Source organism: Cyprinus carpio, chromosome A19 (genome assembly GCF_018340385.1).
Source record: "Cyprinus carpio isolate SPL01 chromosome A19, ASM1834038v1, whole genome shotgun sequence".
NCBI lineage: Eukaryota > Metazoa > Chordata > Actinopteri > Cypriniformes > Cyprinidae > Cyprinus > Cyprinus carpio.
In genome coordinates, this window is record NC_056590.1 from 4,561,100 (window position 1) to 4,633,188 (window position 72,089).

Genomic DNA, 72,089 nt, shown 5'->3' on the forward strand with positions numbered 1-72,089 from the left:
TGACATTTTTATTTAACAACTACAATCACAGTAGTATATTGACTGATTTGTTAAACTTCCAGGCTTGTAAACATGTAATTATTATGTCAAAATATAACACTGACAAATAAGCCTGCTGTAAACATTAGTATGAAAGTCAGTAACAAATCACACAAACTGAAGTGTGGATTGCAGAAATGTATAAATAAAGCACATCAGCAGTTAGTAAAAAAACACCAACAAAACAGCCCACCCACCCTGATGCTTTTCTCATCATAGCTGGGGATTTCAACCATGCAGACTTCAGAGTGTTCCCAAAAATACACCTACACATTAAATTTCCAACACGAGGTACACCACCCAGAGGGGAGCTTACAAAGCCCTCCCCCTCCCCCACCTTGGTACCTCAGACCACATCACTGTCATGCTAATGCCTGCATACAGACAGCTCGTTAAAGTCGCCAAAACAGTTCACAAACAGATAGAAGTGTGGCCGGAAGGGTCGTCAGAGGCTCTTCAAGACTGTTTTGACACCACTGACTGGAATATATTTGAGCAGGCTGCCACATACAATAACACCACTGACCTCCAGGAGTACTCAGAGACTGTCACTGCCTACACCACCAAGTCTATTGAAGATGTAACGATCACAAAGACCATCACTGTCCAGGCCAACCAGAAGCTGTGGATGACAGGGGAGGTCTACAGACTCCTGGAGACGCGGAACGCTGCCTTCAGAGCTGGAGACGAGGGGGGCCTGAGGACCGCTAGGGCCAAGCCATCACACAGCATAAGAGACACTAATACACAGTACTCCAGGAGGATAGCCCATCGTTTCAGCAACAGCAGAGACACTCGGAGCCTGTGGCAGAATCAGAATCAGAATGAGCTTTATTGCCAGGTATGTTTACACATACGAGGAATTTGTCTTCATGACAGAAGCTTCCGCAGTGCAACAGAATGATAACAACAGAACAAAAAACACATAATAAAAGAATAAAAAATACAAATAAGTAGGTAAGGAATAACAATATACAAATTGACAATTGTATGTGCAGGTATATTAATACAATAGGCAGTTTTCTATGTACAGGTATATTATGTGCAAATTTGAAGTGTAGACTAAGTATGTGTGTTAAGTGTATGTGTGTATAAATGGTGTAGTGTGTTCCAGAGTTATTGTCAAGTGTTCATTAGATGGACTGCCTGGGGGAAGAAACTGTTCCTGTGTCTGGTCGTTCTGGTGCTCAGAGCTCTGTAGCGTCGGCCAGACGGCAACAGTTCAAACAGAGGGGTCCAGAGTGATTTTGGATGTGAGGGGTCCAGAGTGATTTTGCCAGCCCTTTTTCTCACTCTGGATAAGTACAGTTCTTGAATAGAAGGGAGGGTTGTACCGATGATTCTCTCAGCAGTCCGGACTACCCTCTGTAGTCTTCTGAGGTCAGATTTAGAAGCTGAGCTGAACCAGACAGTTACTGAAGTGCAGAGGACGGATTCAATGATGGCGGAGTAGAACTGTTTCAGCAGCTCCTGTGGCAGGTTAAACTTCCTCAGCTGACGTAGGAAGTACAACCTCTGCTGAGGCCTTTTTCACAATGGAGTCAATGTGAATGTCCCACTTCAGGTCCTGAGAGAATGAATGACTCCACTGCAGTCACAGTGCTGTTCATGATGGTGAGTGGGGGGAGAGCAGGAGGGTTTTATCCTGAAGTCCACGATCATCTCCACTGCTTTGAGCATGTTGAGCTCCAGGTTGTTGAGAGTGCACCAGACAGCCAGCTCTTTAACCTTCTTCCTGTAAGCAGACTCGTCACCGTCCTGAATGAGGCCGATGAGTGTGGTGTCGTCAGCAAACTTCAGGAGCTTGACAGAGGGGTCCTTAGACGTGCAGTCGTTGGTGTACAGTCAGAAGAGCAGTGGGGAGAGAACACAACCCAGAGAAGCTCCATTGCTGATTGTACGGGTGCTGGATGTGTATTTTCCCAGCCTCACTAGCTGCTGCCTATCTGTCAGGAAGCTGTTGATCCACTGACAGAACCACTGAACTCTGAACCTCGCCCCCCCCCCCCCCCCCCCCAGCTCCCTCTAACACACTGGGACCTGCACCAGTCACTTTGTGCAGCATCGGTCTGCTCACTACCTCATTCAGCACTGACACTTTAACCACACTACATAAGCTCTTTTGCACTACAATCATTATATCTGCCACTGTTTACTTTACTGGTTTTCACTCTATCTGCCATGTGCCTTGTGTTGCTTTACTTATCTTTCTTTTTACATTACCTATTTGTATATTTGTATAGTTGTACTTTATATTTTATATCTGTATTTAATATTCTACTGTAAGTGTTATCTGTATGCACCAAGGGTCTGAGAGTCTTGTACATGCTCTGAAACACAGACAGTTCCGTTCTAAATTTTATTCTTGTACATGCTCTGAAACACAGACAGTTCCGTTCCACAAAGTGCAGACAATAAAGGAGGACAAATATCTGCCTGTACCGCCTTGAAAATATTTTAGGTAAATCAAAGTAAAATGTAATATAAACGTGAACTGTACTTTTTAATTAAATCTTTTTTAAAAAAGTCTGAATGTTAATGTAAATATTAAACCTAATTATCTCCAGTCAGAAACAGCAACATAGTCAAGTCAAGTCGTCACCTTTATTTATGTAGAGCTTTAAACAAAAAAGATTGTGTCAAAGCAACTGAACATCATTAATTAGGGAAAACAGTGTGTCAATAATGCAAAATGACAGTTAAAGGCAGTTCATCATTGAATTCAGTGATGTCATTCATCTCAGTTCAGTTTAAATAGTATCTGTGCAATAATTTGCAATCAAGTCAACAATATCGCTGTAAATGAAAGGGTCCCCTACTAAGCAAGCCAGAAGAAACAGCGGCAAGGAACCAAAACTCCATCAGTGACAGAATGGAGAAAAAACCTTGGGAGAAACCAGGCTCAGTTGGGGGGCCAGTTCTCCTCTGACCAGACGAAACCAGCAGTTCAATTCCAGGCTGGCAGCAAAGTCAGATTGTGCAGAAGAATCATCTGTTTCCTGTGGTCTTGTCCCGGTGGTCGTCTGAGACAAGGTCTTTACAGGGGATCTGTCTCTGGGGCTCTAGTCCTGGTCTCCGCTGTCTTTCAGGGCTGTAGAGGTCCTTTCTAGGTGCTGATCCACCATCTGGGCTGGATACATACTGGATCCGGGTGACTGCAGTGACCCTCTGAATTGGATACAGACTGGATCTGGAGGCTACGGTGACCTCGGAATAAGAGAGAAACAGACTAATATTAGCGTAGATGCCATTCTTCTAACAATGTAGTAAGTACATCGGGTGTTATGGGAAGTGTTTCCCGGTTCTGGTTTACCTAATTAATGCAGGCCTAAAAATCCTTTAACGGATTTGGATATTAGAAGCGTATTAGTGTGTTATGTGTAAGCCACGTTAAAGAGATAGGTCTTTAATCTAGATTTAAACTGCAAGAGTGTGTCTGCCTCCCGAACAATGGTAGGTAGGTTATTCCAGAGTTTGGGGCGCTAAATAGGAAAAGGATCTGCCGCCCGCAGCTGATCTTGATATTCTAGGTATTATCAAATTGCCAGAGTTTTGAGAACGCAGCGCACGTGGAGGACTATAATGTAACAAGAGCTCATTCAAATACCGAGGTGCTAAACCATTCAGGGCTTTATAAGTAATAAGCAAGATTTTAAAATCTATACGATGTTTGACAGGGAGCCAATGCAGTGTTGACAGGACCGGGCTAATATGATCATACTTCCTGGTTCTAGTAAGAACCCTAGCTGCTGCATTTTGGACCAGCTGCAGTTTGTTTATCAACCGTGCAGAACAACCACCCAATAAAGCATTACAATAATCTATCCTTGAGGTCATAAATGCATGGATTACCATTTCTGCATTTGACATTGAGAGCATAGGCCATAATTTAGATATATTTTTGAGATGGAAAAATGCAGTTTTACAAATGCTAGAAATGTGGCTTTCTAAGGAAAGGTTGCTATCAAATAGCACACCTAGGTTCCTAACTGATGACGAAGAATTGACAGAACAGCAATCAAATCTTAGACAGCATTCTAGGTTATTACATGCAGAGGTTTTAGGTCCTATAATTAACACCTCTGTTTTTTTTTTAGAATTTAGCAGTAATTTATTATTCGTCATCCAGTTTTTTATATCGACTATCCATTCCGTTAGTTTTTCAAATTGGTGTGTTTTGCTGGGCTACAAAGAAATATAGAGCTGAGTACCTTCAGCTTAACTGTGAAAGCTAACAGTGTGTTTCCTGATGATATCTCCCAAGGGTAACATGTAAAGCATGAAGAGTAACTAGAGCCCTAGAACTGAGCCTTGAGGTACTCCATACTGCACTTGTGATCGATATGATACCTCTTCATTCACTGCTACGTATTGATGGCGGTCATATACGTATGATTTAAACCATGCTAATGCACTTCCATTAATGCCAACAAAGTTTTCTAGTCTATGCAAAAGAATAGTGTGGTCAATAGTGTCGAACGCAGCACTAAGATCCAATAGCACTAATAGAGAGATACAACCACGATCAGATGATAAGAGCAGGTCATTTCTAATTGTAATTAGAGCAGTCTCAGTAAATCCTCACAGATACCATTTTTCTCTAAGAAAGAATTTAATTGTGAGGATACTACCTTTTCTAGTATCTTTTCTAGTACGTTTTCATGTGTGCTAAGTCTTCCTCTTTTGGATTTACCGGCTTTGTGTAATATTAAATATAATTTTACCTTCATCATCTTCATAAGTGTTTTGAGTGCACCTGCGTGTGACAGAGAATCCGACCAAACAGGACGTTAAGCGGCACATTTCCCCTCATTTGTTTTCTTGTTTTTGAAAGTCTTTTGTTTTCAGTTCACTGTCTGCCAAGCTGATGAGGAACTCTCCAGCCCCACTCCGGACCCACATCATCCTGCTGCGTGGAGCAGGAGCACAGAGCTTTTGCCAGAGCCCACCGCAGATGGAGAGCCAAAGCCTGCCGTGACCAACGAGCCATCACCAGAGAGGGCGACAGAGCTGAAGATTGCCCCAGAGCTTCATGGAATATCTGACCAGGTGTGTGAGCCAGCAACAATGCCTGCCACGCAGGATTGTATAGTGGAGAGTAAGGGGCGTGGAGGAAAGCCCTGCCCACTGTGCCACCGCTGAGGGTGAGCTGCTAATGGACTTGGGGGATTTAATAGACTTATTCCGAAATACCTCCTCTTCTGTCTCCTGAACTCTCTGCCTGTCTTGATACGGCCATGGAGGCTGTTTATGAACTGTTCGTCTGCTCTGAACTGTATGTCCTGAACTCTGCCTGCCCCATCACGACCATGTAGGTCGTGCCTGAACTTTTTTTTTTCTCTGCCCTGAGCTGTCTATCTACCCTGAACTGTCTGTCTGTCCCATCATGACCATGGAGGTCATGCCCGAACTGTTTGTCTGCCCTGAACAGTCTGCCTGTCCTGTCTTGACTATGGAGGTCATTCCCTGATCTCTGGCGCTCCCAGTGCGGCTCGAAATCTTCAGGTGTATGTGTGGGCAGCACACACAATCCCTGAATCCCTGGGCTCGAAATCTTCAAAGGGCGGTGTGCCACCAGAAGGGTCTTGGTGATGCCCAGCGGACCGAAATGCAAAAATATCAACCCAGGCAAAAGGTGTTGCTCTCCACCAGAGACCTCAATGTACACCTGCCCTGCAAGAAGATAAGCGTTTCATCGTCTGCCAAGTCAACCCCGTCACCTATGATTTTAAGTTACCCATTGAGGACCCCCCCACATCTCATCCTGGAAGAAGCAGCTGTCTAAGCAAATCATGAGAGATCAGATTACCGATGCCGTAGTGGCCATCTAGAATATCTGGTAGACTGGGAATGATATGGAATGATCATGGGTTCTGCTCTTCTTACCTCTTTCCATGAATCACATCCTGATTGTCCAGCATGTCTGGCCCCTTCACTCTCCACAACAATCACCTGACTAATGAAATACCTGCACATTCTCTATATTATCACACCTCTCCTTTCCTGAAGTAAAGGATCTTTCATAGCCTATGTTGTATGTACATTTGTTCAAATTAATAATAATTTAAATAAAACTGTAATACACATTTGGTTATATTTGTGGTCTTTACATCAAATGGGTCTGGTACAGAATTAAATTAGTGCTGCTGTCGGATAACAAGTAGGGTGTTCTGTTAAGTACTGTGCATGTAGGGTAGGTGAAGGTTTACGTGCCACAGAAACTGTGATCCAACTTAACATTAGAATGTCATAGAATCTTGGGGTTGGGCTCATTTGACTCAGACAGGCAAGGAGCCAATATGTAGTGACCTACCAACTTCCTAACCACACCCTAATAACCAGCTACAGCTACCAACCCTGTATACTTATATTGAAATAGAGTGAAAAGAATGTCTCTGCAGGCAACCAGTCAGTATTTTTCATGGAAACTCATCAAAACCTACAATATGTATATTAGACCCTATTCCATCTAAGCTACTAAAAGAGGTGCTTCCAGAAGCCATAGATCCTCTTCTGAATATTATTAATGTCATTAATTAATCAGTGTCTTTAGGATATGTCCCTAATGCCTAGTTCACATTATAGGATTTTAAGCCTGATTTGCATGTTAACGAGCTCGCCTGACAGGTCGGGTTGTTATCTGTGGAAAATCAGTGCTCGGAAATCTTTGTGTGAACTACTCACCGACGCATCAAAGAGGTTCGCTGACACGTAGCCGACGCCTCACAGACGCCAAACAAATTTCTAGCATGCTAAATATCTGGACCGGTCGGCCAACTCAACATCACATGGTGTCAGGTGCAGTGATGAGCTACAGCCAATGAGAGAGCAAGGCATGGGTTGAGGTCAGAGGAAGAAAAACAGCAGCAGCAACACGGCTTTAAGAAAAGATTTGACACAAGAAATGGAGCGAATATTTTCTTCGCGCAAACAGCTTGCAGCACTTATTCCTTCCTGATGATCCTTTTCAAATAAACAACTAATGTTTCATTTGTTGTTTTGCATCATTCCCATTCAACTTATCGCGTGTGTTTTCTTGACCAAACGTGGTTTGGGGACGGGATAGTCTTGCGTGACAGAGTTGTTGTCAGCTTGTGTAGTGTGTGAGCACCTTATGCGGATCATTTACGTAGTGTCGCGTAGTGTGAACACCACAACAACTTAAAGACAGCCAGGATGCCGTGTAGTCTGAACCGCACGGCAATCTACCAACTTTTTAAGTCATGTAGAGTGAACTATGTTCTGTTCTTTAGACAGAGAGACGAACACGAGCCCCTGCGCCATCACATAACCTTTTATTCAACTGACTTCAGTAGCAAAGCATACACACGTGACTCTGGATGTCATTATATCAGATGACCACTAGATGTCCTCATAAACTCATATATGTATAACATACACAATATGCTACAAGTATATTCCTTTATACTGATGCATAGAACTTCTGCACAAACTTTTAAACACAATATTTGAGTTTCATTTACCAAACTTTCAGCATAACTACAAAATTATTCAACACATTTTCACAAATGCATTTATGCTCATAAACTATTGCATTTCAACTTATTACACATCCAACAATGCACATACATTGTATTAACTCTCAGTCTTTGTATTTTTCAGGTATTTTTACAATTCTTCCAGATCTTGTACGGTAAGCTTGCTCTTTCTCTAGGCTTTCATTACCATTTCTTTCATTTGAAATGTCCTTACTGTCAAGTGCATTGCTCTGTGATGCATCAACTGACTGCTGACTATTAGTATCCATGTCAATGCTTTTCTCAAATGTTGAAGAGTCTGTTTCTCTTGTTTTTCTTAAATGTCTGTGATTTCGTCTGAACAGCTTTCCATCAGGAGTCTTTACTATAAAAGAACGTGGCTGTTCATGCTTTTCCAGAACAACAGCTGGCTTCCATGAATCTCCCTTTTGCATCCTTATTCCTTCTCCAGGTTGCAGATCAGGTAAGTATTTGGCCATCGTGTCGTAGTACTGCCTCTGTTTCTTCTGTCTCTGCTTAAGTTGCTCATGCACTTGCGACATTGTCTTCATGGTAAGCAATGCAGATGATGTTGGTAGCTTTGTCCTGAGACGTCTCCCCATTAGTAATTGTGCAGGTGATAATCCTATCCCTTCCATTGGTGTGTTACGGTACTCCAGTAGTGCTATGTACAGATCACACTGACTACTCTGCGCTTTCTTCAAGAGATTTTTCACTGTTTGCTCTGCTCTCTCGGCTTGTCCATTAGACTGTGCATAACCAGGACTTGAAGTCACATGCTTGAATCCCCATTCCTCTGCAAAACTTGAAAATTCAGCACTTGCATACTGAGGTCCATTGTCAGATACTACTATATCTGCAATTCCATGTCTTGCAAAGATGGATTTCATTTCCCTGATGACTCCACAGCTTGTCGTGTCCCTGAGTAGTTTTACCTCAATGTACTTTGAAAAGTAGTCCACACATAACAGAAATGCTGAACCTCTATGGTAAAAAATGTCTGTACCTATTTTTTCCCACTTGCGTCCTGGCACTTCATGTTGGAACAATGGCTCTTTTTTGAGTGACTCATGTATTTTGTTGATCATTTTCTGTCTTAGCTGATTTGGAAAAATTAGCTTATTTGCTTTAAATAACAGACCATCTTCATAACTGATTTCCTCTCAAAATGTCCAGTATTGCTGTATTGATCTGGCATCATAGATCGTTCTTTCGCCCATCCATTCAGCACTGCCTTTTTAACATTTGCATCTCTGCATCCTCTGCTGTTGCTTTTTTAAAAGCATCCAGTTTCTGTTCTGTAATAGGAAGTTGTGATGTAATCCAGTTCACTGCTAGATCCTCTTCCAGCAGATTTTCCTTCTGTTCTTGTAGATAAGCATGACTTAGAGCATCTGCTATGTATAGTTCCTTACCAGGTTTGTACATCACCTTCAGATTGTATCTCTGTAGTCTTAGAAGCATTCTTTGTAATCTCATAGGAGCCTGATGCAGCAGCTTCTTAAATATTCTCTCTTATGGCTTGTGATCACTTTCAATCGTGATTTCCTTTCCGTACACATACTGGTGAAATTTATCACATCCATAAACTATGGCTAACAACTCCTTTTCAATTTGTGCGTATCTACGCTGACAGTCGTTCAGAGCTCTCGAGCCATAAGCCACTGGCCTTCCCTTCTTGCAGAATCACAGCTCCTATTCCTTCTGAACTGGAATCTACGAAATGTTACCGGTTTGCTCACATCAAAGAATTTCAAAGTAGGACTTTGAGTAACCAAATATTTCAGTTTTTCAAAACTTTGCTGTTGAGCATCCTCCCAGTGCCACTCTGTCTCTTTCTCCAGCAATTTCCTCAAAGTGCACTTATGTCACACATATTGGGAATGAACTTTGCCAGATATTGCACTACTCCAAGAAATGTTTGCAGTTCTTGCTTGCTTTGTGATGGTGGAATTTCAGTCACTGCCCTTACCTTTTCTTCATCTGGCTTAACTCCTTGAGCACTCAGTATGTGTCCTATGTATTTGATCTCTGTCATTCTTATTTTGCACTTGTTCCTGTTGAGTTTTAAACTGTTTTTTCTTGCACATTCCAGCAGTTTTATAGGCCTTTCATCATGCTCTTGAATGGAGTCTCCCCACACCAGCAAGTCATCGATGATATTTGCCACACCTTCCAGTCCTTCTATCATTTGTGCAATGGATCTCTGAAAGACTTCTGACACTGAGGATATACCGAAAGGTAACCTAAGAAAATGGTATCGCCCAATTGGCGTGTTCATTGTGCAAAGCTTTGAACTTTCATGATCCAGCTTTATCTGCCAAAACCCTTGATTTGCATCTAGCACAGAAAAGTACTTTGCATTCGGAATTCTTGAGACCACACCTTCTACTGTCAGCATTGGATAATGTTCTCTTTTTATTGCCAGATTGAGATCTTAAGGATCCATACAAATGCGCATTTTCTTCAATGTAACTACAGTTACCATGCTGTTGACCCATTCAGTTGGCTCAGTTTGCTTTGCGATGACCCCCATCTGCTCCATTCTTTGTAGTTCTTCAACCACTTTCTCTCGCAGAGCTACAGGTATCCTTCTTGGCATGTGCACAACTGGTCTGATATTTGGATCAATTTGTATGTGGTGTTCTCCTGGTAAACAGCCTAATCCTTCAAATAGATTGTCAAAATCCTTGAGAATGTCACTGCTCTTTTCAATTTCATACAGTCTTTTAATCATGCCCATTTTTTGACATGCAGATCGTCCTAGAATGGCAGGTGCTTCATTATTTCAAACAGGATTTTGTATTTCTGTCCTTTGTACACACAATTCAGTGCTTTCTTGCCCAGTGGCTCCATCTTGTGTCCAGAATATGTAACAAGTTTGCAGCTTGACCTCTGCAGTCTCCCTGCTATGTTAAGCAACTTATAAAATCCAGCTCCTGTATCCAGTGTCACTTTTACATCATTCTTGTTTATCTGGATTGTCTCAACCCATTGTTCATCCTCCTTACTTGAGTCAATAGACATTACAGTACATTCTTAATCTCCTGCACTCTTATACTACAAATCTTCACAAAATTTTTCCACTGTTACCGTACCAATAAACATGTTACCATCTTGTTTAATCACATGCATTCTTTTACTCTGACTCTGCAGGTCTTTGGTATTACACATCTTTGCAAAATGATTTTTCTTCTGACAAGACTTACATGTTTTCCCGTAGGCTGGGCATTTTCTGTACTCGCGCTTTGTTGCCGCATCTGCTGCATTCCTTTCTCATCACTGACGTCTGCTCTGATTTGGTGTCTCTTTTCTCTGGCTTTATGGATTCAACTTTGTATACATTTACTTCATCATTGAGTGCTTTCATCTGACTCGCTGGCCCTGCAAATGTCTATGGCCTTTTCCAATGTGAGATCCGTATCTCTTAGAAGTCTGCCTTTTAGTTGATCCTCTCTTATGCCACATACAATCCTATCACAAATTAATGAATTGTGCAGATCACCAAACTCACAGACTTTTGCTTTGCTTTTCAGATCAGTGACGTACATGTCGATTGTTTCTGCAGGCCCTTGCGATCACGTGAAAAACACCTGTCTGATGTACGGTAGGTTTTTTCAAGGCTCACAGTAATTTTTAAACTTGTCTTTTAGTACTTGTATTTTATGTCTCTCCTCTTCTGAGAACTCAAATGTATTACATACTTTTATGGCCTCTTCCCCCACCACGTGAAGAAATGTAGCACACTGCACCGTCTCAGACTTCTCTGCTACTCCGCTAGCTAGCGAGAAAAGTTCAAACCTCTGTATCCAGTTCTTCCAATTTTTCGAGAGATTTCCTTGCAGAATAAACAGCGGTGGTGGCTGTAACTGTGCCATCCTCTTTTTCTGCGTTTATATCAGTTTTATTCTGACACCATGTTCTGTTCTTTAGACAGACAGACGAACACGAGCCCCTGCGCCATCACATAACTTTTTATTCAACTGACTTCAGTAACAAAGCATACATACGTGACTCTGGATGTCATTAAATCAGATGACCACTAGATGTCCTCATAACCTCATATATGTATAACATACACAATATGTTGCTAACTAGGCTTAAAACCTTCAAATTGGCTATTGGGCTTCCCATTAAAAAAAAAAACCCACCTTGATCCTAGAGAATTAATTAATTATAGACTGATCTTAAATCTCCCTTTTCTATCAAAAATACGAGAAAAGGCAGTATCCTGTCAGGTATGTTCCTTCTTAGATAGAAATGGTATTTGTGAAGATTTCCAGTCAAGATTTAGACCGTATCATAGCACTGAGACGGCTCTCATCAGAGTTACAAAGGACCTGCTCTTATCATCTGATCGTGGTTGTATTTCTCTATTAGTGCTACTGGATCTCAGCGCTGCATTTGACACTATCAACCACAACATTCTTTTGAGTAGACTACAATATTATGTTGGCATTAGTGGAATTGCATTGTCATGGTTCAGATCTTACTTATCTGACCCCCTTCAATTCGTAGCAGTGAAAGACGAGATATCAAATCGATCACAAGTGTGGTATGGAGTACCACAAGGCTCAGTATTAGGACCATTGATTTTCACACTTTACATATTACCCTTGGGAGATATCATCGAGAAACATGCTGTTAGCTTTCATTGTTATGCTGATGACACTCAACTCCATGTTTCTTTGCGGCCTGTCAAAACATACCAATTTGCAAAACTAACGGGATGCATAGTTGATATATATAAAAAAAACTGGATAACTAGAAATGTCCTGCGGCTAACATTTACATGCAAAACAAAGGGTTGCATGTAATAACCTAAAACACTGTCTAGCACTTGATGGCTGCTCTGTTTATTCTTCATCATCAGTTAGGAACCTAGGTCAGCTATTTGATAGCAATCTTTCCTTTGAAAACCATGTCTCCAGCATTTGTAAATCCTTTCCCTATCTAGCACCCAAAGTCTAAAACAATCTACCTAGCGTTGTTCAGGAGGCAGACACACTCTGTCAGTTTAAATCTATATTAAAGATGGTGGATCAGCACCTAGAGATGACTTCTACAGATCTGCTGTGAAGACCTCATCACCTTGATGACCATCGGCACAAGACCACAGAAACCAGACAAGTTATCTGCACAATCTGACCTGTGTTGCAGCCTGGAATTAAACCACAACATGCTGGTTTCATCTGACCAGAGGAGAACTGCCCAACCGACTGTGCCTGGTTTCTCCCAAGGTTTTTTCTTTCTTGACTTAACACCTTGTATCACTCAGCCCAGGGGGCTGGGTTACTAAAATTGAAATGGTGTCTGACTTTTCTGTGTGAGAGTTAAAATGTGTTAAATGAATGACATAAAACAGAAATATGGTTAATAAGATTGGTGTATTTACAGCTTCACAATGAAAGACTTTAAAACAACACAATAAAACCAGGTAGACTCAGTCTGTTAAAAGAATTCAGGAAGTTTGTCCATACCCTAAAAACAGTCCAAGAATCACCGTGTGTTGTTGAATCCCAATGTGAGTGTCCAGCAGTGTATATACAATCCAATCTGAGTGAAATCCAAGTGGCTGCAAGTGTCTGGAAAGGTAAGTCCAATAACAGTAACTCCACAGTCCGGGTGTGAATGGAAGCTGTTAATGGCCTCTCTCATTGTCTGCCATGCTGCTCTTTTTATAGTGCTCCTGCTTCACTGATCACCTGACAAGCCAACCATACAGTTCTTGAAGACATATACACACACTAAAACAGATAAGAGGCATAAAATTGAAGAAAGAACACGTAAACCAATTAAAACTCTATAATCAGGGGTGCACATAAGTGGTCCGCAGGTCTGTATGCGTGACCAAAATAAAAAATGTGCTCTATAAATAAGTTTTGACAGCATATTTGTGTACTGACATGGTTGACAGCTGTTAATACACAATTGCCATTTTAGATCAACAATCTGTACTATATAAGATTTCTTTTCAAACGGAAAGCATAAACATAGGCTATCCCATGCCGTTTTCGAAGCACAATGCAAAACTGTGACATTCATTCACTGATGGTCTTTAATCCGCTGGAGCACTAAATCCGGAAGCGCATATTACTTAAAAAATTAAATGACTTACTTTGAAAATGACAAAAACACTTTTATTTATTTATTCCAAAGCGACTTACAACTGGGGAATACATAAAGCGATTCTTCTTAAAGAGGCAAACAAAGAAAGTAGGGTAACACTTTAGAATACTGTTTCTGACTTACTGCATAACTAATAAGGAATTATTGAAGAACTAACAGGTGATTATTCATTAAGACTTAACTGACTACTGTTAACTCCTAAGGAAGACGTGTTAACTAATCAGTATGTAATATAATTTTTTGATTGTGTTAAGTAACAGTTAGCTAAACAGTGACTAATATATTCTGTCATACCTCCTGAAGAACTACTATTAATTATCTACTAGTTAAGGTTCAAGAAAAAGAACTATGAAATAACTACTACTGAACATTTATACACAAATAGTCACTATAATAATCAGGCTGTGGCCCACAAATCAAGTACTTGAGTAAAAGTACAGATACCCCAATAAAATAATACTCCAGTAAAATTATAAGTAGGCCAATTCATTTTCAAAATTACTTGAGTAAAAGGACAAGTACAAAGTACTACTACAGCAGCAACTTTGTTACAGTCCACTTATTAGCCTATAATGGAAATGAAATATGCATTTTGTTTGCTTCTTACTTTTGATTATAAAATGTTTGTTAAATTAGTTTAAATATGGGCAGTATACATGTTAAAATGGAATAAAATATGCTGTATTAAGAAATGTTCTAATCTGAAATAAAGATCGTAAACAAGTTGTGTTGGTTATTTTACATAGTTTATAATTACTTTTATAGTTTTTTTTTTAGAATGTAAGTTTGATTTGAGTCAAAAATGATGTAGTAATTATTATTTACTAATAGGTTCACTTTAGAATACTGTTTCAGGTTCTATGTAATTCTAGCAGAATTATCTAATAATTATTTATTAATTACTAATGGGTTCCCAATATTTTCACTTTAGAACAGGCCTAATGTTTCAGGTTTCGAAATAAGTCCTGCAGAATTATTTGATAATTCTTTATTACTTACTAATTGGTTACCCGCGTGTTTTCACTTTTCCTCAGGCTTTGCCTTACAAACAGAAATTGAATTAATGGTAATGTGTATATGCTGATGAGGCACATTACAGTACTATATAAAATATTTAAAATTAAGTCGTGGTGGGGTTCCTATTGGAAGCTGATTTCTTACAAAACAATTAACTAGACAGGCAAAACCTCTATAAAATTTATTTCATTTATTAATATTGCATTTTCATACTAGACTACTACTACTACTTGCTGCTGCTGCTTGCTAATAACATTTATATAAAAGGGTCACAATTCAATGTAATTTTTGTATAACTGTTCATTAGTAGTTACTTTATAGTTATTTATCTTGAACCTTAACTAGTAGATGTTAATAGTAGTTCTTCAAGAGGTATGACAGAATACATTACTGATTAACTAACTGTTACTTAACACAATCGTGGATTGTATTACATACTGATTAATTAACATATCTTCCTTAGTAGTTAACAGTAGTGAGTTTCTTACAAAAAATTACCTGTTACAGTGTTTGTATTTAATACTAAACAGTATTCTAAAGTGTTACCGAAAGTAGTAGTAAATATTAGCATTTTATTTTTAAGTTTACTATAAAATAATTGTGTTTGTATTTAATACTACTTGTACTGCTGCTGCTACCTAAGATTTTTATGATAGGGTCACAATTCATTAATTTTAGTTTAACTGTTTTATAAGTAGTTAACTAAATCAATGAGTGCAATAATATTATAACTATTATGACCTTAACTAATAGTTTATTTAATAGTAGGGTCACGCTTCAGGAGGTCATATAATTAGAATACATTAAAAAGTTTATTTATTAACTAACTGTTACTTAACACAATCATGGAATTATATTACATACTGATTACACACAGACTATCTATTTCTTAGTAGTTAACAGTAGTGAGTTAAGTGTTACTGAAAAAATCCCCTGTTCAGTTCTTCAATAATTCCTTATTAGTTATGTAGTAAGTAAGAAACCGTATTCTAAAGTGTTACCGAAAAACACCTAGTAGTTTAAATATCTAGCATTTAGTTTTTAGTTTACTATAAAATAATTGTGTTTGTATTGTCCATACTAGGCCTACCTTTTATTTTTTATGATATTTTGCAGATTATTATTTCTGTTTATTATTTTAATAAATAAAAAAAACTAAAGAATAAAGTGCAATAATATTATAACTATTATGATTTTTTTAACAAAGTTTATTTAAAAATGTAATTTTCACAAAGAGTGGACTGCAGCTACAGGAGTCAGGCTCAAGATAATTAGAATATCATCAAAGCTGTTGATTTTGTGTCATTTCACTCAATTATTTTCAAAAAGTGAACTTGTATACTATGTTCAAAGTCATTACACACAGATGAAAGTAAATTTCAAATGTTTATTTCTTTTAATTTTGATGAAGATAACTGACAACTAACGGAAAAAAGTTTCCACAAGTGATGGTTTGGTGTGCCAGTCATCTCAGAAAATTTGGTCCACTGTGTTTTCTGAGGTCCAAGGTTCAATATTGAAGACACCTGGTGCCACACTTCTAATCAGCTAATTAACTCAAACACACACTGCAAAGCCTTTAAATCGTCTCTCAGTCTTAGTTCTGTAGGCTACCCCACAAAAATCATGGGGTATTGTGAAGAGGAAGATGACTTGCCAGTTGTCCAAGAAGCAGAAACCATTGACACAAAAGGCCATTGCAAAAGACCTGGCTGTTCACAGAGATCGACTGTGCCAAGCCGCATTAAGTAGAGAAAAGGCGAAGGGAAGGAAAAGATGTCATAGAAAAAAGTGTACAAGCAATAGGGATAACCGCACCCTGGAGAGGATTGTGAAACAAAACCCTATTCAAAAAACTGGGGGGGATTTCACAAAGATGTCAGTTAAATCATCAAAATTAAAAGAAATAAAACATTTGAAATATATCAGTCTGTGTGTAATGAATGAATATAATATACAAGTTTCACTTTTTGAATGGAATTAGAGAAATAAATCAACTTTTTGATGATATTCTAATTATATGACCAGCACCTGTATATGCAGTGTGAGGACCAAACCAAATCTCCAGGTTCTCTTATGAGAACCAGGCTGAAAAAATGATGTGCACCTCTGTCTATAATACATAAAATCACTGTAACAAATAGAGCAGTTAAAACATGTCCCTTGTGTGACAGTGTCACAACCTGATAATGCTGGATCACTAGATCGCCAATCATTTATGAACAAAAACAAAGTGTCTGAAACTCGCTCTTAATAAACATGCTCCTCACCAGCGTTAATGTATGCTATGTACTTTTTGTAATCCATGTCACTTATTTTTTGTACTTTTGTACATACTACAGCTGTATGTTATCAAATTTGTCAGTCTTATCTTAAATGTTACATGATATCATATTAACTTGTACCTTACGAACCATGTCTAGGAAATCTGCAAAAATATCTGGATTAAATGAACTATACTAGATTATATGATAATACAATACATGTATGAGGCATTAATTGACCAATCAAAACAACCAAAATAATATCAGGAATGTATGAGGCATTAATTCACCAATCAAAAGATCCAAAATATTAAATAATTAAAAAAAAAAAAAAGTTGACTAATGTCTATTACAAGAAACTGACCTACTAGAATCTGAACACAAGAAACGACAAACTTCACAATTCTCTCATATTTTCTCTTCATCTTATAGGTCAAAAAAAAAAGAGGAGTAGCTATCCTCATATGAAAGAAGCTAACATTTACCATCAATAAAATAATAACTGGAAGGCAGATATATTATCATTAATTCTGCAATTAACAGTAAAGATATCACTATTGCCAATATATATGGACCAGACATGGAGGATAAAAACTTCTTTCACACTTCTTGATATTATCAGAGTTCTCACAATCAGATGTGATCATAGGGGAAAACTTCAACACAGTTATTAATTCAATATTAGACAAATCTAATGCTCCGAATCAGATGAAAACCTGGTGCTCAGCAGAATTTATAAAACAGTATATGATAGACAAAATAGCTGGAAACAAAAAACAAAACAAACACAACAACAAGAACCCATTATCATTTCAGATAATGTCCCAATTACCCTCACTCTTAATCACAATGGAAACATGAAAACCACACACAGATGGCTAACCCATCAATACTCCAAGACCAAGAACTGAACGATTATTTTAAGAGAGAGTGGGCATCCTTCATTGACATAAAAAACACCCCTGACCTATCGGCGACAACATTATGGGAACAGAAAAGTCAGTAATGAGAGGGAAGATTATATCATAGTCCACATAATAAGGGGAAAAAATGGAAAAATACTACACCACATGTATTCACAAAACCAATGTCAACACATTTTAAATGAGATAAATCAAACAAAGAGTCATTTTGAAGAAACTATAAATAAAAAATTATAATTTCAAAAAGAACCTTTATGATTCATGCATTTTAAACCTAATGACAAATCAGGAAAGTATCTATAGCCAATCTGCTGAAACGTAACAAGGAAAAAAATACTTACACCTATAATTAAGAATGAGAGCAAAACTATTCATACCCCACAAGGTATAAACATAACATTTCAGAAATTTTACAAAAATCTGTACAATATTGATAAAGTTCGTAATGATAAATAGAACAGTCAATTTTTCCATAACATAACATAACGTTAACAAATGAACAGCACTATTTACACTACCAAACAATAAAGCACCAGGTTTAGATGGGTTCACCACAGAATTTTGCAAACATTTTTGGTCAACCATTTCACCACAGTGTTTAGATATGACAGCAGAAATTAAAAATAGTTCATCAGCCACTGAACACAGCACTTACTGGAACCAAATAAAGATCCTTCAGTATGCACGAGTTACAGACCGGTATCCCTTATCAACACTGACATCCAAATCATTAGCAAAGCTATACGTTTAGAAACAGTCATTTCAAATCTTATTTATCCAGATCCAACTGCCTTTATTAAAGGACACCACTTGTCATATAACATACATTCAATATCATGAATATCAGCAAACCACAAAACAACAAAATTATAGTATTATTAGATGCAGAAAAAGCATTTGACAAAGTCAACTGGAACTTTCTTTTTGCCACGCTAGGAAAATGTAGTTCTGGGGAATCATTCATCCACTGGATTAAAAGATTCTACAGTAACCCAGGGCTTCAGTTATCACTGATGACATTATTATTTTAGCATCATTTCAGTTGATACGAGGGACCAGGCAAGCATGGCCACGCTCTCCACTCCTATTTGCATTATTCATAGAGCTGCAATAAGAAAAAATGATAACAACATTGGCTTCTCAATACATAAAGCATCCATAAAATTTCACTAAATGCAGACGAAATTTTACTGTACCAACAAAAATTTAGAAAAGTCACTTTGTTATCAATCTCATTAATTATTATTCTAAAATATCAGATTATACAATAAATTGGTCCAAGTCTACAATTCTACCAATAAATAAACAGTGTAAAGTGTATAGAACATCTGCATATCCCATTTAGAATAGGCAATATCACATATTTAGAAATAAATATCTTATTTAATCTTAATTTTATCTCACTACACAAATCCACAGAGAATGACTTAAAACACTGGATGAACCTGCCAAAGAATCTCTATAATAAAAGTGACCGTGATATTACCAAAAAATAAATCTATTTACAATGATTCCTATTCAGCCAACTAAGAAACGGTTCAACACATTAAATAGCAAGATAAATAATTTCTATTGGAAGAATAAAATACCTTAACAACTACAGTATCTCTGACAATGGATAAACCTCAAAATAGTCAATAACCCATGATTAAATTCAGTATCTCAAAGGATGGATAAAAAACATACATACAAAAAAAAATACCATGCTCAAAAGCAAGAAAAATAAAAAAAAAAACCATAACCCAACAACCACACATTCACTCTTTCCATAATAAAATTAATAAAATAAATCATAATCCAATAACGGCACATTCACTCTTTCCTGTTTGGCATAATCCAGATTTGACCATTAACAGATCTCCACTTATTCATGAAAAATTGAAACATTTACATCATCTCTTTGTGGATAACCATCTCATAGATTTTTCAGAATTGATACAAAAATATAATTTAGAAAGAGTTTCAGTATCAGTTTTACCTACAAATACCAAATACAATAAATATCGGCAAAATTACCAAAAAAAAAAATAAAAAAAAACATTAAAACAATGGGAAAAAAACCTTAAAAATATATTAAGTAATCAAACAACCTTAATTTTTTGGGAAAAAGTCTGTTTAAATAGATTTAGTAATACACAATTTACCTACTCAAACAAACAATCAGTCCACAATATATTGCGTCAATTATTGACAAGTAATTCTGTAAACGAAACAAAAGTTTTGATGACATTCAGTAATTCAAAAAACAAAACAAAAAATTCTATAAAATAAACAAAAGTTTTGATGACATTCCCAATGTATTTTACTATTTTTTTTTTTTTAGAATTCATTGATGGGATATGATACAGTTAAAAATATAAAATATTCATTTAAATATAAAAATAATTAAAATAAAATATTTCATATGGGATAGATGTAGTTATATTACTAACGTGAATGAAACACTATCATGCTTTTGTTATTTTTTTCATTTGATGTATTTATATTTTTATTTGGTTGTGGTAGTGCAACACTTGTGTTATTTCACTGATGCTGTCATTCATTTCAATTCCACATATATCAAAAAAAAAACATTCAAAAAAAATGTCTTTGCCAAGACTAAAAATCTAAGGCACTCTAGAGAACACCCTAGTTTGCCTGTGTCAAGAAATAGCCCTGCAAGAAAAATGTCTTTGCCAAGACTAATAATTTACAGATGAACTGTATTTTTGATCAGTTAAATGCTACATTATTGACACAAGCATCAATTCGTTTCAAAGATGTCTTAGTGATTCCAAACTTTTGAAGAGTTTAATTTCAGCGGCGAGTGTGTAATTTCAACTTTATTCCACAATGTCTGAGTGTCCTACATCATTAATCTCTCTTTCCATTGTCCTGAACTCATTTTGTGCCTTACTTTCTTCAAAGATGATCAGCCTTTCTTCTTCCTTGCTTTTGTCCTTCAAGATTCACACATTCTCATTCTGGGACACTGACAAATGAGGACATTAGCATCAACGGCACATCTTTATCGCCCGTGCCGAACAGTGGGAACAGTTTCTCTGAGAACGCTACAGTAAATGAATACACCTCTGATCCTGTCTTGGCATTATAGAAGACCAGCTGACCCTCCTCACAGTCCAGATAGATGCCGATACGCCGCAAGTGACCCATGACCTTAACCTTAGCGAGAGGTGGCGCGGTCAGAGCGTGTAAATGGTTCCCGCTCCACCACAGCGCGTAGTAACCAATGGCAGGGGTCATGTCAAACAGACCTTTCCTCGGGGCCGACTCTCGCATCACTCCCAGCTTCCAGTCCTTATTTTCACCAACATTTACCTGAAAGTGTGACATTTAGATCTTTAGTGCTAAAAATATAACTTACTCAGATTTTTGTGTGCATTAATGTCTAAAGCATTCAACCTCCCAGTAGTGTCTTCCAGATTGGTAGCCGTCTTTGGCGAGCACACAGGACCAAACATCAAAGCGCTGCGAGCTGTTCCTGTAGAACTGCAGCTTCTCGCCGCGTTTCATCTGTTTGCGGTCGTCTGAGAGGATGAGGAATGGGTACGCTGTAGTTGGATTCAGCGTTACGTCCTCTGAAATTAAATAGATATTTCAGCAGCTCATGAATTTCAAAGAATTATACAGAAGTTTCAGTTGAATTGAAAAAAGAATCAAGGCGTGACTTTGCTTGACATGCACATAATATACAGTATATTACAAAAAATGAGGCTATGAAGGCAAAATAAAGAAATGATACAGGAGTCAAGAATACTTACCAAGATAGCTTTTAACCTTTTTGTGGCCTAAAAAAAAGAAAGAAAATATTCTATATTAAAGGGCCGATCTAAATCACAGATTGGATGCCAGAAGGTAATAAAACATCATCTGTTGAGCTGCTTTACAGTTCAAACTGAACTTGTTTCATAATTGACACTGTTCCTTGTTTATTACTGCAAAGCTGCTTTGAAACAATCTGTATTGTGCTATTTTAGTTTCAGTCATCACAACCCAGAATAGCTTACCATGGTGATGGTTATGACAGTGATAATGTGTTTGGTCTTGGTGGAATAGATCTGAAAGAACAGAGTCTTGCGACTGTGAATACACTGCTCCGGCGGCAGGACACTTTAACTAGAGGACTATCCCTCCGGATGAGAGGGGCAATTACACTGGTATGATTTACTTTTAACTAAACAGTAAAATGATCCCTGCTATTATGTCATTAGTGTGCAAAAATGTATTTATCTACTGTATCTAAGTAAGTTAAAATGTAGCAGCATAGCAAAAAGAGGCAGTCCAAACTATACACTAGGGCAGGGATCCTCAAATCTGGACCTCAAGATCCACATTCCTGCAGAGTTTGGCTCTAACCTTAATCAAACACACCTGAGCATGCTAATCAATGCCAATCAATGTCTTTGGGATCATTAGAAAATCACAGGCAGGTGACTTTGAGCAGGGTTGGTGCTAAACTCTGCAGTGCATTGGACCTCCAGGGCCAGATTTGAGGAAGGGAGCACTAGGGGTTGCACGACTACTCATTTTTGCTAGTCAGTTACTGGTTCGAAATGAAAACATTTTCTGAATTAGTTAAGTTCAGCATGTGTTGAATGAGTTGTGCATCCAAGAACGTGCTGTCATTCTGTGGATCAAAAGCTGAAAGAGCTTCAATTAACTTGCTGTATCTTTGTCCAAAGCACTCAGACATTTCTGCAAGCACCACATGCAAAGCACTGTAGCATAACCGTCAAAGCTCCACTTGTCCAGTGCTCTCATCCAACACTTATTCTTGAAAGCCTTTGTTAATGGTGAGATTTTGTTTGGAAGTTCTTAGCCATCTCAACACATCCATAATAATCACAAATCACAGCACACTCTTGCAAGGCATTCTGAAGCATGTGTAAATAATTTGACAGATAAGTCACTCCTTGCATAATTTGCTCCTTTCACAAAGTATGGATTGCGTCGTTCAAGTCAAGAAGTCATCTGCGCTTTTAAACAAAAAAGATTGCGTCACAGCACAGCATTACATCTAATGCAAAGGCAGTTCATCATTTCTCATCATGCAGCTCAGTGTATCTGTGCACTCATCAACGATGCAAATTTTGTTCCCCAGCATGGCTAGCATGTCCATGGAAGTATATTATCCTGTTTATGTCACGCGCATGGCTAGCATGTCCATGGAAGTCTATTATCCTGTTTATGTTAGGCTCCATTGCCTGAGTCAGGTGCCTTGTATCACCATCACTACCCTTAATTGCTAGCGCTTGCCATTTCTCATCAGCACAGTGCTGTGATATACTGTATGGTTCACATATTCTCAACTACTCAGTTATGTTCACATCATCAAAAGAAAATCATAACTGTGTTGCAGCCTGGAATCAAACACACCCCTCTGGCACAACAAAACAGGCCCCACGACTGAGTCTGGTTTCTCCAAAGGTTTTTTCTCCATTTCTGTCACTGATGGAGTTTTGTTTCCTTGCCACTGTTGCCTTTGGCTTGCTTAGTTGGGGAACCGACTTTACCTGAAAAGTTTACTCTTTACTATTGTCCCCTTTTTTAGAGCTGCTTTACAGCAGAATTGAATTGTATGCATTATTGAAACATTATTCCTTTTTAACACTGTAAAGCTGTTTTGACAATTTGTATTGCAAAAAGAGCTATATAAATAAAGGATATTTTACTAGACATAACCCTGTGCATGTACTCTACCATCTAGTAAAGCTGTGACAGTTAAATGCATGAACTGTCTAACATTCCACACTTCATTTTTCAGTTAATCAACTGCATCTTCAAGATATTTGAAGTCCACTTAAAATAAAAAAGTACATAACTGGGACACACCTCTGGTTCCCTCATAGGAACTTTGCTGTGCTACCAATTATTGCTGCAGGAAAGAGTTGACTGTAGACATAATTAATACTAAAGAACCTAAGAATCTGTTTGATAATATCTCTATAAGCGTGTAGATGAAAGGGAAAGGGAAATGCACATGAAAAAGCACTCAACCTGACACTCCTACAACCTCAAAATCCAACATCTAACAAAAATGTCTGCTGCTTGAGCTTTTTTAAAAGAAAGACACTGAAAAAAATGTATAGATAAATAAAAAAATATACATACCTGTTTTTAATTTCCGTAGATCTGTAAAACATAAAATGAAAGATTTTGGAGAAAGCTCATTAATGTTCCTACTAGAAGTGGTACAGATGTCAGTGTGGGTTCAGGTGTTTTTCTTTACCTTTCAGTGACCACTCCTTCCTCCTCATTGATCGAACACTCATCATACTCTCACTCTCTGCTAATGATGACACTGCCATAGAAATCACACGCATACAAAGTCACTCTTATAAGGTTCTCTTCATAAGTGACTTTCTGTTACACATGCATTCTGTGGAAACACTTTAAAATACTCTTCCATCATTAATGAATAACTATGCAGTAGTAACTACAATGGACTACAAGAAATGTCTTGGTTACGTATGTAACCCTCGTTACCTGAAGGAGGGAACTGAGAAGTCACGTCGTGACTGACGAATTGGGATCCCACTTCGAGAGATCAATCTACTTCGAGTGTAAACTAATCCAGCCAAAAGACATTGGCATGCGATGATTGCATTCCAGCTGATCACAGCGTGAGCATAAAAAGGCAGCCGGTGCAACGCATACAAGGTTTACGCTGAGGGGCCGAGACGGGGACCCGGCCGCTCAGCGGTGGTACAGCAGCTGTGGTGACATGATGTCTCTGTTCCCTCCTTCAGGGAACGAGGGCTATATACATAACTAAAACGTTTCCTTTCAGTCGGTCACTATGAGTCACATCGTGACTGACGAATTGGGATCTCTACCAAAGCGCCATGGATGCTGCCCCTTCCAGTGTCCCTTTTTGGTGTAGGCTGGGGCTCACAACAAGAAGACCAGTCACACGAAGGCTACAGAATCTAGCAAATGTGTTGGGGGTTGCCCAGCCCACAGCTCTACAAATATCTGTTAGCGAGGCACCACGAGCCAGCGCCCAGGAGAATGCAACACTTCTAGTAGAGTGAGCTCGCAACCTAAGCGGGCAGGGCACACCCTGTGCCTGATAAGCCAGGGTGATGGCATCCACAATCCAGTGGGCCATCCTCTGCTTAGAGACGGCCTTCCCCTTCTGCCGGCCTCCGTAAAAGACAAAGAGTTGGTCTGAGGTACTAAGGATTTGTGTATGTTCTACGTAGCATATCAAGGCTCAGACAGGACAAAGCAAAGCTAGGGCTGGTTCTGCCTCTTCTGAGGGCAGCGCTTGGAGGCTCACACCCTGATCCCGTAAGAGGGAGTAGTGGGAACCTTGGGCACATGGCAGGGCCAGGGCCTCAGGATTACCTGGGTGTCAGCCAGCCCAAACTCTAGGCATGAATCGTCGACCAAAAATACATGCAGGTCCCCTACCCTCTTGATGGAGGCCAGTGCAAGCAGAGTTTTCATTGACAGAAGCTTCAGCTCAACTGACTGCAAAGGCTTAAATAGGCCCTGCTGTAGTGTTTTGAACACCAGAGACAGGTCCCAAGAGGGTATGGAGGGGTGCTGGGGAGGATTTAACCTTCTCTACTGTGAGGTCAGTAGCGGTTCGGACCACCTACAAAAATTCCTCACAGTGCCTTGGCCTGATAAAACCGAAGTAAAGCCATAGCAGTGCTCTGGCAGTATAAACCGGCAGCAAAGTCTCAGCGGTCTTAGGACATCTTAGAACATCAACTGTCAAGGGTGGTGAGGGAGGAGGAACCAGCAGGCCGGTTTCTGGCAGTAAAAGGTGCCATCCATGACCTGGTGAGCTCCTCATGCACCTTCGGGAAGAAAGGCACTGGGGCGGGGCGCTGAGAACTCAGAGAAACTTATCATCCAACCTCGAGGGCTTGGGATGCGGTGGAGGTTCCCACTCGAGTCCTACACTCTTGGTGGCCCAGGAATCCCAGGGGGAGAGCCTGGCCCACAGCTCAGAGATGGTCATCTACCCCAGAGGGTGGCAGCGCAAGCGCAGCTGAATCTTCCTCTCCAGAGAGCTCTCCCTCCGATGAAGAGGGCCCAGCACAGTCGTCAGAAGGAGCACCGAAAGATACCGCTGGTACGCTCTTTGAAGAGGGCCCAGCACAGTCCTTTGGCAGCTCGACTGGTTCTGAAGCGCTAGAGGAGTGGTGGGCCCCCGAGGATTGGTTCCCTGAGGGGTTTGCCACCACTTTAAACCCTCAGACCCCCCGTGCTACTGCGTGAAGTAGTCCTTGCCTGGCCTGCTATGGGAACATGACTCATCCACGAATGACAACCCAGAGCCTGGCCCACAGCTCAGAGATGGTCATCTTCCTGCTATGGGAACATGACTCATCCACGAATGACACTTCAGCGTGTTTAATGCCCAGACACGTGAAGCAGCGATCATGACCATCACCTCCCACCAGGTAACGACCGCATCCAGAAACACAAGGGTGAAACAGAATCTTTAAAAAGATAATCCATCATCTTTACAAAGACACACCCGTGTACTCTTTTAGAGAAATAGGCTATTTCAGGGAAATGCTCTTTTACAGGTGGTAGTGCAGCCTGAAGTGTGCAACCCACTCGACACAGGAACAACCACGGCTGAAGCGCCAATTGCCAACACAAAAAGCTCCCTAGAGCGTGCTGAACTCGTCGTCACGATGAAGATACTGGATGGAGCAAAACGATATTGTCACTTGGCTCAGAAGCGATAAGCTGGTGTGCATTGCACCAGCTGCCTTTTTATGCTCACACTGTGATCAGTGGCAACTGGATGCAGTCATTGCATGCCAATGTCCATTGGCTTGTTAAGTTTTCACTCAAAGTAGATTGGTCTCTCGAAGCGAGATCCCAATTCATCGGTCATGACGTGATTCGTAGTGACCGACTGAATGGGAACTCTGATTAAAGCATAGGTAAGTTAAAGCAATGCAGTAGTTCACTATTAGCTAATCAATAACTACTATTCTTTCATGCCTCCCAAAGAAATAATGTGAAAATGCATAATTCAAAAATGCAGGTCATGGTATGAATCACTCAAACATACTATCAAATCCTTCAGAAGCAATTAGTAATTATTTGTAACAGTATTCTAAATGACTTGAAGGCACAATACATAATTTTCATCACTAGAGGCCGCATATTCAAAACAAACAAAGAAACAAAGGCGTAGTTTGATGACGCCGTGACTGAGTGTGGAATCATGGGAGTTGTCGTCTGCATCCCCACAGCCGGTGCAATCAGATGGGACTCATGTTCATGGATGAGCTAATGATTTATTAACATAGTAGAATGAAGAAGGGTGAGGCTGAAAGCCGTCGAAGTGAAATGAGGACACTGAACGAGCGCGACACACAGCTCAAAAACAGCAGAGCTTTTATCATACTAGATACATTTGAAAGTTCTGTTATAATGCTACTGTGTGCAGTCGTCACCTGTCTATTAAAATGCAACATCTTAAAGCGTCTTTGTTGTTTCCATGTTTTCTGCACAATGGAAATCTTATGACTGGCACACACGGTGAACTATGCACAGGTCGTGTCACTAGTGAAAATTGCTTATTTCTCTGGATTTAAACAAAACATTTGGGATAATGTAAGTACACAAGTAAGCAAAATATATAACACTGTTCTAGTGGTTTTTGGATATTTTAATAAAAAAATCTTGTGCCTTTAAGTCATTGTTAGCTTTTAAGGGTTTGTAAGGTTCTGGATCGTAATTCCTTCTAATGGATTTAGTAACACTTGAGTCCAATTATTAACAGTTTACCTAAATCACAAAGCTGCCATTACATATTGATTATGTAAGAGGTTAAATGTTAATTATAGTAGCAGTTATAATCTTAATTTATCCTGCATTAGTTTTTGATTAGTGTCACATTAATTATGAAACTGTGTATAGTTTCTTAGCAGTTCTCTGGGTGGCATGAAAAATACCTAATAGTGAACTACTGCATTCAACTGAGTGCTATTACTTACTAATCTGTTAATCAGAGTTTCTTGTTAGTTAACTGTAGTTAATATTGTGTTACTCATTTGTTCTTGTGTAGTTATTTATTAATGCCAGAACAGTATTCCACAGAGTTTGTCATTCTGTTCCTTAGCACTAAATGCAATGTTATGCAACTAATGCTGTGTTACTAAATTTATCACACAGCAGTTTCTCACCAGAGTGTCGGTAATGCACTTCCCCAAAGCGTATGTCATCCAGTTTTTCCCGGATCTCTCCTAAAGCTGCTTTGACGTCCCCAAGTGAGAAGCGTAGGGTCAGCTCATCCACCTCATGCATATCCATATCTGAGTCCTGCAAGGGACTGTTGGCTTCCTCAAAACTCTGTCATCATAAAAAGATGATCATATTCAAAAGAATCTGGTGGAATTGAACATGATGAAGATAAAACACTGTGTGTATGCCTTATGCTGAGGTATACTGAAAAAACAGAGTGTAGTAATGAGACTTGAGCGAGTATCTGCTTTATGAGGGATTCTGCCCCTCATCCACAATCTGTGGTTTCTGCAGATCTTTCTATGCACAAATTCACTTGCCTCTCATTCGTCCACCTTTCTGCCTTAATTATTCCGAGAATAGTTGCACCACATACACTTCAAAATGGTCAAGTAAAATAAAAAGTGCTTTAGTGTAGTGTGATAATTTTATAACTTGTGAAGCCAACTGTGGTTTCGGACATGTCCTGTGTCCTGTGAATCATTTCTAGTGCCCTCATGTTCTTCTTGTCTCTTGTTGATATTTGTAACCCTTTGTGGTGAGTTTTTTCCCCCAAGTCTAGTCTAGTCCACTATTGTCAAGTCATTGTACTGTTTCTTTGTTTTGATGTGTTCTTAATAATCTGCACTTGGGCTGAACTGCAACTTGCCTCCAGTGGATATTCATTAAAGCGTACTGATGAGTTCCAGTCTTCTTTAGTCATCAACTAAATCATTACACAATTAGAAGCTGTTTTTTTTTTTTTTTTTTTACTTGCTTTCCAACACTTTGTGGCCTAGTATATACAAAGTGTAGTACTTAATGTAGTAGTAGTGTATGGCACAGTGTCCTTACTAAGGAGTCTGTCATCAAAAATGATGGTGGACATCAGTGCTTGAAGTGGGCCAGTATGCACTGGTACACAGTACCGGCACTTCTGACATGTTGCTGGTACTGAGTAAAGGCATCAGTGTCTGGGTGATTAGAAATGACACTATAAAGCACACTACCCAGGACGTCATTTGAAGCCAGCAAACTTCTGTAAAGTTCAAGGATCCAGTATAGGAATGCATTAGTAATATGTAATAAGTTCAAAACTGCGCTAATGCAGAAAAACATGGACGATTTCATCAGAGATGGCGGAGAGAATAGTGACTCGTGTGCAGATGGCTTAAAAGCACAAGTGTTATAATGAATGCCGGCTGAATCTCAGTTACAAATCTCATTTCGTTTTACATAAAAATATCCTACAGTTCAACTTAGAAGTAATGCCATTACTGTAAAGTAATACAGTTTTGTTTATATTGTATTTGGGATGCACTGTCATGGTTTCATCTTTCCATCAGGGAAGGAGTAAACAACCTGTCCTCACTGCGAAGTCTTTAAAAACTGAAGCATGTTGAAGTGCCTTGCACGTCACTATTAAGACCTTGCCATTGTTATATAGATGAACTAGGAACGCCATTGCAAAATACCCAAAAATGATAATGTCTCCATCTGCTGTAATGCTGAGTCATCCACATATTCAAAAATCGCACCTAAAGAAGCATTATGTATGTCAGCTTTGACTGTAAAATGCCATTGACTCATAACTAATTGCATCATAATAAAAGATTTATCTTTTGAATGAGCAGTTAAAACCTAAGTTTCTCACATAAAGATATTGTATGGCATCAGGAAATGCATCATGCATCATGCATCATTTGTGTGTGTGTGTGTGTGTGTGTGTGTGTGTATATATATATATATATATGTCCATTTTTGCAGTAAATTACTGTGACTGAATTTTTATCGGCTTGTTCTGTGAGGTTAGAGTTAAAGTGGGTGGGTTTAGGATAGGGGTTATTATAAATGTCACATTAGGTTAGGGGTTAGTATAAATATAACATTTTATGTATGAATACAAATTAAATATGTTATCTGTTTTATTCTACAAATAAACACAGTTGTGGAGACATTTTATCCAGAAACATTATAATCATAAGAGATGCATAAAACAAGCATAGTTTGTGGATGTAGTGACACCCAGTGTCTTAATAGTGACATGCAAGGCACTTGACCATAATTCAGTGTTTGATGCCTTGGGAGTGAGAATAGGTTGCAATAAAAAAATGAAGCAATGGATGTAGTTAAAACAAAACAAAACAAAAAACACAGACTCTGGGGTGTCTGTTGTAAGACTGCATCTGTGTACCTGAAGGAAGCCGATGTGGTCGTCTGAAATAGCCTGTGCCTCTAGTCGACCTCTGCGCTCTCGCAGCTGCGCTAACTTTGTCTCAAGCTGGGTGACAATGCTTTGTCCTCGTCCAATCACAGCCTCTCTCTTCTCCTCGATCCCACCCACCAGCTCGCTGCGGATGCGATCTACCGAGTGTGTGACGTCAGACAGGAGCTGCTCCACCTCGGACAGCTCAGCCTGAGCGTAGCTCTGTGAAAGACATTGTGCATGACAAGCCTGGACTGCAAACATTGTGAGCACCATTCAAATGGACAGTTCAAAACATTTTCGGCATAGATGTTTATTAAAAGAATGATTTTAGCAAAGTTTTTAACTATGTGAAGACAAGTGATTAAACATCACTGTAAAAAAAAAACCATTGTGAAAGTTTTTCACAGTAAATTTTAAAGCTATCTATAGCTTTTCACACTTAGAAGACAATTATACCAATTTTATTCATCTGTGTGCTGCAAACTTCAATGACAATAAAGCTTGACTATAGTTTTAAAATACCTGCAAGGCGTGTAGTTTGCTATTCAGCTCAGTCAGCTGGGCATTTCTTTTGTCAATACATGTCTGGAGGTCCAGTTCTGTTTTTCCCAGGAGTCTCTATGAGGTGAGAAAAAAAAATTAAGTCTCTTAGATCTAAAATCTCTCTTCCTCTCAGTCTTTTGTGAATGACTTAATATCATCCATATATCATAAAGTCCACACCATGTCTCTATGATGTTCTGCTGCTGAAATACAGCTGTGGCCCTGAAAGGCCTCAATGGGTGCTGTGATATGGCTGGGTAATTTTTCTATATGGTTGCTAGGCCTCTCTTTATTGTCACGGCAGTCAAAAGAGTAAGAACAGCACCCTTCTGCTAATTCTCTCCTCCAATCCACATATATCCCACCAACAATTCATTCACCCTAAATGCATGATTGATCGCCTTCTGCTAATTCTCGCCTGCACGCTAGGTGGAGCTGACCAACAATGCATTTTTCCTCAGTTGTGTATCTGTATATGGAGTTAACAGGCTCAGTCGAGGTGCATCGGTGCTGCACAGATCGATTGGCGTATGACATCAAATACTGCGAGAGCGATTCAAAAGCTTTAAGAGTTGCTCTCGTGGTACTTCGATGTCAAACCCGGTTCAGTCTGCGCAGTGGCGATGCATATAAAGCAAGCCTAACATCGTCGCTGTTCAGTATACAGCATTAAATTAAGATAAAGTTCGGTTCTACACCAGAAACACAAACTATCTATAATGCTTACAAGAATACATCATAATATATAATTAGAGATACAATTAGCATCAAGCTACACTTGAAAATCTATGATTATTAATGTATTTGTTTAAAACCCACTTTAAACCGAGTCGAGTGCTTGTAATAACTTCTGATTTTGAACTTCCGCTTTTGATTCTGATTCTATAATAGGCAGACATGCACTCTTTGTATGTTTTGAATGCTAAACCTGTTTATCATTTCTTATAAGCATCCTTTTTTGTTATTAATCTGAATAATCACACCTGGTGTGAATAGCCCCATAGTGATCTGTTTTTGATTTTGATTCTAAAGCATCATCGCGCTGAACTTTCGCGCCAAATTTTTGAGTTGGTTACTCTCCCCAATCCCTTGTCAGTGTCTATGAAAATTGTTTCACCTTTTTTTCCTCCAAATACTGTTCACTTGATTACTTATACAGAATCATAGCTGAATGGTGTGTGATAAGTAAGGTGCCAAAGTTTTGTCCAGATGAAGAATATGAGATAATAACAGTGATGCTTTGCTACGGCAACATTCTTTTGAGTAGACTACAAAATTATGTTGGCATTAGTGGAATTACATTAGCATGGTTCAAATCTTGACCATCATCAATTCGTAGCAGTGAATGAAGAGGTATCATATCATTCACAAGTGCAGTATGGAGTACCGCAAGGCTCAGTGCTAGGGCCGTTACTCTTCACGCTTTACATGTTACCCTTGGGAGATATCATCAGGAAACACGGTGTTAGCTTTCACTGTTATGCTGATGATACTCAGCTTTATAAATCTATTCTATACAAGAAACATCTCAAAGTTAGATTATTGTAATGCTCTATTGGGTGGTTGTTCTGCACGCTTAGTAAACAAACTCCAGTTAGTCCAAAATGCAGCAGCAAGAGTTCTTACTAGAACCAGGAAGTATGATCATATTAGCCCGGTCCTGTCAACACTGCACTGGCTCCCTATCAAACATCGTATAGATTTTAAAATCTTGCTTATTACTTATAAAGCCCTGAATGGTTTAGCACCTCAGTATTTGAACGAGCTCTTGTTACATTATAGTCCTCCACGTCCGCTGCCGTTCTCAAAAACTCTGGCAATTTGATAATACCTAGAATATCAAAGTCAACTGCGGGCGGCAGATCCTTCTCCTATTTAGCGCCCAAACTCTGGAATAACCTACCTAACATTGTTCGGGAGGCAGACACACTCTTGCAGTTTAAATCTAGATTAAAGACCCATCTCTTTAACCTGGCTTACACATAACATACTAATACACTTCTAATATCCAAATCCGTTAAAGGATTTTTAGGCTGCATTAATTAGGTAAACCGGAACCCGGAACACTTCCCATAACACCTGATGTACTTGCTACATCATTAGAAGAATGGCATCTACGCTCTTATTAGTCTGTTTCTCTCTTATTCCGAGGTATGTTGTTCAATGAACTGATTTTAGCTGGAAAAGTTGACTGTTTGTTATTGTCCTCTTGCATTATTGACAAACTATTTTCCTGTTTCACACTGTAAAGCTGCTATATTAATAAAGTTAGAGAAAAAAGAAAGAAAGCAAGCTCTACTAAGAAGAAGAAGAACAACAACAAATACAATGATAAAAATAACACTAAGAAAAACAATAGGTGTTTTTAGCACCTTTAGTGCTCTGCTCCTAACTATAGATTAGAAATATTAAAGTGGTAGTTCACTCAAAAATGAAATTCTGTCATCATTTCTTCAACCTCATGTCATTCCAAACCTGTATGAGATTCTTTCTTTTGTTTAACAAATAAAAGTTATTTTTGAAGACATTTTTAACCAAATGTATCCAAACAGTTGATGGTAGCCATTGACTTATATAGTATTTATATATATATTCATATATTTTTATATTTAAATAGGAAATTGAATATTATTCTGTTCATCAGATGAAAGAAACTCATACAGGTTTGGATCAACTTGTGATCTATCCCTTCTTGTCTCTTGGCATTGCAGTTTTGAGCTGCACTGAAAACATATTTCCACATTAGCATTTCCACATTAAAAAGAGAAACTGTTACCTGTTTGCTGGCACGTTCTGTCTGCACTGAGACTGTGGTGTGTGTGCGGTGTTCCTCCAGCACACAGATGGCACAAATACACTTTTGATCTGTCCGACAGTAGACCTCCAGCAGCCGGTGGTGCTCCTGGCAGGTTCGGCCTCGCAGGGCCTCGTGAGGATCCAGCAGCTGATGGGAAGCATAGAACGACGTCTGCTGATGTGGCAGGACGTGAATCTCACAGTATGACGCAGTGCACGTTACACAGGAACTGACAGCTTTCTTTTTCTTGCCACTGCAGACGTCACATAAAATCTGCTCTGCATCAGCTAGCGAAGCTCCATTAATAACCGCTTTTTGCCTTGGCTTCGGTTGAGGTGGCCCATCATAGTGCATCTCTTTATATTTCTGAGCGATATGTGCAAACACACGGTTTATGCTGAGCTCAGGACGCTCCTCAAACACCCGTTTGCACAGTGGGCAGGTGCAGACTGAGCTAGAGGCCCAGTAGCCCCCGATGCAGCCCTGGCAGAAGTTGTGTCCGCATGGCGTGGAGACGGGCTCGCTGAAGAGATCCAGACAGATGGAGCAGGTCAGCTCCTGCTCAGAGAAAAGATCACCGTCCAGCTGGGCCATCTTGTGCTTCTTTGACAGCCTAGAAAACATAACATATCCAAGTATTGAAAAATGACTCTGGGGTAGTTGTTGTCAGCCGGGAGACACAGTTTTCAATGAATTATTATTGATTTAAATGATATAACTCTAATTGACATTAAAATGCTAGAGGTAAAAAACAATCAAAAATTAATTAATTTAAATTCGTAAACATCGTCCATCTTTTCACTGCTTATTTAGAGTGTGTAATTCATCACACCTTAATCAGAGAAAGAGCACTGACTGTACCGTATGGGCTTGAAAACGGGTTTTCATTATGATGAGTGGTATTTGACTCAGTTTATAATAATCTTATATAAATGGTCATGTTTAAAATTTCCTGCAGAACTACATACATGCAGAAATGATATTATTTTGTGTTCGGTTAGCTGTGTCCATCAGCAGTGTGCAGTAGGCATGCGCATTTGAACTATTTCCTTATATTGCTTTGTGGGCAAATTGATGTTAAACATTACAGACATCTGTAGTAACAATCACTTTATAAACAAAGATGTACGCAGAACAACGGGTCAGTTTAGCTCATGGCATGGGCTGTCAGGCATTGCTGTCCTGTGGTGGTCTGGAGAACTAATATGGCTGATTGAGTGACTAGTAGCTTCCCCGCTAATAGTTTAGATGTCCATGAGCACTGCAGGCATAGATATCACACTGTCAATCATGACCAAACACTAGCACTAAACCAGCATAAACCAGCCTGAACCTGCATGGAACGTGTAAGCTGGACTTTTCACTGGGAGGTGCCTGGTTATGAACGCACAATCATGTGGCATTAGATGTGCCGACATATCTCAAAACAAAGGTCGTGTGCACAAACATTGTGTAAAATGCTGTAAATCTGGTTTAACCATGTCTGGTTGAGTTCCTTTACTGAGTATGTTAAATACTATTCCAACATGCAGCGCATAAACTGCATCTAATGTCATTTATAATAACCGTTATCCTCAATGGTCCAGTTTGTTAGAGCATGAAATTATTTATTTAGTATACAATGTCACATAGCAGGTGTTTTATTTATTTATTTATAGTCACTCTGTTTAGAAGTACAGTCAGAGAACAGTGCTGGTAGGTGATGGATCTGATGGAGTGTAGACTCTAAACCAGCAGCGTGACTGCATGAAGAACACTAACAGACAGTCCAACTGTACCTGATAAACCAATAAAACACTCATGAAAGATGCTTAATGAATTGATACTTTAACAATGAAATGGATTTGTGGTGAGAACTGTGATAATGATTTTTGATATCATGGTTATAAACTCTAGTAAGTAACACGGTAACACTTTATAATAACTCTCATTAATAATCATTAACAAACATTATGTAATGCTTAATGGATCATTAGTTCAACATGCCAACATGTTTCGGCCTCTGTGGCCTTCTTCAGGGCAAATTCAAAAAGTGTACAGGGGTCAATTTGATTACTATAAGGGAACACAATTCAGTCTGTTTATATTGCATTGTTTTGATAAATGATTTTTTTTTTTTAATTTCCACCTGTTGATGTATGATTCAAGGAATATTCTGTTTAATGTTACACAATAGTATACTAATATACTGTAAGTGTTGAGGTGATAAAAACATGTTTTGCACCCAAATTACAATGTGTGATATATCCCTGCCAAGCATTTAGCTAAACTTAACTAACCAACTTTTTAAACAAACATTGTTAAAGTAGCTAAAAGTCTACTTGATTTGTAAAGATGTGAAAACAGTGAATTTCGGTCATTTGGAACACTTATTGCATCAAAATGACTGCTCATAAAGGTATCAATGATTAGTAAATGTTTATACACATTTACAATTGATGAATAGTTTCTACTTTAGACTGGGTACTGCAAAAACATTAACAAGTTATTAATAAATAAAGATGTGCTAATAGTAGAAGTCAACACAACAAACTAAGACCAAATATATGACCTTTACAGACTATGATTATAAGCTAATAAATATATAACATGAATAGTTTGTGAAGTGCCTATAAGCTATATTTTCACATTTGTAAATGTAAAAATGATCATTAGCTATTTTAATTTTAATGACATTTGTAAGCATTCAAAAGTACATTAACAAATAAACTTGTAAATATTGTATAATTTCTGTAAAAATCATTTGTATATTTTTAAAATGCATTGAAAGTTTAATGACATTTGTAAACATATATTATCTAACATATTAACATATAATATATTAACTAATTATCTGTTAAGCATTATATAATGTTTGTTAATGATTTATTAATGAAAGTCATTATAAAGTGTTACCAGTAACACCAACCTTCAAGCAAAGCAGTCTTTATTAACAGGACAGATCCCCAGCAGAACATTCACACAGCTCATGTAGCTGACTTACCTCTGGTTTGTTTCAGATGCTTTGTTGAATGCTGAATTATGCCTCTTCCTTTACTGGTGTGCAGTCAGTCTTTTTACCGTGACAGTGCAGGTCTCAGTGTTCATGGTGTCATGTCCAGCTGAGCATGTTTTCCTTTAACACACACAGGGATTGGCCACGGCTCCCAAAAGTAGTCAGGTAAGTCTGACAGGTTAGGCTGGTGCAAATTAGACACAGTGAAAATATGTGAGAGGAGCAGAAGTGTGTCAGAGGAGGACAATCACCCTTGAAACATAGGTAGATGAGACAGTGTCAATCAAAGAAAACCACTGAATAATCAATCAGATTACAGAAGGGTGTCTTTCAGATTCAGATGGTTTCTGAGCAGGGATTCTGTGTGAAGAGAACCTGTAGACCACACACCCAGTATCACCTGAGGCTTAGAGAAGCTGACTTTAACAGTACTTAACTAGTACTTAACTAGCTCAAAGAGACCGTAGTTCTCACAATCTAAAACAACTTTTATCAAGATACAAACAGCACAGTAGCAGAACAGATGTTTGGCCATTTACTGTTAAATGCATCATTATGCAATTTGAAAGACCCACGTCTGGCAGATCAATGTGCTACCTGTTTCTTATCCAACACAGCAGGAAGAACTGTTGGAGAAGTGTAAATAGATTATATATTCAGATATACCAAGATGGTGCATTCATATTACTACAGAAGAGAGGAAGTGCCACACCAAATTTGGCAGAAAAAGTTCTGCATTATAAATAAACATCCCACCTTTAAAATAAACACTATTTGAGAATAAGAAACAACATTCATGCCAGATTGTGTTGCTGGTTTTTGTTGTTGAGGTTTTCAGTATTTTGCCATTCGGATAGTCTTGGCAAATATGGCCGCTGAGTGAACAGACTTTCCTCAAAAGGGAAAGTAAAAAGTACATGTATTCATTAAAAAATGTAGCTGTGGAGAGTGTAAATGTTGCTAATATCACTGATGTTCCATGAGAGTTAAGTGATCAAGCACATTTACTAAAAAACACACCCACTGCCTTCTGCACGGCCATAAAAATAAATGAATAAATAAACAAATAAAACAAATAAATATAATCACGATAAGCAAGTACACCAAATACACAACATAGACACAATAGCCACAATATCATAATTTTCATATGCTATGGTATTAGCCCTGGGTGGACACTATAGGTGGCACAAATGGAAACATTTCACTACACAATAAAGACCACGAGTCATTCTAAATGTACAATTTTATCTATTTCTTTTGAATAAAAATGTTTAATGAAACTGAAAATAAGGGAAATTAAATTAATCAGCAGGTGATGACTGGAAAGCTTCATTTAATCAGGTTTTCTGGACCAAAGGATAACTTCCTTCTTCAGATAAACAACTCTTCCTCCTGTGGAGGTACATTAACATTCAGGAACTGCTGTGTTCTCCCTCGAGCTTGTCATGTGTGGAAGACAGGAACGAGGACAGCATTCCACCGATCAAAGACTGATCCCATCACCACGTGCTTTTGCACTGATCACAGTCCTTCATTCTTGAGTCCCAAGTGTGAACGACCACTCAGACTGACCAAACCGGCTGTGAGAATGATAATGTGCATTTGATCAGATACTGGAACTGGAGTACAAGGTTATGAGATTCATTATGTGAATGCTTGGCTAAAGAGGTGAGTCTTTAATCTAGATTCAAACAGAGAGAGTGCGTCTGAACCCCAAACATTATCAGGAAGGCTATTCCAGCGTTTAGGATCCAAATGAGCTAAACCAGTTAGTAAGTAGCAATATTTTGTAACTGATACGGTACTAAATGTGTGGCCAGTGTAGAGACTGTAAAATAGGGGTAATACGATCATATTTTGTTGAACTGGTAAGGATGAGGAGACACAAATCCATGACCTCAGAAGCCATTCATTTCACTAAACAGTGATTCTACATTTACATTTACATTTAATCATTTAGCAGACGCTTTTATCCACAGCGACTTACAAATGAGGACAACAGAAGCAATCAAAATCAATAAAAAAGAGCAATGATATACAAGTGCTATAACAAGTCTCAGTTAGCTTAATGCTGTACACATAGCAAGGGTTTTTAAAATAATATAATTAATAAAAAGAAAGGATAGAGTAAGCTAGCATTAGAGGTCTATGTGCAAAGGTTTATTAGATTGTATATGTATAAAATGAACTATGTGCATAAGAAACTGCGCTGTTAAACTGAATATGTTTGTATGTTTTACAAAAAAAGATACTGAGAAGAACAATCTCCAGTAAAGTCACTAAAGTTACTGACTGCTTTCTGGAGGTCTTTTCTGGAGTACGCTGTCTGTTAAGCCTTTGCTCAAGCAGTGCAACTGATTAGAACAGAATACATCTTCTAGAAGCACATCTCAGAAGTTTGGCTTGTTCTCTTGCCACTCTCCTTGGCTGAAGTGTTTAGTATTCTTGTAGCCAGTGCTTCCACAAGAAATCAGCAAGAACTTGCCTCCAGAGCTTGTTGTAGCGGTGTTTAAGAGCATACTCACCTTTTTGGTGCGGACAGTGCCTCTAACTTTTGAGTTAGCAGTATGGCAGGCAAGGGTCTGGTGTTCATGATGGCCATGGTTTGCAACATGGGTGTAACTAGGACTGTATGTGGCATCCTTGTGGAATCTGTTGTCAGTGGTGTGTTTAAGCACCGTGCAAATCCCACCGATTTCTACTGAGGGGGCCCTCAGGGACTGCTTGCTTAGGGCCCCCAAAACTCTAAAAACACTTAAACTTAGACAGATTGCTTAATGGTGTACAGACACCTTTATCCTATTTTTATTATTCTCAGGTTATGTAAAGTAAGTTCAATCTGACCTAAGGTTGGCCACACACTTTTAAGGCTGATTTGCACCCTCGAATGATCAGGGGACATCACACGATTCGACGCTTGTCGCAAAATATCTTTTGGCCAAAAACAAAAAGAAATAAAATCCTCTATTGTATGTTCTCATTATGATAATTAAACTGCTCCCGGTCGAGACAGAGCGTCCCTGAATCCAATCGTAAATATCAAACAAACTCTTGATACCGGTGATAACCATTGAGAGCGAGCAAGCGTCACGCACCGGATGATGTATAGCTGAAACCTGGCAGCCACAAACATACTGAGAAACAACACCACCCATATTCTTCATTTCTATTTTGTTTTTCACTGTATAACAGAACATGTGCCAGGAGAGCCAGCTGACAACGTCGATTGTCCTCCATGTGTTTTCTTCCCTAGTCAGGTTTATATCGCTTGAAACGGTCTTAATGTTAGTGGTCTCCCATGGTTTTAAAATTCAAAAAAGACTAGAAAATAATAAACACTAATATGAATCAAATAAGCACGTACTACCTGGGACCTTTAGACTGTAAAAAAAAATTGGATGACGAGTCTCCTGCTCCTTCACTGTAGAAAAGTGAAGCCAAAATGCTGTCATCTTGCGCTGACGATGTTTTTTTGAAGGATATGAATCAGTGATTCGTTTGGAGCCAGAGTCGCAGTCGTGATCGTGAGCTGGAGGTTCAGTAACAAAGTCTCGCCCAAACACCCGCAGACCCAATAACAAGCACACAATCATTAGTATCAAATAACTAAGAGCCAAATTATTAGAAAAATTTAACACTTAAGCCAACGTGATAAGAACGTCCTAAAATAATAGAAACGTAAAATGTAATTCAATTTTTTAGTTTGTGTCACGTCCCATCTGTTTACATGGAGAGGGCGGGGTTTAGATGGTGATGGAGATGTTTGGCTTCACTCTTCAGGACGTGTGCGGCACATTTGCCTGGGACAGAAGACTCCAGTGAGGTCCTCCAGACTGGGAACGCTTTATGTGTTCTCCTCCGAAAACACCTCTCCTCTTGTCTGCATCACTTCTTAACCTACGGCAACATACTTCCTCCATAATACTTATAAAATTGCTCTAATGCAAGTCTTCTTCTCTCCTTTGAGCATGAAGTTGTCTGTAGATGTCAAGAGCTGTGATCTTATCTGCCACAGCTTTGAGATGTAGATGATATCACAGACGTGTCATCACGTCACATTCAGTTTAGGTGGGTAAGAAGATTTGGGTTTTACCATCTAATGATTTCACTACAAATATACCTGCATGTCCGTCTGCTGTCTCAGTTACTCCAGGGTATGTTTTCAAGGTGTATTGCGTTCCATTTTTCTCCTGTCAAAGACTTGTTGCTTTGTTCATCAAGGACAGCTACATGTATTCTGGATCCTATAGCTGCTGTCAGGTGGTGATTGTGTCCCAGGGTGTGATCATCTGACCTTGGCTGACACTACTCTACAAACATCAAAATAGGCTGCAGAGTTATGTTGGCATTTCTACTGTACAGACCGTGACATAGGCTGCAGAGTTATGTTGGCATTTGTGGACAGGCATAGAGCGGGGGAACTATGAAGTCACTTTGTAGGCAAAACCCCGGAAGCGAGTTAGCATTTGAGCACTTCCGGTTCCACTGTCCCAGAGTCAATGGGTTTTTTGAATGGGATTTTGGTTAAATCCCTAAAATAAGGTCCGTGGTTCACACAGGCTCAAGATACTTCCACGTTTTATTCTATGACATAAAACACCATTTATACTTCACTCGTGATTTATTTTAAACTGTTACGTTAAAGACGGTTGCTAACAAGTTGCTAAATGGGACTACAGGCGCTGGTGGAGACATTAAACATCATTACTCCGAACAGTTGATCAATTTACAGTATTTTCCAGTCGTAGTATAATTTGTAATACAATTAATTGTAGAATAACCAATTAATAGTTTCCCACATTTTATATTGTTGGTCGACGATGTATTTTAGTTTTGCCCTGAAATGCATCACAAGTCTTGGGATGGAAGATGCTTGTTTTATCTCTTTCCTGCTGATGCGGAGACTCTGGGTTCGTGAGGTAAACTCATATTACGATTATTCCATGTAAACTCCACATTTACCGGCTTAGTCACGGTGAAAGAGAAACTTAAACAATGCATAGTGCTTAAAGCCACGGTAAATTTAAATGTTTACAGCCACATGAAGCTGTTAGAAAACATATGAGGATTTCCTAAAGCAAGGATAAAATAACATTTTGTGTACCCAGCCTAACAAACTGAAATGTGGTACTATATTCACTAAAATAAGTTTATTCTTATTATATCCAAAAACTCACTCACTCTGCTGTCATTTAATAGATTAAACACACTAGAATTTTATTGAATATAACATTGAGACACATTTTTAATTAAATATTCATATTAATCAAGGATTTATTGACTTTTAATGTACCTTATTTTGAAATGCACGGAAATGTGTGCTTTCATATGTCCTTTAGTCATGATTATTTCATTTATTCACTATACTATTTATTATTAATGTCTCATTTCAGTTTTAGTTTGGCTCTAGTTTTGTATGTATTCCAGTTTATATGAAAAGGTTCATGTAGCATGGATTAAAATCCATATACAAACTAAATCCTTTTCACTGAACGTGTTAAGTTTGATAAAGCTGTGGGAAGTGTGGTGCTGGTGACGCTGAAGTCGAGCGAACGTAGTTCGTTTATAGCCTAAGTTTAGCTTTTAATTTCTGCTGCTTTTATTTAGGCTTCAAAATTCATAAAGGTTATATTATTTTGTGAAGATTATCTTGGACAAAACGTCTAGTTTCATGAACTATGGTTGAACACAGAGCTTATTTTTTGCGATAATCCAAAAGTCCATGGAAAAATCCTATCGAGGGAACAGTGTTCCCTAACAGCCTACACAGTGACATCACAGCTGCCCCACTCTATGACCTATTATTCTATTATTTATTAAAAAACCTCTTTTACCCAGCCAAAAACAGCTATTTTGGCCAAAACCTGGATATTTTAGGCAATATAGAAATCCTGGTCAGGACGTGTCTGGGAAAAATGGCACGTTTAGTCACCCTATAATAGCATGTAAGGATGAAAAAACAAACAAAAACATCAAGCTAGCATGGACACTCACTGCTTAAGAATTAAAATGACTTCAAACAAATGTGGGATATCTTGATTTATTGAACAAGTGCTTCAGAAAAGACAAGATCAAGCAAACTCGGGTCCATTACTGATGACTGGTCTGTGAGGAAAGGCATGATTCAGTGTTTGGTAGCTAGTCTGCGGTTTACTCATAGATCCAGTCTTGTGCACAGCTCTTGTAAGACACCAGCTCCTCAGGCTTGAACCACAAGCTGATCTCTTTATTTGCACTGTCCACAGAGTCACTGCCATGGATGATGTTCCTGAGGAAAAAAAAAAAAAATCAAGAAAAAGGGTCAGTCATTTCTCCTTCATCACCCTGCTTACACACATCTTGAAGTATCACATCAGAATCGAGTGATGGAAACGCTGAAGTCAATTAAAAATCACCCACAAAAAGGTTTTTACGCTCGCTTGAGGTGGTTTTTGACTTGTGTGAAAAAGGGTTAATGTGAATAACGGGAGATGGAAGTGCATTGTGAATAAATTCCTCCAAGCGCATCAAAAAAAGTCATGTGACTTTGTGCTATGGGGCTGTAAATCCTGACTAACCAGCGGACCGATCTCATTCCACAGCATCTGAAATGTTTTGGTCATTCAGAAATGTCCGAGCAAAGTCTGTCGAAGTATATCTGTATAAGTGCCTCCCAGAACTGTTAAACGACGGCGTTCCCAAACAGCAGCATCCACCTCCGGAAGCAGTAACCGCACTCTGTGTTTCGTCTGCTCGCTCTGAGCTGCAAGTCATTATATATGAAAATTATTATATCCAGTAGCTTCTCCTTTTCTTAGTGACGTATAGTGCCAGTTTATCAGGAAGTGACGATTTTGTTCTCTTTGACTTGTTGGATGGAAATGGTGCTTGTTGGCAAATGTGTGTGATATTCCAATTTTGAGCAACAGTTAAAATAAGATGGAAACCCGGCAATAGATCGAACTGGATTGATTGCACCAGATAAAAATGGCCACAAGAACTCGGACATGACAGTGACAACTGATCATGAAATCGATGATTACCCTGTGATTAAAAAAAAAAAAAAAAAAAAAAAACTCCTTTTTTCTGATTGGTTAATGTGGCATTTTGGGCGGTACCTGAGTTCTGATTCGTTAGCGTTAGACCAGACCAGGGAATAAAGTGAAACGGGATATGAAAGGACACAGTGATGCCTGGAACCACTTTGATCATGAACACTTCTGTACAGCACCAATCCATCATAAACACAACGTTAGGAGAACAGGGCTGTAACAGAACGTTGTGAACTCTGCTTCAGCTGTTCAGCGCACGGTTAAGAGAAGAGCGCATCCACGAGATACACCTCAGACTAGCACGCTCACGTTCATGTGCATCCTTTTGTGCAGAGAGAAGCTGTAATGTTACGTTTATGTTGTGCATCAAGGATATTTGATTCATCTCATAGCATGTGTGTTTCCCAAAAGCAACTATGGTTGCAAGTTCTGTTGTTCCCAATAGATTTCAGTGGAACGAACGACCACTTTAGGAAACGCACCCCTGGCTAGCTAACTAAACCACACTCACCTGCCCACTTCAATGCAGAAGTCGCCCCTGATGGTGCCGGGTTTGGAGTCCGCAGGATTGGTCTCTCCCAGCATCACCCTTCCAGTCTTCACAACATTCAGACCCTCCCACACCTAAAGAGAAAGAGTTCGTTAAAGATCAACTCAGCCCGTGGTAGAAAGCTCGCTGCAGCGGATGAAGAGCGCTTACCATCGCAGCAACCGGCCCGGAGCTCATGTACTTGACCAGTCCAGGATAGAAAGGCCGGTCCTTCAGGTCGATGTAATGCTGCTTCAGCAAGTCCTCAGACGCCTGTCATATCACAGCGGGAGAAACCGTCAGGCTGGCTTCATTCAGAGGAAAGCTGTAAAGCCGTGGCTGACCTGTCCTCACACAGTATCCCTAGCCAGCACACTGAACCTAACTCCCCCAGTCCCCTGTGAAGACTGCATCAGATCCAGCGCTCCACTCACGTCAGTCAGCACCATCTAGACAACTACTGCACATGATCGGATTCAAGTACACTGCTGTTTCACACATGCATGCTCTTCACATGATGGACAATTAACTACTCTTTACAGAAATAAGTGACAGAGTGTCACGTTTCTTTAATACTATTATAGGCATTTAATAATAATGGCGTCTTAAGTATACATTAATAGAAATGAGCAAGTTCAGTTTATTATTTAAAATGATTCAACTTTCTAAGTTAGTTTAGTAAATATTATGTAAAATATACACTTAACTGCAGGAATTGTTCTGAATGTTATTCATCTTTAACTCGTCAGTAAATGGTTTAAATGGTGTCTCCTACACGGATCACACCGGGTCTGTCAGGTGTCTGCTGGACACGGAGTGGACCAGGAGGATTCAGAGGTCAACGCACCTGGAGGAACTTCATGGCCACCAGGCGGAAGCCCTTCTGTTCGAAGCGCTTGACGATTTCTCCGATCAGGCCTCTCTGGACGCCGTCCGGTTTGACGGCGATGAAGGTGCGCTCAACCTTTCTTTCATCACATCTATAATAATTAACCAAAATATTTGAAAGACGTCTTCAGCACAGATGACACTGTACTATGTAACCAAAATACCAGAAAGAGCCAGAAGAAGATTTTAGGCATAATGAGGGACTTGTTATCAGAAAGGAGCCTGAAATACACCGGCACTCTTAAATGTCTGTGCTTTATCACACAAGTCAACGCAGCGTGATCGAATAAATTACAAATCTCCATGCAGTTTTGTGTCGTTCTTATTTAAACATTAATACTGATTATGGAGGTGATTGTGTAAAGAGATTGAAGTGAATAGAGTACACACACACAGAATCGGGACACTGCTCCAGGTTAACGGAGCTGGACGCTTGTTCTGCACACTGTGCTTCAGTCTTTCTCTGTTATATACTGTAGTACACCAGATTACATTATCTTGTGTTTCAGATCGTTCACGACCCTGAGAGCACACACACTGAATACAGCACATCTACTCAACATGCATTTACATCTGCGAGACTTTCACCTGCAGTATCTCCACAAGACGTGTGCTATCAGCTGATAAACAGAGGTTTGTGATTCAGAATGATGCAAGTCTGCTTTTTCCAAGACACTTCTCCGACAGGTGCTCTGTTTTAGGTTCTTAGGTTTTTATGCCAAAAATAATGTAAATTATGGCATTTTGGAAAGGTTTATGGAGCCAGAAATATGACAACAACTTGAACTGTATAAATCTGAATTCTAGTGTGAATTAACAAAACTGAATATTATGTGGCATTTTAGCAGGTTTATTATTATTTTTTTAATAGTTTAATTACTTTGAAGAATTTATTTTTATGTGCGCACACATACCAGACATGGATCAAAACACTCGGCTGAATTATAAAAGAGAGGTGGCACTAAATCAAGAGCAGTCTAGGGCCAGACGGTCCTCCACTACAGACGACTCGGATGCCCCGGATGTCTCTTTCCTGACGTGTCCAGCGGTCACGTGGCCCCTGATTCCGGAAGCGAACCTGCAGGGGGCGCGCACGCGCGTCTCGCCCAGTATAACACAAAGCCCTGGTTTCTGTAGGAGAGCGTTCATTGGTGTGAATACATCTGTATTCACCATAAAACACCAAATTCACATACAAGCCAAGTTCAAGTCCAGCTCGAAGCGCGACAAACGCGTGAAAGCCGCGCAGCAGCCATGTGCGCCACGTGCTTCCGCCGCCGCGTCCGTTCCGACGAGTGAACACGATTCTGTCGCGATGTAGGCCTGAGATTGTGTGTGTGTGCGGATAAAGCGACAGCGCTAACACGACCAAAGAGAAGTGTTCACTAGCTAAAGCGACGGCTGTTGCACTACACTACAGCACAGTACAGTACGAATGTTTGATGATTGCTTCGAAAGAGAAAGTGCTAGTCTGCATACTGCTGGTGAACACGGAGCCTGCGTGAACACATAAACGGCGCAATACAGGCACACACGCCAGATTCAGACTGTCTGTCTCTCTCTCACACACACACTTACACACACTCACGGGTGAGACGGAGAACCGGTGGATCCTGGGGACGGAAGTGAGAAGACGGGGCTCCGGGCGCGGCGCTCATATAAAGGCCGGCCTCTGGGGGCGTGGCTAGTGACGAACGCTCAAACATTATATATATCTCACAATCACAGCTCGAGTCTCTTTCTGCTGTTTAATCACGGTTTCTGAATGAACAGATTAATTCCTGCAATTCCCAAATAAATGAATTAATAAGTGACAGGTTACAGATCGAAAATTACTATTTCAATATACATAACGTGTATTAAACTAATGTCAAACAATGAACTTTTTGCCAAATTTAGGCATATATACTGTTCATAAAACTAAGGTGTAAATTGAGTATTTTTTTAATACAAAGACAAGGAAATTACAGTGAAATTTGGCAAAAAAAAAAAAAATTCTGTTTAATTAAACAACAGTTGTTAAATGTTGATGTGAACAACCAAAAGGCAAAAGCAGAGGCCCGTTTCAGAAAGGAGGTTCAGTTAAAACTCTGAGTGTGTGAACCCTGAAACGAGGGAAACTCTGGGTTTTCTGTTTCAGAACGAGAGGTTTGTCAAACCCGGGAAAGCAGAGTGAGTTACCGTGGTCCCAGCTGAAAACAAAACACACAAAAAAACGCTAAAACCAGCCTAAGCTTAATGACTGGTCTTAGCTGGTTTATGCTGGAAGCAGCTGGTTTTAGCTGATCTCCCAGCCTGGCTAAACTGATTTTAGTTGGTTGGCCAGCTGGTCTCCCAGCCTAACCAGCAAAGACCAGCCTGACCAGCCTACAAATGGCCAAAACCCCTCTAAAACCAGCCTGCTGACCAGCTATGACCAGGCTGGACGACCAACTAAAACCAACCATCCAGCTTAGGCTGGTTTTAGCTGTTTTTCCAGCAGGGGTAACTTACACTGTGAACCTAACCTGGGGTGCGTTTCCCAAAAGCAACTATGGTCACAAGTTCCTTTGTTACCAATAGAGTTCAATGAAACTAATGGCACTTTTACTGTGTACAGTACCTGGTACTTTCTTCAGTACCACCTTGGCTGAGGTTCAAGCAAGCCTTACCATTACCAAACTGTGATGTGTGGACCCTGCTGATCACTGACTGGCCGAAGAGAAATCACCACTAACTGTGTCATTGACTTGCGGCAGGAAACACTAGACCTGTTAGATTAAATCAGCACAGTCAGCGAGGACCGAACGTAACATTTTTTGAAAGAATGCAACAGTTTTGAATGAGCGCACTTGTTTTTAAACAAAATAATGGCTGTTTCGTGGTCTGTTGTGGAAGTATAGACATTCCTCTCATTGCTAGAAATGCTGATCCCAGTGCAGTTTTATCATTATCAATATGGATATTAAAATCATCAACAATTAATATATGGTGCCCTGGTGCCCTGTATATAGTAGCCAGTACAAACATCACAGGGGATATATCATTAACATGTGTTTCTCTGGATAATGTTATATGAAGTTATACTTTTTATCTTTAAAAATGTTTTACTATGTTGTGCCCTTTGATTTAGAGCAAGAGAAACTGGAGGAGTGGCTTTATTGTGTCCAAGACATGTGACTTTGCACGAAGCTGACTGGTCAAATTTCGGTTTGCGATCTCTAAACCAGAACATAACCTGCTCCAGAGCAGGTAAGCCATGCAGTTAGTTACTATGGTGATGAACACAGATTAAAGCCAAGCTACTTTCATAGTACCTAAGGAAAGGCAGGCAAGGCAAGTTTATTTATATAGCACATTTCATACACAATGGTAATTCAAAGTGCTTTACATAAAAGAAAAAAAATAATCACAACAATAAAACAAGGAATTTAAAAACTTTGAAAATTAAAAAAAAATTAAAAAAAGTATTAAAATGAATTTAAGACAGTTAAAAAAAGAAAATGATTTTACATAAAATACAGCGCAATCATTTCGGGTTGTATAAAATACAGTGCAATCAGTTCGGACATCGCACAGTGCTCATTCAATAAATGCACAGCTAAACAGATGAGTTTTGAGTCTAGATTTAAAAGTGCCTAATGTTTTAGCACATCTGATCTCATCTGGAAGCTGATTCCAACAGCGGGCGGCATAATAACTAAAAGCAGACTCCCATTGTTTTGTGTGAACCCTTGGTATTTCTAACTGACTCGATCCTAATGATCTGAGTCCTCTGTTAGGTTTATATTCAGTGAACATATCTGCAATGTATTTCGGTCCTAGGTCATTGAGTGATTTAAGTACTTTAAAATCAATCCTAAATGTAACTGGAAGCCAGTGTAAGGACCTGAGGACTGGTGTGATATGCTCAGATTTTCTGGTTCTAGTCAGAATCCTGGCAGCAGTGTTCTGGATGAGCTGCAGATGTCTAATGGTCTTTTTGTGAAGGATTGTGAGGAGACCATTACAGTAGTCCACCCTGCTGGTGATAAAGGCATGAACAAGTTTCCCCAAGTCTTGAGTGGAAACAAAACATCTAATTCCTTCAATGTTTTTTTTAGATGATAGCATGCTGATTTAGTTACTGCTTTGACATGACTACTGAAACTAAGCTCTGTCTCCAGAATCACACCAAGATTCCTGACTTGATTTTTAGTTGTTAGATCCCTAGAGTCAAGGAATGCATTCATCTTGAGAACTCCAATGCAATGACTTCAGTTTTTTCCTTGTTTAACTGAAGAAAGTTCTGGCACATCCAACTGTTAATTTCATCAATGCATTGGCAGAGGGAGTCAATGGGGCTGTAGTCATTTGGAGATAAGGCTAGGTAAATTTATTTCTTTCTCATTATTTGACTTAGTGGGAGCATATACAGGCTAAACAAGAGCGGTGCAAGAATTGAGCCTTGTGGGACTCCGCATGTCATGGACGTCCACTTAGACTTATGCTCTCCTTTAAGAGCTTGAAAACTAAACATAATTCAATCGGTTCACTCTGAGCAGAATCTATATTTTAACGTTTCTGTTCCTGCGTTCCTCTGATATTATTACCATAACGAAACCGGTTCGGCTGGAAGAAATACCGGGTAATAACGCTATGTAAAGAGTTAAAAGCTTATTTTATATAAAATTTGAATGAAACATCAAAAAAGAAAAATATCTAGCTAGTTGAACTGATTATCTTAAAAGTCCTTAGATATCGCTATTATTTAATACGGCTGTTAACATGTTCTGTGACAAGTGAAAGTTAAGAAACCTGTTTTCCAGTTTTGTTCAGGTGACGTTCGACATACACCCTATTGGAACTGATCTTCGACGGTTAATGATGACATAGAGCGAAAATACAAGGATCACTTAGGAACACATATTGAGAAACAGCCTAAGATACATACGAGATCACTCGTTTCTGTGTCTTCCTCACCTGTGTTTTTAGAGCGGGGGATTCTGGGCTCATTCAGGAGATGTGTAATAGCGCCCCTGAGCGTATAACTTATCTTTCTAACCAATACATATATTGACAGCCACTTAAGGGAAAGAGTTAAAAGCTTATTTTGAAAAATGCTTATTATTAAAAATCTTTATATTATCTTTCTAAGCAATACAGTGAATCCCAGCCATCTGTGGTCAGCCAGTGATTTATTCATGGCCGGTTTAGCATGACTTACTAAACAAAAAATAACAAAAACAACAGAAAACATGCATTCATCTTTGAATTTCTTTTTTGTTTTTTTTGTTTTCTTGCTGAGCTGGTTTGACACCTTAGAAAAAGTAGTTCTGCTCACTATTAAGAATAATTTTTTATATAAAGATATAAAAAGCTGTATTAACTTATTTAAAGAAACAAGGGGTGCTTCTCAATTTTATTTGTGCATCCTCGTTTCCTTTTCTCTCTTTCTTTCCTGCGTCTTAGCTCCACCCCTTCAGGATGCAAGGGTAGTACGCAAGGATGGAGGAGCTGAATCAAGTGAAAAGAACAGGGTGACTGTGAGGCGGCATAGTCGCGGGTTAAAACACCACTCTTCTGTTCTGATCAAAATATTAAACAGGTTCTCCCCACTCAGTGACACACCCACTGAGAAACCTGATGAAAGTGCTCTAGTCATTGGCGATTCTATTGTATGGAACATGAAAATAGAGACACCAGCCACCATAGTCCAATGTTTACCGGGAGCCAGAGCGCCTGACATCTTAGCAAATTTAAAAGTGCTGGCTAATGCTAAACATAAATACAGTAAGATTGTTATTCACGCCGGCGCAAATGATGTTCGACTCCGCCAGTCAGAGGTCACTAAACATAACATTAAAGAGGTGTGTGAACTTGCAAGCATGATGTCAGACACTGTAATATCCCTTACCAAAAAGTAGTATACTTCAAGTTTATTTTATTAAGTATACTTAAGTAAAGTTAAAGTATATTTAGACTTTTTGTAAGTATAAGTCAAGTATACTTAAATGTCATTTTAAGTATATTTCTGAGGAGTACATAAAGTCCATTTCTGAGAAGTACATAAAAAGTAAACTAAAAGCATACTTTCTTATTTTTAGTTTAAAAGAAGTATACTAATAGCACACTTGAATAAACTTATTTTTCGTACGGGACGGTCTGGTCCCCTCCCTGCTTACCGTGGTAATGAGATACATAGCAGACTGTCATCACTCAATGGCTGGATGTCTAAGTGGTGCCCGCAGAATAACATAGGTTTCATAGACAATTGGACGAGCTTTTGGGGCAGACCTGACCTGTTGAAAAGAGATGGTCTTCATCCCTCCTGAGGTGGTGCCACTCTTCTGTCTAGTATATGGCACATAGTCTTTAGAGTTTGTACTTGACTAACTGGGGCCCAGGTCAAGAAGCAGACAGACTGGCTAAACCGACCGTCTGCTAGCCGCCGCCAGTCACAGAAGTCAGTTAATTCTCAGCACATAGAGACTCTTTCACCTAGATATCACACTATAGAGACTGTGTCCGGGTTAGAAAATACCCCCAAACTAGAAAATACAAGGTTCAACAAATAAAAAAACATCCAAATCAATTTAAGAGCAACAATTTAATTGAGGTTCAACAAAGAACTAAAAAAATAGAGATGTAATACGGATAAACAAAACCTGATAAAGCTTGGCTTATTGAATATCAGGTCCCTTTCTAACAAAAGCACTTTTTGTAAAGATAATGGATGATCACTGATCATAACCTCTACAGCTAGATGCACTCTGTAAAGACCTTGACACAGGAAACAAACCTGGCTGGAATTGAACTGCTGGTTTCGTCTGGTCAAAAGAACTGAGCCTGGTTTCTCCCAAGGTTTTTTTCTGCATTCTCTCACATTATTTGTCGCCTCTGGCTTAAATGAGTCTACACCCCAAGATTACTTGTTATAAACATGAGCCACGTCCAAAAGGTAACTGGGGAGGTTTGCTTTGACAATTTTTAAAAAATGTTTTTCAGGATTTTCAGAGGGCAGGCTTCAAGTATACACTTCGTTTCGTTTGAAGTATTGGTGCTTCATATAACATTATCCAGAGAAACAAATGATAATGATAAATCCCCTGTGATGTTTGTACTGGGTACTGTATACAGGCCACCAGGGCACCATACAGACTTTATTAAGAGAGCTGATTTTACATCCGAGTTAGTGCTGGCTGCAGATAAAGTTTTAATTGTTGGTGATATTAATATCCATGTTGATAATGAAAAAGATGCATTGGGATCAGCATTTATAGACATTCTGAACTCTATTGGGGTTAAGCCAACACGTCTCCGGACCTACTCATTGTTGAAATCATACTCTAGATTTAATACTGTCACATGGAATTGATGTTGATGGTGTTGAAATTATGCAGCCAAGCGATGATATCTCAGACCATTATTTAGTTTTGTGCAAACTTCATAAAACTGCTAAAACTGTAAATTCTACTTCTTGTTACAAGTATGGTAGAACCATCACTTCTACCACAAAAGACTGCTTTGTAAGTAATCTTCCTGATGTATCCCAATTTCTTAGCATTTCCAAAACCTCAGAACAACTTGATGATGTAACAGAAACTATGGACTCTCTCTTTTCTAGCATTTTAAATACAGTTGCTCCTTTACGCTTAAGGAAGGTTAAGGAAAACAGTCTGACACCGTGGTGTAATGAGCACACTCACACCCTAAAGAGAGCAGCCCGGAAAATGGAGCACAGCTGGAGGAAAACAAAACTAGAGGTATTTCGTATTGCTTGGCGGGAAAGTAACCTATCCTACAGAAAAGCATTAAAAACTGCTAGATCTGATTACTTTTCATCTCTTTTAGAAGAAAACAAACATAACCCCAGGTATTTATTCAATACAATGGCTAAATTAACGAAAAATAAAGCATCAACAAGTGTTGACATTTCTCAACATCACAGCAGTAATGACTTTATGAACTACTTTACTTCTAAAGTCGATACTAAAACAAATAAAATTGTAACCATGCAGCCATCCGCTACAGTATCACATCAGACAGTGCACTATAGATCCCCTGAGGAACAGTTCCACTCATTCTCTACTATAGGAGAGGAAGAATTGTATAAACTTGTTAAATCATCTAAACCAACAACATGTATGTTAGACCCTTTTCCATCTAAGCTCCTAAAAGAGGTGCTTCCAGAAGTCATAGATACTCTTCTGACTATTATTAATTCCTCATTGTTATTAGGATATCCCCAAAACCTTCAAACTGGCTGTAATTAAGCCTGTCATCAAAAAAACACAACTTGACCCCAAAGAACTAGTTAATTATAGACCGATCTCAAATCTGCCTTTTCTGTCCAAGATACTAGAAAAGGTAGTATCCTCACAATTATATTCCTTCTTAGAGAAAAATGGCATCTCTGAGGATTTCCAGTCAGGATTTAGACCGTATCATAGTACTGAGACTGCTCTCCTTAGAGTTACAAATGACCTGCTCTTATCATCTGATCGTGGTTGTATCTCTCTATTAGTGCTATTGGATCTTAGTACTGCGTTCCACACTATTGACCACAACATTCTTTTGCATAGACTACAACACTTCATTGGCATTAATGGAAGTGCATTAGCATGGTTTAAATCGTACTTATATGACCGCCATCAATTCGTAGCAGTGAATGAAGAGGTATCATATCGTTCACAAGTGCAGTATGGAGTACCGCAAGGCTCAGTACTAGGGCCGTTACTCTTCATGCTTTACATGTTACCCTTGGGAGATATCACCAGGAAACACGGTGTGAGCTTTCACTGTTATGCTGATGATCCTCAGCTCTATATTTCTTCGCGGCCCGGCGAAACATACCAATTTGAAAAACTAATGGAATGCATAGTCGATATAAAAAACTGGATGAATAGTAATTTCTTACTGCTAAATTCTGAAAAAACAGAGGTGTTAATTATAGGGCCTAAAAGCTCTGCATGTAATGACCTAGAACGCTGTCTAAGCCTTGATGGCTGCTCTGTCAATTCTTCGTCATCAGTTAGGAACCTAGGTGTGCTATTTGATAGCCACCTTTCATTAGAAAGCCACATTTCTAGCATTTGTAAAACTGCATTTTTCCATCTCAAAAATATATCTAAATTACGGCCTATGCTCTCAATGTCAAATGCAGAAATGTTAATCCATGAGTTTATGACCTCAAGGTTAGACTACTGTAATGCTCTATTGGGTGGTTGTTCTGCACGCTTAGTAAACAAACTCCAGTTAGTCCAAAATGCAGCAGCTAGAGTTCTTACTACAACCAGGAAGTATGATCATATTAGCCCGGTCCTGTCAACACTGCACTGGCTTCCTATCAAACATCGTATAGATTTTAAAATCTTGCTTATTACTTATAAAGCCTTGAATGGTTTAGCACCTCAGTATTTGAACGAGCTCTTGTTACATTATAGATCCTCCATGTCCGCTGCGTTCTCAAAACTCTGGCAATTCTATAATAACCAAAATAACAAAGTCAACTGCTGGCGGCAGATCCTTCTCCTATTTAGCGCCCAAACTCTGGAATAACCTACCTAACATTCTTCGTGAAGGCAGACACACTCTTGCAGTTTAAATCTAGATTAAAGACCCATCTCTTTAACCTGGCTTACACATAACATACTAATACACTTCTAATATCCAAATCTGCTCAAGGATTTTTAGGCTGCATTAATTAGGTAAACCGGAACCGGGAACACTTCCCATAACACCCCGATGTACTTTCTACATCATTAGAAGAATGGCATCTACGCTCATATTAGTCTGTTTCTCTCTTATTCCGAGGTCACCGTACACACCAGAAACACACTGTATCCAGATCAGAGGGTCACCCCAGACCCACGGATCAAATACGTATCCAGACCAGATGGTGGATCAGCACCTAGAGAGGACCTCTACAGCCCTGAAAGACCGCGGAGACCAGGACTAGAGCCCCAGATACAGATCACCTGTAAAGACCTTGTCTCAGACAACCACCAGGACAAGACCACAGGAAACAGATGATTCTTCTGCACAATCTGACTTTGCTGCAGCCTGGAATTGAACTGCTGGTTTCGTCCGGTCAGAGGAGAACTGACCCCCCCGACTGAGCCTGGTTTCTCCCAAGGTTTTTTTCTCCATTCTGTCACTGATGGAGTTTTGGTTCCTTGCCGCTGTCGCCTCTGGCTTGCTTAGTTGGGGATAGTGTTAAAATCATCAACAAAAATTATAATAAAATAATTTACAAATAAAAACTTTATCATGTGACGAGATGCAACGTAAATGCTGGTCATGTGACGATGACTATAATTAAATGTATAATGCAATTAAATGCAATTAAATGTATAATAATATTGTTGACAAATAAAAACGAGACTAAATGTGGTTTACAAAATAAAAACTATGCTAAATTGTCTCTTCATTTTCGTTGACCAAAACAAGATGAAACGAAATTTTATAACATTTTTTTGTCTCATTTAGTCGCGTTATTATTATTATGCAGTATTTCTGTTTCCTATGTCTCACTGCGCAGACGCAACCGAAGTCACTTCCTCATGCCCCACTCGTGGCATTATTTAGAAGACAACAACAAGCAAAGTTAAGTGGGATTTATACTTTCGCCTGGCTCCGCTGACTGCGAGTGCACCTTCCCATACGGACGAGGCTTTTATACTTGTCGCATTCACCGTTGTACTATTCTTTGAAACAACAGGGGAGCGACGAGGAGTAATTGTCCTCTAAAACTGTCGGGAATCACCGGTGAGAAGTCATTTGCCAGTACAAGTCTTGTGATGAATGAGTTAATTATTAATAATTTCTTTATGTACAAACTTAAAACAATCTTAAACTATTGGCTGTATTTCGCATCAAACACAAGACAACTTTAAACACATAGTGTATAATTAATATCTAAATGAATTCTAATTCTATTTTATACAATAAAAATAAAACGTACTTCAAATAAGAAGCCTTGGACAAACTATGCAAAAAAAAAAATTTCCAAAAAAGAAAACGTTTTCTGTCAAAAAGCACCTGATGGAGTTTGAACTTCACATTAAACTTCCACTCCTCCACACAAAATTAGTTTGCATGCACTCAAAGCGAACTTCCGGCAACACCGTGACGATGTCATATTTTCTCTTTGTGGAGAAAATTTTGAATTTTTTTAATTTTTGACTTTAAGCGATATCGTTTTTATTTGACGATTTTATTTTCCATTTATGAAGTGTAATTGCTTACATGTTTGGTTGGTAAAATAAATGTTGTAACAGAGAATCAGAGACATCTGGCCGTGTCTGGAATGGTTATATTCTTAAATCTATAAGGTAACAATAATTTGCATAAGATAACCTTGTTTGAAATTTTTTTGGCTAAAATAAAATTTTGGTTTTGTCTATATTTAAACTTGTACTATATTGACTGGTTAAATAGAATTGCATTACTAAAAAGAGACTAAAATACCATTTTCGTCGTTAAAAAGACTAAATGTCATCAGTTTTCGTCGACTAAAATAGACAAAAATTCATCAGTTTTCGTCGACTAAAACTAAACTAAAATGGTCATCAGTTTTCTTCGACTAAAACTATACTAAAATGTCATCAGTTTGCATTGACTAAAACTAGACTAAAATGTCATCAGTTTTTGTCGACTAAAACTAGACTAAAATGTCATCAGTTTTTCGTCGACTAAAACTAGACTAAACTGTCAAATCAGTTTTCATTGACTAAAACTAGACTAAAATGTCATCAGTTTTCGTCGACTAAAACTAGACTAAAATGTCATCAGTTTTCATCGACTAAAACTAAGACTAAAATGTCATCAGTTTTCATTGACTAAAACTAAGACTAAAATGTCATCAGTTTTCATTGACTAAAACTAGACTAGACTAAAAACAATGAGCGTGACTAAAACTAATAAAAACTAAAATGACAGCTTCACACAAAGACTAGACTAAAGCTAAAATTAAAACAGGCTGCGAAAAACAACACTAGTTGCGGACAATTCATTTACAGCGATATCGTTGACCTGATTGCAAATTATTGCACAGATACTATTTAAACTGAACTGAGCTGCATGATGACATCACTGAATTCAATGATGAACTGCCTTTAACTGTCATTTTGCATTGACACACTGTTTTCCCAGTTAATGTTGTTCAGTTGCTTTGATGCAATCTTTTTTGTTTAAAGCGCTATATAAATAAAGGTGGCTTGACTTGACTTTCTTATATGACATATATTTCCCTGTATTTGGTGTTCAAGTGAGCTCAAGAGTGTGTCGAATTTTTCATCATCTGATGGGACACACTATAGTTTTGTAAAAATGCAAGTGTTTACAGTGCTTTATTTTATTATCAATACTTTGCATTTTAAAATCAACTTCTAAATGCCTGTTCAGTAGTCCCTATAACAGAGGACACAATTTAATTTTGTTATCCCAATGTGCCTACTTACACTCGTGCCAACATGTAAATGTGGGCCCCGCATGGTTTTTACTTGGATACCAAATGGACATGGTCCCAATATGGGCATCTTCTGTGGGGCCCAATTGGGTGAGCTAAGTAGGTCCCATATGGGTAAAAATAAGTTGGCTCCCTATATGGGAAATTAGTGCATGGTCTAAAAAAGGACTACAAATATGGGGCCCTCATAAATAACCTGCATGGGTCTCACATGGGCTAACACAATCATTCCCATATAGGCTGCCCACATGGGCCCAAGATAGATCCCTCATATGTAATCTCTATTTGAGCTCAGAATGGGAAATGCACCCTCTTGGCCATACTATACACACTATATACATACAAAAAAGATTTTAAAATTGAGTGCATTGTTCCATGAATAACCTTTAATTCCTTGGGACCTTCCCATTTTTACAAAAGGTTCTCTGTAGTGACAGATTCCTTTGTCATCACTGAAGCTTGTAATGGTGTAGGATTGCCAAAAGAATAAAGAAGCGTTATCAGCACGATGGTATGAAACTGTACATTTCTTGTCTATTACCACCCACTGCCATTTATACCAACGACGGAAATAAGTGCAGTTGGAATAGCCAAACAGTATGAAGGATGGTAAAACATAAACAGTTAAATGTATCCAGCATGTATGTAAAATGTTACCTGAGAGAGAGAGAGAGAGAGAGAGCAAAACCCCAAAAAGAGGGCCTCAGCAAAGAGAGAGCAAAGGAAAAACAGCAAAGAAAAGAGAGCCAGAGCAACAGTTACAATCTTATTTTATCCCTTCCTTGACCATGTGACTAAAAACAAAATGTGAGACATTCTAACTGACCAATCAGCAGACTACAGCTTCACCCATCTTGCGAAAGGTGTGACAATTAGCAGACCCCTGATGTTGGCCTACAGGCCTTGATCACAATCAGCACCTCTTGTGCCTTCAGGAAATTAAAATAGCCATTTTGTTGCCTAAGATAGGTTTGGGACAGGAAAGCAGAAGTCTTTGATCATTTTCAACCCTATAAGCGGTCAGTCAGTTCTGAGCAATCACTGAGTGTGAAAACGTCCATTTTAATCAAATAAACTGCCAAAACTGCACAATGGATCTTTTATTTACATCGTGTCTCCAATTTGTTTGTTATACTGAGAGGATTTGTTCACATACTCATTCAGCATTTTGAGAGATACTGTGCGGATTCTCACTACCAGTCATAAAGTAAATAAACACATTGGCAGTGCTTCTGAACTCACATGACACAAATATTTGCATTGCCATTTACATAAATAAACACATTGGCAGTGCTTCTGAACTCACATGACACAAATATTTGCATTGCCATTTACATTTAGTCATTTGGCAGCCGCTTTTATCCAAAGCAACTTACAAATGAGGACAATGGAAGCAATCAAAAACAACAAAAGAGCAACAATATGTAAGTGCAAATGACAAGTCTCGGTTAGCCTAATGCAGTACACTTAGCAAGGTTTATATATATGTATTTATTTATACACACACACACATACACACACACTCTCTCTCACACACGCACACACACCCAATGAAAAAAAAAGAAAAATATAACAGAGAAAATAGAAAGCTAGTGTTTTTTAAATAAAAAAGAAGATAAATAGATAAAGTAGAATTACAACATAAAATACAATATTTAAAGATTAAAAAAAACAATCAAACAGAAGTGATTTTATTCAATTCGTTTCTTGAAGATGGCTAAGGCTGCTGGGATTGAGTTGGGCAGGTCATTCCAGCAGGAGGGAACAGTTAATGAAAAAGTCTGTGAAAGTGATTTTGTGTTTCTTTGAGATGCACAATAATGCATTGTTCACTTGCAGAACACAAGCTTCTAGAGGCACATAAGTCTGAAGTAATGAATTTAGGTAAAGGGGTGCAGAGCCAGATTCAATCTTACAAACAAACATAAACACCACTAAAATTATGTGAGCAGCTACTTACATTTAGTCATTTAGCAGACACTTTTATCCAAAGCGACTTACAAATGAGGACAATGGAAGCAATCAAAAACAACAAAAGAGCAATGATATATAAGTGCTATAACAAGTCTCAGTTAGCTTAATGCAGTACACGTAGCAAGGGCTTTTAAATAATTAATAAAAAGAAAGAAAACAGATAGAATAGAAAAAGAATAGAGCAAGCTAGTGTTAGAGGTCTTTTTTTGCTTTTGTTAATTTTATAATAAATGAAAAGAAAACAGATAGAATACAAAAAGATTAGAAAGCTAGTTAGTAAGTTTAAAAAAAAACAAGCAGCAAATGAATAGAGTGCAAGTCTTAAAGGGACAATTTTTTTTTAAAGAATAGAATTAAAATAGAGAGTGTACTTGTAATTGTACTTGTACTTTTAGCCAGTGCAAATTAATGAACAGAGGGGGTTATGGTTGATGAGCGTAACTGGATGGTGAAATTGTGATGAAATGATGGGTTTGCTGGAACCACAAGCAGTTCTGTCTTGGCAAGGTTGAGTTGAAGGTGATGGTCCTTCATCCAGCAAGAAATGTCTGTTAGACAAGCTGAGATGCGAGCAGCTACCGATGGATCATCAGGATGGAATGAGAGGTAGAGTTGAGTGTCATCAGCATAGCAATGGTATGAAAAGCCATGTTTCTGAATGACAGAACCTAGTAATGCTATGTAGACAGAGAAGAGAAGTGGTCCAAGAACTGAGCCCTGAGGCACCCCAGTAGTTAGATGTTGCGACTTGGACATAAACCAGAATGCTTTAATTTACTTGGGATTTCTATTTTATTTAACAATTACAAATTACATGTCACACTTAAGATAATATATAGTAATATAACTCTGTTCATCCTGCAATAGAAACCTGCAGGCAGCCCACGCATGGCAGCCACCATACACTGCCATGCCCCTGACTTAAGGCCTCTCTCATGTTGGCTGATGTTAAAGAGTCCACCATCAGCAGAACTTTAAACAATCTTGTAGTGCATGGAGAAAGCCATTACTCTCCAAAAAAAGGAGTTTGCTAAAGATCATGTGGACAAGCCAGAGGGCTGCTGGAAAAAAATACTGGAAAATTTTTGGACGGATGGGATAAAATTCCTCCAAGTCACTGTACAGGACTGTGCAGTTACCAGAAATGCTTAGTTGCAGTTGTGCTGCACAAGGGGGTCACATCCAGATAATGAAAGGACTTGTCTGAACATCTGTTGGTTTAGGGTTATATTTATGCAGAAATCAAAACAAAAAAAAATTCTAAAAGGGGTCATAAGATGCTACATGCACTTTTACAAGTTGTTTGAACTGAAATGTGCATTGTCAGTACACATAAACAACCAACAAATAAAAAAAAAAATCCACCCTGTGTTTTATTTTATCTACTAAAATCTTTACCCCTTTCTCAAATCAAGCTGTTCTCAGCTTCTTGGGTCTGTCACACAGACAGGCCCCTCCCACAACAATTTGATTGACAGTGGCGTTTCAGCACAGACTGGACTGCCGTCTTACCTTAAGGCCCCGATATACTTCAAACTAAATCGAAGAACGAACTGATATGACGTCATTTCAAACAAAATCAGGCTGGAACGAAGTTCATTTTGAGTTTGTTTCGGCAGTTCGAAACAGCTCAGCAAAGCAAACTTTTCCATTGGTCCGTACTTGCACTTGCACTCTCAGACACTTGCACTTCCCCTATAAAAATCAATTGAAGTCATTCAACAAGGTCTGGCTGCAGGCTTGCACTTGCACTCTCAGACACTTGCACTTCCGCTAGTGACATCACTTGCAGTCTTTATTTTTTATTTTGTTGAGTTTTTAATTACTTTTTGTTTGAATTTCCCAACATTTTATAACAGTAGCCAGGTGGCGAAGACAAGAAAAAATAAACTAAATTACAATGTCACTTGCAATCCCTACTTGCACTCTCTGCTACCTGCGACACTTGCAATCGACACAAGTGCATGTTGCCAATGGAGACAAGAAGCTGTGGTGGTGATTAAACGATTAAAACTAATTCAGTACTATAACGTACAGGGTCCTAAAAAGACAAGACCGGCAAATCCGTGGCCAGACCAGAAAGTCTCTCGCTAAGCGTTTTCCTCCTGTAGAAAAACATAAACACTTAACATGGCTTAATGTATTAAGATGCTATTAAAATATCTAATTAAATATACAGTTCATTAATATAATGAATATGTATATAGTATTTTCCTCACATACCGCAAAATGTGGCATAATGGACTAAGACGATAAAGGCCAAAATCAATATGCTTCTCTACATTATTAAAATACATAACTAATATGTACAGGCAAGCAGGTGAGTCCAGAATAAACGCAACATGCAAAGTTTCGCATTAAACATTTTTTTATATAGAACAAACTGTCTACATCTCGTTTATATCACTCTTTGTCCATTAAGCTACATTATGTGTTTTATTTATAATGATTTTCTATAGAAAGAAAACGTTTAATGTACAATTTAACGCACTGTGTTCTGAACTCGTCTGCTTGCCTGTACGGAGTTGATCCTTTTAAAATCAATTAATGCATTTCATAATACACGTTCATATTTGCTGGTCTGTATATATGTTGAGACAACAACAAGACATATAGGCTAGGCCTACTGAAGTGTCTTTATCATCTTAGTCTGTTATTAGGCCACATTAAGTGTGTTCATAGCCATCTGCTTGCCTTGTAGTACATTAAAATAATAACTATATATCGAATTTGGTCTTTTAATTGAACTTAATGTATCTTAATATATTATGCCATGTTAAGTGTTTTGTGCATTGCGTTCATATTCTGCTGTTCTGTGGCCACGGATTTGCCGGTCTTGTCTTTTTCTTGCAGGACCCTGTACATTAGAATTAGAGCGTACTAATTTAGTTTTTATAGTGATTTTCCTATAGGAGGAAAACGTTTATGTACAATTTAACTGTTGTTTCTGTACTCGTCTGTTTTTCTTGTCTTAACCACCACAGCGTCTTGTCTCCATTGGCAACAGGCACAATTTGTGTCGATTTCAACCGATCTACTTATTTAAAATCTTTAAACATTCAATAAACACCCGACTTACTGTGTAAAAGTGACATTGAGAGATTCAAACAAAAAATGTTGAGAGATATCAATAAATAGAACAAAAACAAAAAAAAAAAAATAAAGACTGCAAGTGACATCACTAGCGGAAGCACAAGTGTCTGAGAGTGCAAGGTCAGGCAAGAGAGAACAATATCTCCGGCCTAGTCCCTAGCAACATGAATGCACTGGAGTTTCGAATAGCTGAGCTGGCACAGATATGTCCGCTCCTGTACGATCGCTCGCGGAGAGACTTTAAAGATTCAGAGAAAGCATTACTTCCTAGAAAGAAATTGTAACGAAGCTTGGTGTTGACGACCCGGAGTTATGCAAAAAGCGACGCAGAGAAACATCCGAGACAAGCTTTCCTAAGCCATGAAAAGAATGAAAGGAAAGAGTAAAGATATAAGGTAGCAAGTTCCAAATACATGTTTCAGATAAACGTTACACCATACTGCTGCTGCTGCTTTTGTTCTTTCAATAAGCCAATTTAAAGGGTATACAGTAAATGAAATGCCAAACGAACATACAATAATAAACCTTTGTTTAAAATATAAAAAGGTGTAACAATTTATCCAGTTTAATAAAAAAAAATGAACACTAATAAAATAAAGTAACAAACTGACTACAATATTTTTTTTCCACATCATGCTAAAGTTTTTCAGACTATGAGACAGTCACACTTCACATAAAGGGCTGATTATGGTTCTTTTGTTATTGCAAACATGATACTTGACTCTGAACTGCGGCTAATCATTATTCTTTTGTTTATAATATTCTGACCATTGGTGCCCATCTCACGCGCGAGTCATGTTTACATTAATCTACACCCGCCTCCAGCAGCGCGACGGTGTCGGAATGATCGAAAACAGTATACCGTCCCTCAGCCTTTCAACTTCTTTTTGCCCCCAAACAAAGAACGAAAATGCCTTTAGACCCGCCCTGAGTGACTGTCATGAGTCCAGCATTGTTTCACCGCCAGAGCAGATGTAGACAAGAATGACTCCTGAGTGACTGAGGTGTTCTTCTGTTGTTGGATGTAATAATGAACACAACAGTCGTCATTTACTCCTGACATCTGAAGACGCAGTGCATTACATTTGTTTTTGAAGAGAATGCGCCCCCGATCTACATAAATGTGTCTATGTTCGCACGAATCATTTGTGATCCAGCTTCACCTACAGAAGAAGTGAGTATAAGGTTTTTTAATGAATCTTTGCAAATCACCTTTCATAATAACGTGCTAATTAGCAAATTTCACGATGAATGCGGCTAAAGTACACAGTCCCTCAGAGAGCGGCTTGGAAGAGAGGGGCGGGGTCAGCAGAGCTCATTAACATTTAAAGGAACATGCTACAAAACTACGTGCCCTGAAAAGAGCTGGGCATCCGATGACCCCTTAAAGGGATCAAAAATATTCAAGCACCATTAAGTTTTTTTTCTTTTTTTACTTATTTTATTTTACATTTTATTATTTTACCTATTTACCTGTTTTTTTTTTAGTAAACAAAAAGGTTCTATCTCCTAAGGAGTATGGAAGCCAAAAATATGTATCAAGAGTTCAAATGCAAAATCCAAAAATAGCATTCTTAAAAGGCTCCCAAGTTTAGGTGCAGTAATGGTTCCTGCCTTTATATATATATATATATATATATAGTAAAGACAAATCGCCAAGGATTCACAATTCCAAGTAATCCCCACCAACCCAAATTATATATACAACACATCACACTCCACCTCTTCAGACTACCAAAATGTCATCGCTTCACACTCCGCCTCGGTAGGGGGCGGAAATGCAGCATGAGCTGGTTTAGCAGCCGCCATCACAGAACAAGAAGAAGCAGCAGTTCCGCTCACATGTCTCATGGAGAGTTTACAGTGAACTCATGTTAGCTTAGAGCCGAATCTGTCGCACTAACAGGGAAAGTACGTTAGTGCTATTTATTTTACCAGTGGTCATAATGGATTCGTCCGAATCTTCCGCTAGAAAACAAAGAAAGACTCCGAAGAGGCCGCTGAGCGAGGATGCGAGCGCGGCGGAGGAGCGTGTGAAGCAGAAGAAGCACGCGGCGCTGTGCGCGACGCTCGGCGGGGAGGACGCGTCCGTCAGGCTGCTGGAGGAGCTGGTGTTCGGCGCGGAGGAGCAGCTGAGCGAGCGTCTGGCGCAGGTGCCTCAAACTCACAATGTGCTGCTTATGAGTAGTTAGAGAGGTTAGGTATCAGGGATCTGAAATATCCTCATACAGAGTTAGGCATTAATATGTGCATTATGAGTAACGTTACTAATAAACAGCGAATGTGCTAGTAATACGCATGCTAATAAATAACTAGTTAACGCTACATTTCTTTTTAGGAGCACAGTTAAATATTTTTTCATTCTGATCATTCAGATTTTTGTTTTATCCTGTGTAATGGTAGTTTTTCTAACCTTTTAAATGTATGTCAAATTCAAAGTGTGTGTATATATATATATATATATAATGAAATAAATGCAATCATAAATAATAAGTCTGTTTTGCTGATACGGCGTGGTCAGTGTGTTTTGTGCACACAGCAGATGCTGGCGCTGCAGAGCCTGTGGTAATAGTGAGAAGTGTTAGCTAAAGCTGTGATAACACCTGACCGATCAGGGACAGGTGTGTTCTCGTCACACACTGGGCTGAGCTTGTGTGTGTGTTTCAGCAGGACAGCAGTGTGTTGCTGGAGGATGACAGCGGCTCCGAGAGCCCGGCGCGGCCCGTCGTCAGGAGCGCTGTGTGGGAGGATGAGGACGATGAGCTGGACGAAGAGTGAGGCACAGCAGCGTATTCTCAGAGACTCAAGCAGCTCCTGGAGTTCAGCTGCAGCTCATGAGGAGTGTGTGTGACTGGAGTCGGAGCTGAACTCTGCAGGACTGCTCTTATCTGCTCTCACAGCTGACAGTATGCTTCAGCTTCATTATCAGGTGGTTCAGTTTGCTGATTGATTTAATTTTGTTTTTCAAGGGTTGACATGACACATCGGTTTCGCAGAGACTTTAAAAAGAGTGCAGCAGAGAATAAAATGACCAAACAGAGGCTACAGCAGCGCTTAAAGGAGCAGTAAGTCAAAATAAACAGGTTTGTTTAACAGAAGAAAGCACTGGGAAGGAAACTCTGTCTGATTTGTTCGACAGGTTTCAGAAAGCCATGGGCGGCACACCCAACTGGGCAGAAGTGACCGCGAAGAGGAGTCAGAAGAAAGGTAGTTGCTTGATGGAGGTTTATTGAGGGATGTGTTTTGGTTGTCCTGTGAGATGTTCATGTTCCTGTTTCTCAGAAGCTGGGACTGAAGATGAGGATGAAGGTGAAGAGCTGATGCGCAGGACTGGGGACTTCATCGGCTCGTCTGACAGTCTGCCGAAGGGCATCATTAAGGTAGTGTTCCCAGAGAAGACCTGCTGCCGTCCGTTCACTGCTGCTCTGCTGTATAATAATGAATAACACACACCATCACTGATCATTATTAGAGGTCATTTCTGTCAGACCGATGAGGGGTCATTAGTGTTGAGTTGTTCTGCTGGTGTTTGTTTGGCAGATGAAGAAATGCTTGAATGCGAACAGTGAGAGTCCCTGCGGTGATCAGCTGAGCTCAGTGCAGTTTCACCCGTCCGCACAGATCGTGATGACCGCAGGCCTGGGTCCTGTTTACATGAGTTCTAACTCACGCCCATATCATAACATCACACAAAAACACCAAAATTAAAGCAGAGGAAGTCATTTTCAGCAGCCGATAGGAATGTCACGTAAATAGCTGTTTAACGTAGGCCTATATCTTTACATCCTTGAAGAATATCAAGAAAAATACTGTTTAGGCTTGTGATTAAAAAAAAAAAAAAACTAATCTCACAACAGTAAAAGGTGCTTAATGTATTTAACGATATCAGTAATGCACAAGCATGCATGGGGATAGGAAATATACAGTGATGAATAAAAAATGAGTAGAGCGGATTCACATAACTTTATTATATGCTGAATTTCTGTTTTATCAAAAATCGTTGTATGAACTTCTAACAAGCTTTTATAAACAGGTGTAAATGCAAAAATGATAGAAGGCCAAACATTTATGAAGCTACTAAATGTGTGTGTGTGTGTGTGTGTGTATATATATATATATATATATATATATATATATATATATATATATAAGCTAAACAGTACTCATTACAGGAACATAGAAACTGCTATAACTCGGTTTGACTGATTTATTTGATCAAAGTAATTCCAAACATCGTGAGGCAGATGACACTCTGTGATCAAATACAATCATCAGTTGAACTCGCTCCACAGCGCCACCCAGTGCATGCAGTTATTACTGACGGATAGTTTGCTGCTCAAGGTTCATCAAGGATTCCCTGCATTTACGACCAGCAAAGCAGCACGTAGCAAAATTCAAATAGTGTTTTCTTTTTAAATATAATATTTTTGGAATAATAATACCAGATCGAATATTTTACTATTTGTGCGCTCCCCAGTCTATGTCTCCATATAAACACATGTAGACGTACAGTCACGTATACACGCGTGTTATCTGTCGTGCTTGTCAGTCTGTATCTGTTACTCGTTCACACAGCAGCTGAGTGTGTTCCATAACAAAGCATTTGCAAAAAATCGAATACGATTTTCATGCACGTCTCTTCAGTAAAGACGCTCCTGTAAAGGGCTGGACAATATATCGAACGATATGACCATGTGCATCTCGTCAGTAAAGCCGGTTCCATGATTAGCGGTAAATCCCCATCACCTGCTTTCAAATGGAGCTGCAGTTTCCACACAGAGCCGTAGTTCACTGAGAAGCTACGCTATATCGAGTTCATTATTGAAGATGAATCGCCTTTGATAATGAACTCGATATAGCGTAGCTTCTCAGTGAACTACGGCTCTGTGTATTAACTGCAGTTCTCCATTTGAAAGCAGGTGATGGGGATTTACCGCTAATCATTAGAACCGGCTTTACTGACGAGATGGATGCACATGCTCAGAGACTATAGAAATGTACATAATATAATTTAAAATATAACATACAGTTAGCTGTGTGTGTGCAGCTGTGTGGGGTCTTAAAGGCGAGTGAAGTCTCAAACAATATACAAACGAACATCATAACATATAAAAATTTACAAACGAATGTCAGTACAGATCAGACTTTACTTGATGTAAGGTCAAAATCTGTTGAGAATGACCTTCACTCCATAAATAACCCTTACTGGTTCTCCTCAACAGGTGGATGGCAAGAGCAACCCAAAGATCCAGACCATCCATCTGGAGAACTATCCCGTGAATAAGGCTTTGTTCAGTGCTGATGGGGAGCATATAGTGGCGACTGGACTGAGGAACAAGCTCTTCTACATCTATGACATGATGGAAGGCAAAGTTATCCCTGTGTGTGGTGTCCGAGGTGAGATCTGCAGCAGCTCATGGCTTCATCTCTGCACTCGGCGTGCTCTTTCTGTTGAATTAGGTATTGTACAGTGTGCTGACTGACGTGATGACGTGTGAATGCTTTGCTAGGTCTGAATGAGCAGAGGGTGTCGGACTTTCAGGTTTCTCCAGATGGGAAGTATCTTCTCCTCTCGGGGTCTTCAGGATATCTCCATCTCATGACCACGAAGGTGCAGTATCTGCTCGTGATGTCTGCAGTCATTCAGAAGAGTTCCTGCCTGAGCTGCAGGCATATATGTGCTGTGTTCACTGGTAGACCTTCTTAATCTGCTGCTAAAGCGTTACTTCAGCTACAGTCAGCCTCAAGGTTTTTAATATGCTCCCATCGTAAAGATGTGGTGAAAGTAATCCTGAACGGCTTAATCGAAGTCAAATGAGGAAATACAACCTTTATTGCACTACTGAGGTAGATCTCTGTTTGGATCTGTACAAGTTTGTACAGTACAGCGTAAGGGTAATCTAGTTTTCTTCTTGTGCTGGACACACGGCTGTGAAGTGAGGTCAGAATCAGGTGGTGTATGGTCTGAGAGACGTCAGATCCCTGGAGATCAGAGCTGAAGTGAGAGCGAGTGTAGTACTGTAGTAGTCTGAGCCGGTGCACTCCTCTGAGAATGAAATGTGTTTTCTAGACCAGGGAAGTGATCCGGAGCATGAAGATGAATGGCAGTGTGTGCTCTGCGGCTTTCACCAGCGACAGCAGCAAGATCTTTGCCAACTCCCGTAAGTCAACGCAAACACCCTCCTCACGTCATGATCCTGAAATAAACCCTGACCCTGCCATAGTCTCGTCAGTCCGGAGGACACCTTTCCTGTGACTGATGTGTGAAGCAGCTAATCACAGTTTCCTTTAGGGGTCATGATTAATCGCATCCGAAATAAAAGGTTTTGTGTACATAATATATGTGTGTGTGCTGGGTATATTTATTATGTATATATAAATACACACACATGCATGTATATATATATATATATATATATATGAAAAATACATAATATTTGTATATTTAATATATTTATATATAATATGAACGTATGCCTTCATGTCAGTACTGTGTGTGTGTGTGTGTGTCACAGAGGAAGGGGAGGTGTTCATCTGGGACGTGCAGAGCAGTAAGTGTCTGAAGAAGTTTGCGGATGACGGCTGTGTCAGAGGAACGTCTCTTGCGCTGTCCCGGGACGGCCTGTATCTGGCCTGTGGGTGAGTACATGAGCACACTGTTCGTCTCTCAGCCATTCTCACGTTCTGATGTTCATTCATGCTTATCTGTGCTGTAGCTTGTATTAAACTGGAAGAGACTTGAACTGAAGCGATCGGTCACGCCGTGTGAGTTGTGTGATAATGGACAGGATTTGAAAGTCGAGACTAACAGAAGTGAAGCACAAGCTCTTTGTGATGATTGGGTTGGAGGCGCATTACAAGTAATGTTATTTGAAGGGAAAACAGTGGACCCAGGGTCAAACAGAACCCCTGTTAATGGCGCTGCGTTAATTCATTATTATTGTCTTGTGGACAGCACTAAATTCAACACAAGAAACATTTTCTTCACACTAGACTTGTGCCGGTATTCGATAATGCGATATATCACGGTAATTAATATGCACGATATTGTTATCGTGGGCACTTCTAAATACCATGAATAATTATATATTACAAATTATTCAGAATTCGGAATGCATTTTAAGAATATTTTTCCCATCAACTGCTCAAAATGCACAACACCGCTGTATGCTGCTTGAAAGAAGCTGCTCTGATGTAAACAAGCACGTAAGAGAAGCACATGGAGGAACACGTGAGAGACGCGCTGAATGAAAGCACATTCACTCTCTGACAGCAGATGGCGCTAAAATGCAGCCCTTACCCTGTAAATCCCATAAATAAAGCAGCTGCTACTTTCTAAACCATTTTAAAATAATTTTAAATAGCCATTCAGATTTGTGGATTTGCTATGGTGTTCATCACAGAGCCAAATACTTTAATATTTAGATACGCTATTTACTTTCAAACTGTTTTTTTTTTTAAATCTGGACTACAACATGTCCTAGATATTGTTTGAAAGTGTTTTGATTCTTTATTGTTCATTCACACTTTACATTAGGGCTTCTTTAGTTAACAAAACTGCCAATGAAAAATTCTTCTGAACATTCATTAATCTTAGGTATTCCAATAATTAATAACACATCGTTAAAAATGAAAGTTGCAACTGTGTTATTTAATGAGCTTACATTAACTAAGACTTGTATTTTTTAACAAAGATTAATAACTAATAGCTTTAGCTATGCGATGTCCAATTTATTGATTGAGCACTATATTGTCCATGTATTGCACTATATTTTATGTATTTATATGTAAAATCATTTTCTATTTTTAAACGGTCTTAAATTCTTTTAAAGTCAATTTTTAAATCATTTTCAAAGTTCTTAAATCGCTTGTTTTATTTTTTGAGGTTATTTTTCTTCATGATTTTTTTTTACTTTCTTTTATGTAAAGCACTTTGAATTACCATTGTGCACAAAATGTGCTATATAAAAAAAACTTGCCATGCCTTGAATGTTAATGCATTAACTAAGGTTAACTAATGAGATCTTATTGTAAAGTGATACCTATTGGTCTTTATAGTTCTTTTGCACTTTAATGTGTAAAACTTTTAACTTTATATATTTTTTCTGTATTGCTTTATTGTATTTAAATGTTCAGTTATTTTTGCTATAAGAAAAGAGTTATTTAACCTTTTTTACTGTATTATGACCACTTTTTTGAAACTAAATTTCAATACCGTGATAATACCGTATACTGTGACGAAAGCATTATCAATTAATCGCAACAGGAAAATTTGATACTGACATATCACTGCTTCACACAGGTCTGTCTGACATGCTTTTAAATGACGGGAAATAACTGGCCCTGAACATCTGAGCCTAAACTCTAGCCTACTCGGCTGAAAGTGCAAATACTAGTCACTGAAGAAGAAGAAAGAATGTTAATAATTACCTGAGTAAGAGTAGCTCGAGTAGTGAGTCCCTAGGGACTTTGGATGCAGGATGATGAAGATGTTGATGCTTTGTTTCGTCATTCTCTCTGTGTGTGTGTGTGTGTGTGTGTGTGTGTGGCTCGAACGCTGCATGGACTTTATGAAAGCAGCATGGAAAATATGATTTCAAATACACAGGGTTTCTGGGTGTTTTTAAACAGCAGATGGAGTGTTTGTTTTTAATCATTTTACTTTTCAAAAATCATTAAGAACAAAATAACTGTTGTTTAAAAACACTTGTCTGTGACATACCCCTCAGAAACAGAAGGAAACCTGCACCTGTAGGTTATGAGCGTGTGAAGTGTGTGTTCTGGATCAGTCGTAAGGTGCTTCTGCTTGGTTCGCAGGTCTCAGAGCGGCGTGGTGAACATCTACTCGCAGAAGGACTGTCTGCACACGCTGGAGCCCAGGCCTCTGAAGGCCGTCATGAACCTGGTGACAGCGGCCACCTCTCTGTGCTTCAACAGCACCTCCGAGATCCTGGCCATCGCTTCCAGAGCAGATGATGAGGCCAACCGGCTGGTGTGTCTCAACCCGTGCCTCACATAGCAGTCGTTCTCATTCAGCTGTGTGTGTGTGTGTGTGTGTGTGTGAAACATCATCATATAAACAAAAGTCATTTGTATATAATAGATTTAAATTGGATTATTTCAATAGTTATTTAATACAGAAACGGTCAGAAACAGTACTGTGATTCTTGATGGGTATGAACAGACATCGCTCTCAGGTTACGCCAGCAGCAGTCTGGACGCTTGACATGGATTCATGCTGTTTGTGCAAATTATCATACAACACTCAACATTACTGAGATCACATGATCTGAAGCTGCTGACGCGGGATTGGCTGATTAGTGTGTGTGTGTGTGTATAGATGTATACACAGACAAACCTGTAATGAATTCTGGATGACTGAAAGAGTACATATTTCTGGATTTCAAATACCGTTCTTGTGTTCACTTACTGCTACGTTACACACAGTAATGGGGTAGTTGGGGTTTTTAGTTGCAAAATAATTTAGAAACTTAATTTTATTTTATTTTTTCCTTTTAAGGTC

The 72,089-nt window shown here is 39.0% G+C and overlaps 3 protein-coding genes and 1 long non-coding RNA gene across 4 annotated transcripts in view; 1 reads left to right on the forward strand and 3 right to left on the reverse strand.

The window, feature by feature from the left end:
- Positions 1-20,487: 20,487 nt before the first annotated feature.
- Positions 20,488-36,749, reverse strand: LOC109056521 (E3 ubiquitin-protein ligase TRIM58-like). Its single transcript, XM_042776119.1, has 10 exons — positions 36,607-36,749; positions 33,603-34,236; positions 30,806-30,901; positions 30,269-30,502; positions 28,038-28,203; positions 24,101-24,172; positions 23,983-24,003; positions 21,633-21,659; positions 21,274-21,449; positions 20,488-21,189 (listed from the first exon to the last, which is right to left on the reverse strand). The coding sequence occupies exons 2-10, from the start codon at positions 34,215-34,217 to the stop codon at positions 20,830-20,832; spliced, it is 1,767 nt and encodes a 588-aa protein (XP_042632053.1). The 5' UTR covers positions 34,218-34,236; positions 36,607-36,749; the 3' UTR covers positions 20,488-20,829.
- Positions 36,750-42,645: 5,896 nt separating this feature from the next.
- LOC109056520 (nucleoside diphosphate kinase B) lies at positions 42,646-45,154 on the reverse strand. The gene is made up of 4 exons (XM_042776120.1): positions 45,029-45,154; positions 44,353-44,454; positions 44,164-44,276; positions 42,646-42,889 (listed from the first exon to the last, which is right to left on the reverse strand). The coding sequence occupies exons 1-4, from the start codon at positions 45,041-45,043 to the stop codon at positions 42,772-42,774; spliced, it is 348 nt and encodes a 115-aa protein (XP_042632054.1). The 5' UTR covers positions 45,044-45,154; the 3' UTR covers positions 42,646-42,771.
- Positions 45,155-45,928: 774 nt separating this feature from the next.
- LOC122148740 lies at positions 45,929-47,634 on the reverse strand. Its single transcript, XR_006162588.1, has 2 exons — positions 46,648-47,634; positions 45,929-46,200 (listed from the first exon to the last, which is right to left on the reverse strand). It is a non-coding gene; the product is annotated as an uncharacterized LOC122148740 (long non-coding RNA).
- Positions 47,635-64,374: 16,740 nt separating this feature from the next.
- LOC109056519 (UTP18 small subunit processome component) overlaps positions 64,375-72,089 on the forward strand; it is an 8,179-nt gene continuing 464 nt past the window's right edge. The window contains exons 1-13 of the mRNA XM_042776121.1: positions 64,375-64,719; positions 65,237-65,340; positions 65,536-65,631; positions 65,706-65,773; positions 65,849-65,946; positions 66,107-66,214; positions 67,142-67,157; positions 67,787-67,963; positions 68,077-68,177; positions 68,637-68,727; positions 69,082-69,205; positions 71,384-71,558; positions 72,087-72,089. The exon at positions 72,087-72,089 is cut by the window's right edge and continues 140 nt beyond it. Of these exons, the coding sequence (XP_042632055.1) occupies positions 64,513-64,719; positions 65,237-65,340; positions 65,536-65,631; positions 65,706-65,773; positions 65,849-65,946; positions 66,107-66,214; positions 67,142-67,157; positions 67,787-67,963; positions 68,077-68,177; positions 68,637-68,727; positions 69,082-69,205; positions 71,384-71,558; positions 72,087-72,089 (1,368 nt within the window). The 5' untranslated portion in view covers positions 64,375-64,512. The remainder of the gene's footprint in view (positions 64,720-65,236; positions 65,341-65,535; positions 65,632-65,705; positions 65,774-65,848; positions 65,947-66,106; positions 66,215-67,141; positions 67,158-67,786; positions 67,964-68,076; positions 68,178-68,636; positions 68,728-69,081; positions 69,206-71,383; positions 71,559-72,086) is intronic.

Excerpts from the sequence above, each read along its gene's own strand:
- LOC109056521 (XM_042776119.1), bottom strand. The coding sequence starts at position 34,217 with ATGGCCCAGCTGGACGGTGATCTTTTCTCTGAGCAGGAGCTGACCTGC. Across the intron at positions 30,503-30,805 it reads GCAAACTACACGCCTTGCAG|AGCTACGCTCAGGCTGAGCT; the intron begins GTATTTTAAAAC and ends TGTCTTTCACAG. Across the intron at positions 21,660-23,982 it reads TCTACGGAAATTAAAAACAG|GCCACAAAAAGGTTAAAAGC; the intron begins GTATGTATATTT and ends TCTTTTTTTTAG.
- LOC109056520 (XM_042776120.1), bottom strand. Across the intron at positions 44,277-44,352 it reads CCGGGCCGGTTGCTGCGATG|GTGTGGGAGGGTCTGAATGT; the intron begins GTAAGCGCTCTT and ends CTTTCTCTTTAG. Across the intron at positions 42,890-44,163 it reads TTCTGCATTGAAGTGGGCAG|GAACATCATCCATGGCAGTG; the intron begins GTGAGTGTGGTT and ends TTTTTTCCTCAG.